Below are 65785 nucleotides of genomic sequence, written 5' to 3'. Positions count from 1 at the left end.
GTAATGTAATGTAATTTATTTCTTATATACCGCTACATCCGTTAGGTTCTAAGCGGGTTACAGAAAATATACATTAAGATTAGAAATAAGAAAGGTACTTGGAAAATTCCCTTACTGTCCCGAAGGCTCACAATCTAACTAAAGTACCTGGAGGGTAATAGAGAAGTGAAAAGTAGAGTTAGAGGAAAAATAAAAATAAAATAAACATTTTAACAAGACAGCATTGATCTAAATACTTTGGAAGATAGAAGAGAGGAGAGAAAGGAATAGAAGCAGAAGGGGGAGCCGTTGAACAGTAGAATTCTGGAGAAATTTAAATGATAGAAATAGAACAAAACAAAGACAAAAGGCAAAACAATAGATAAGATGAAAGATAAATCATAAGCTGGAAAGAAAAATAAAATAAAACTTTGTCTTCAATCCACGGTTTCAGCGTCAGTGATGAAGTGGAGCAAGTAAGTTTAGGAGGAGCGATTGACGTTTCCAGAAAGGGCTTCTTCAGGGAAGAGACTTGGCAGACAGTCCCAGGATGCCTATGTCTCCTCCCCTGCGATGTTCTCCCATCCATGCATTCCCTCCCAGACACACTGCCCGTGCCCCAGCCGCTCCAAGGAGGCTGCCCCAGATGAGGCCCACGGTGAATGCAGGATTCTCTCCTCTGCGGGAAAGCCGCCCGGAGCCGACAGTCGATCTTCTTAGCGGATTGCATGGGGGGAAGAGTTCACACTCTGCCACTGCCTTTTGATTGCTTGGGGTCAGTGTCTGCAGAACGGCTGCCTCCACTAACCACACCGTGCTACAGCAAGCAAAAGCGATAGTTCGATATTTAGTCAGTCTTTCCTGCTTGCTTAAACCAGGCTGAGTATTGACCTCAGTGTGATTTAAATGTAGGTTTGGAGCTGAGGCTATCAGTGTTAATTTGTTTTTCTTTTTAAGTACTCCCCAAAACGCAATTCTATTTTTTTTTGTATAAGTTGGACAGCGTGCATTTTTACCTTTTAGGGTTTTAATTTCCTGGAATTTGAACTACTGTAAACAGAGTAGGGATTTAAAAAAAAAAAAAAATTACTGTCCATTTGTCTAATGAAAGATTGAAATGCAAATTTCACCCAAGGTATAATATATTAATCAAAGGCTGCAATGCAAACAGTGCTCACAGGGTGTCAGTATAATACATTAACTAAAGGGTGTAATACCAGCTGTGGCCACAATTTATAAATATAATATATACGGCTAATACAGTGGTACCTTGGATTACGAGCATAATCCGTTCCAGGAGCATGCTCGTAATCCAAAATGCTCGTTTATCAAAGCGAGTTTCCCCATAGGAAATAATGGAAACTGGCTTTGATACGTTCCCACCCCTGAGGCCAGCGGCGCTGCTCTATCCCCCCACCCTCGGAGAGAGCATGAACTTGCAGGTCTTGAGCATGCGCAGATGCTCAAGGCCCAGCCAGAAGAGGAGGCCGATCTTTGGGCACCGGCACCAATGCACAGGACATGCCGGTACTGGTGCCCAGATGACAGTAAGAAGCGGCGGGTGGGAGGGTGCCGTGTCGCAGGGGGGGGCTGCTCGCAACTCGAGGCATACTTGGTTTCCAAGGTGCTGATTTTGCGAATGTTTTGCTCGTCTTGCAAAACACTCGCAAACCAGTGCACTCGTAAACCGAGGTACCACTGTATTGCTTAGTGCCGGGATGCTATTCTGCAATTTTGTCCTCCAACAAGATCTGCAAAATTTAATCATTGGTGTGGAATTACAGATAACGCTGTGGAATAAAAGGATACACAGTAGCACAAAAGATGGTCATGGCAGTTACATTTGGATATTTGCTCCCTCTTTCTGAATGATCAGTGGTAAAAAAAAACGTAGAGCCTCAACTAACTTGGTCTTCATAGCAGAGACCTAAGGTGGGGTTTAAATGGTATACCCAAATGGTTCAAACCCGGAGGGGGGTTCCTGGGCAGCAGATGATGGAGGAAGTGCCTTCTTTTTTCCTAAAAATGTGGTCGGCGGGGGGAGGGATGTGGGCAAGAGACGGTAGAGGATCAGGTGAGGAAATCGCTTCCTTCCTTCTTTCTCCCTCCTGTTCTTTCACAGTTCCCTCTCTCTCCTCCACCTGTCTCTCTCCCTCCTTCCCTTCCTTTCCCCTCTCATCATTGAATCTCTTCACTTTCCTTGTACTGCTTTCTGAGAACACTTTCTCTCTAAGCAAGAGTGACTAACATAAACGACTGATAGAAAAGATCAGAAAATGTCTTAATAAAACAGTGTATCGCAAACTGTGTGTTGTGAGATGCCGGCTGCCTGCTTACAGGATGTGCTCGTGGCGAGAGGCACATCCTTTAAGCAGTCGGCTGCCACTGACAACTCTCCTCTCCCCCCCCTCCACCACGTCCTTTAACCCTTTCAGGACCATAAGGATCGTAGGCCAATTTTTGTGGTTTTGACGACATTTTTATGGTAAAAAGGGCTTGCAGATGCCAAAAAATTGATTTTTTTTGTGAAATATCATTATTTTTTTTAAAAAAAATCAAACTTCTGGCTTATGGACAGTGTGGCAAGTGAATCTTCTCATCAATCTGGCAACGACGCTAATGAATGAATGTCGGAACCAGTTTGTTTACATAAAGGCAGTATCATATGGAATCCGTACATATCAAATTTAGAACTGTAGACGATCCCAATCAAAATTTATAGGATTTTAAAGTTATGGGACAAATATGTCCCTTGGTCCTGAAAGGGTTAAGCAATCAGCTGGAGCTGACTCCTCCTCTCCTTGCACCTCCCCTCCCCCAGGATTGCCCACTGGTGAAGTGACAGGTTCAGGGTCGTCCACTATTTACAAAGTCACACTGCAGAGCATACCCTGAAGAAAGCCACATCATGGGGGCTGAAGCATCGGTTTCTACCTGACAAAGATGCAACAAGACCTGGGAACCTACAACAAGCAGCTGGAACAATATTGGTTTAAGTTAACGATGATCAGTATGACTGCACACAGGGCCCTGTGTGGACCAGCAGCTCTTCAGATAAATCTCCAAGGTTGACCTTTCTGATTCTGTGCAGTTTATTAGCTCTTTCAGTTAATATTCGTGCTATTGGAGCCCGCTGTCTCAACAGTGCACTGGGGCCTCTAAATCTAATTTTTCATGCAGTCAGAACATTTCTCAAATGCACTGTTACTCGCTTCAGAGCGGAGCTGCTGATTAAGCAAATGGAAGTTACAAAAACCACTTGTGGTCAACGCTCTCCCCTGCCCTCTCCCCCCCACCTTCTGAGGAGAGAGAGCCTGAAATTGTGCTGAAAGTTAAAACCACATAGGTTGCAGTCGTTTCCCGAAACCAACCCGACTTCCCATGCGCTGTAGCCGAACGTTCGTTATTCTGAACAGTGGTGAGAATGATAGGACTCCATGCGTGATGTCTAGAGACAAAAGAGCCTTATCCCACCTCAGACCCTTGTCTTTTCTTTTTTTAATTTCAAATTTGTATTTTCTTACGTACATAACAGAAAGATGCATCAGGATATATCTCCAAAATAATGCTTTATTTATTTATTTAACCCCCCCCCCCTCCCCCTTTTTACAAAACTGTAGTGTGTTTTTTAGCACTAGCCACAGTGGTAACAGCTCTGACGCTCATAGGAATTCAATGAGCTTCGGAGCTGTTACCACTAAAACTGGCACTAAAAATCACGCTACAATTTTGTAAAAATGGGAGGGGGGGCCTTGAAGGACCCGGAGGAGCGTAAGTTGGAATCCCTCCTTAAACAGAGTTTTGATGTGACAGCTCTGGCGGTCCAGGCGGCAATGTGTGGCGGGCTGGTGGCTCGGGCGTGTTTTCGCTGGGCCGAGCATGTGCTTGACAGTAAATCTGAGGATTGGGAATTGCTAAAGCGCGAGGTGGCAAAGATTGAATTGGGTGCTTCTTATCTTTCCGATGCCATGTATGACTTCTTGCGAGCTTCTGCCAAGTCATCGGCATTTGCAGCGGCAGCTCGCCGTACCTCATGGCTTTGCGCTTGGCAGATTCGGCGTCCAAAGCAAAGCTTGGACCGCTGCTGTTCAATCCTATATAATAAAACGCTAGCCGCGCATGCGCACTCAGACCTGGGTGATCTGTAATCCCTGATCCATAGGTCCGTGGCCAGAGTGCGTATGCGGCGGCTACACAAAGCGAGAGAAACAGACTCAGGATGGGAGGATGCGCCGCAGCAAAGTGCTGCAAATGTACTGCAGGGGAAGAGACACATAGAAGACACATAGACACATATCGCTTCTACACAAACCCCTCCAGCGTTGGCAGCCGCAGCACGTTAAACAGGCTGCTTCGCGACTTTCTACTGCCGTTGAGTCCCTCTGCCGCGTCACTAATGATGTCATCAATAACTCGACAGGGACTCAACGGCAGAAGAAAGCCGTGAGCCAGCCTGTTTAGTGTGCTGCGGCTGCCAACGCTGGAGGGCGGTTTACTATTAAAGTCATCTCGCCGGGAGGGTCGCAAAGTCAGCGGGGGTTGGGCTGGGAAGGGAGAGAACCGTCTGCCTCAGGTGCTTCAGGCAGCAGCAGCGTTTACAATTTGCTGCTGTTGCGGCTTCAGGCCTTCCTCTCTGGCGGGTCCTGCCTACTTCATGAACACAGGACCCGCCAGAGAGGAATACCTGAAGCCAGCAACAGCAATGAATTGTGAATGCTGCTGTTGCCCGATGAAGTAGTTGAAGGAGGAAAGTGAGCACAGGGGAGAGTGGCTTGGAGGGAAGCACAGATGGCAGGGCATGGAGGGAAGGAGGAAGGTATGCCAGACCAAGGGAAAAGGAGATGGAGAGAGACCATATGGGACAGAGAGAGAGGGGGCGCACACTGGATGGAAAGAGAAGAGAGGGCAGTGAATGGAAGGGGCAACATAGAGGGTGAACAGTATTCTAGCACCCGTTAATGTAACGGGCTTAATGACTAGTGTATTTATAAATGATCTAGAAACAGGAATGAAGTGCGAAGTAATAAAATTCGCAGATGACACCAAACTATTTAATGGGGCTAGGACTAAAGAAGACTGCGAAGATTTACAAAGGGACCTGAACACGCTAGTGGAGTGGGCAACGAGATGGCAGATGAAGTTTAATGTAGAGAAATGTAAAGTCTTGCATATAGGAAACAGAAACCTGAGGTACAGCTACACGATGGGAGGGCTGTTACTGAGTGAGAGTACCCAAGAAAGGGACTTGGGGGTAATAGTGGACAAAACCATGAAGCTGTAAGCACAGTGCGCAGCGGCCGCTAAGAAAGCGAATAGAATGCTAGGTATAATCAAGAAGGGTATTACATCCAGAACGAAAGAAGTTATCCTGCCGTTGTATCAGCGATGGTGCGCCCGCATCTGGAGTACTGCGTCCAATATTGGTTGCCGTACCTAAAGAAGGATATGGCGATAGTCGAGAGGGTTCAGAAGAGAGCAACACGTTTGATAAAAGGTATGGAAAACCTTTCATATGTTGAAAGATTGGAGAAACTGGGGCTCTTTTCCCTGGAGAAGCGGAGACTTAGAGGGGATATGATAGAGACTTACAAAATCATGAAGGGCATAGAGCAAATGGAGAGGGACAGATTATTCAAGCTTTCGAAAACTACAAGAACGAGAGGGCATTCGGAAAAATTAAAAGGGGACAGATTCAGAACCAATGCTACGAAGTTCTTCACCCAACGGGTGGTGGACACCTGGAACACGCTTCCAGAGGGAGTTCAAAAGAAGGGATTGGACAATTTCCTGAAGGAAAAGGGAATAGAAGGGTATAGATAGAGGGTTACAATACAGTTCCTGGACCTGATTGGCCGCTGCGTGAGCATACTGCTGGGCATGATGGACCCCTGGTCTGACCCAGCAGAGGCACTGCTTATGTTCTTATGTTTCCCTTTAAAGGATCTTTCTTGTTTGGTGATGACCTGGACAAGTTGGTTCAGACTCACTGATTCTAAAGTGCTTCATTTGCCTGAGGATAGGCCGCTGGCTCGAGGTGGTGCTGTTCGTGGGCGTGATTTCTGCCACTTCCACCCTGGTCGAGGGGCTGCTGCTTTTCAGTCTCGACTCTCTAGAGGCAGGTTCTTCCAGCTCATGCAGTCTTTTCGTGGGGCCCCGCCGGAGTGCGGGTAGCGCCCCCGCCGGGTCCCCTGCCACCCGTTCTGCTCAGTGACTGCCGGCACCTGTCTTGGTTTCTGGTGGTCGCCCAACTGAGGGATTTTTATCCAAAATGGGTAGACATCGCGTCCGATCAGTGGATTCTAGAGGTGATTCTGGACGGCTATGCTCTCGAGTTCACCCGTTCCTTGCCAGATCATTTTCTCGCTTCTCCCTCGCAGGTGGCGTGGAAGCAGCAGGCCTTTTGCCAGACCCTTCAAAGATTGTTGGATCTCCGCATTGTGGTTCCAGTTCCCCCGCAGGAGTGGGCACAGGTTGATACTCAATTTACTTTGTGATGCCAAAGAAAGAAGGGACCTTTCGACCCATCCTAGATTTTAAGGGGGTCAACAGGGCTCTTCACGTGCCTTTCTTCCGCATGGAAACTCTGCAGTCTGTGATTCTGGCAGTTCAACCAGGGGAGTTTCTGACCTCTCTAGATCTGACCGAGACATACTTGTACATTCCTATTTGGGCCTCTCATCATTGCTTCCTGCACTTTGCGATCTTGGGGCAACACTATCAGTTCTGTGCATTTTCCTTTGGTCTGGCCACGGCTCCACAGACGTTCACCAAGGTGATGGTGGTTGTTGTGGCATGTTGCAAAAGGAGGGCATTCTAGTTCATCCCTACCTGGATGACTGGTTGATTCGAGCGAAGTTGTTCCAGGAGCACACTCCAGGTCACGGCTTGGGTGGTGGAGTTTCTGCAGTCGCTGGGCTGGGTAGTCAACCTTTCCAAGAGCCAGTTGGCTCCCTCTCAGTGCCTGGAGTATCAAGGAGTGCTGTTCGACACCTCCTTGGGGAAGGTCTTCCTTCTAGAGGCCCAGGTGAACAAATTGCAATCTCAGATTCGCCTGCTTATGACATCCTGGTGTGCTCGGGCGTAGGATTTCCTTCAAGTCTTGGGGTCAATGGCGGCTTCCCTCGATGTGGTGAGATGGTTGCGAGCCCACATGTGTCCTCTTCAATATGCTCTTCTTCGGAGGTGGTTGCCTCAGTGCCACAGTCTAGATCAGACATGGGCAAACTACGGCCCGCAGGCCAAATCTGGCCCTTTTAGCTTTTTAATCCGGTCCGCAGCGTCAGAGGCGGCTGTAGTTTGCCCTTGTCTGCAGCGTAAGGCAGGGTTTCTAAACACGCGGTACATGGGCCGCTCGTCCGTCCACTCGCTGCCGCCGCTCATCCGCTATATTTACTTACAGCCCCGCTGGTGCCGCAATGAAGGGATGGGCCAGGCGCTTACCCACAAGCCTTCTCTCGACCGTCAATTCTGACGGAGAGAAGGTCCGGGATTGGCTGGCCTGGACCTTCTCTCCAACGTCAGAATTGACATCGGGAAAAGGCTTGTAGGTACGCGCCTGGCCCTTCCCTTCGTTGTGGCACGAAGCGGGGTTGTAAGTAAATATAGCGGGCGAGCGGTGATGGTGAGCAGGTGGGTGGGGAGCGGATGGACAGACGGGCGGGTGCCAGACTGGGAGGGGGGGGAGGAATTGGCCGCGGGTCGGCTTGGGGCTAGGCAGACTTCGGCATGGCTTTGGGGATTGAGGGAAGTAATTAAATGCAGCTGGTGCAGGTCAGCTTGGAGGAAGGGGGCACTAAGGACATAGGAAGGAGGCACTGGGGCACTAAGGACATAAGGGGCACCAAGGACATAGGAGGGAGGCAAAATGTGCAAAAAGAAAATTTGCGAGGATTTCAGTAGCTGGCAGCTGTGGGAGTGCTGTTTCCTCCTGCAGCATCAGATCCCCCCTGCCACCTCCTTGGCCGGGCCCCTCTGTCAAATTTAAGAACCCATTGTGGCCCACGGGTCAAAAAGTTTGCCCATCTCTGGTCTAGATCATCCTGTTCCGCTTCCGTGCTTGGCTCGGTACAGTCTTCGGTGGTGGCTCCAGACCTCCCATCTTGTACAAGGGGCGAGTCTGGACCAGCTGCAGTGGATGGTGCTGCTAAAGGATGCCAGTCTTCTCAGTTGGGGAGCTCTGTGTCTAGGTCACTCAGCTCAGGGCACCTGGTCCATGGAGGAGGCTTCTTGGTCGATCAATATCTTGAAGACCAGAGCCATCTGTCTGGTTCTGTTAGCCTTCCAGTCCTTTCTGATGGGCAAATCAGTCAGGGTTCTTTTGGACAATGCCACGGTGGTGGCCTATGTCAATCATCAGGGGGGGCACCAGGAGCAGTTTGGTGGCACAGGAGGCGGCTCTGCTCATGGTCTGGGTGGAGTCTCATCTTCAGAAAATATCAGCCTCCCACATAGTTGGAGTGGAGAATGTTCAAGCGGACTTCCTCAGTCGTCACGTGCTAGATCCCGGAGAGTGGTGTCTAAGTCCCGTGGCCTTTCAGTTGCAAGTGAAGTCTTGGGGTCAGTCCCTCATTGGCTTGATGGCCACGAGTGTCAACACCAAAACACCCCGCTTCTTCAGTCATAGTGCAAAAATGTGCAAAGGTCTGTTTTTTTTCTTTTTTAAGATAAGTAGTTTTTGTTCCTTTTTTAGGAGCTGTGGATGTCGTTAGAACTTATGTTATATAGTAATGGTGGGTGAGATTGTGAACAAGCAATGATGGTCTCTTTACACAGCTTCTCTGTGATATTTCACTGGGATATAGTTGTGGGTCTGAGTGTTCACTATTAAGCACGTATCATATTTTGTGTGGTCATTTTTTTATATAGAGAGAGATTTATAGATTGCTGATGGGTGACTAATCAAAGCAGTATTTTCATTATCACCCTTGTTTTGCCATTATAATTCCCTCTTATAATAAGTTTAAAATAAGTTAGTCTTAACCAATTTTTGAAAGGCAAAGTAAGACAAATCCAGTTTGAAGTTTGTTCGAGCAAGAGTTCCAAAGTTCTGGACCTGTATATGAAAAAGCTTTGTTTATTTGGTTAAGCAGTGAATTTTAGCATTTTACTTGAGTAATGCTGATTCTGCCCTTAAGGCTTAAGTGCCAACCAAATATATTTTACAGTGATATCCTATTGAATGCCCCAGATGAGCAATTTAAATGGGCAAAGAGCCTCTCCTGATCATTTAAACCACTTTGAATATTAACAGAGTAGATGATGGCAGATAACAACCAGTATGGTCTATCCCAGGGGTGGGCAATGAGGGCTGGAATCCAGTCAGGTTTTCAGGATTTCCCCAATGAATATGCATGAGATCTATTTGCATGCACTGCCTCCCATTGTATGCAAATGGTCTCATGCATATTCATTGGGGAAATCCTATAAACCTGACTGGATTCCAGCCCTTGTTGCCCACCCCTGGTCTATCCAGTCTGCCCAGCAAGATAAACTCGTAGCGAAAAGTTGGTCTCCTATAACATATGCAATATGTGATCTTGATCGGTCCTTGCTATTTTCAGGGCACAGAGGGGGTAAATTCAAGAAAGAGAGGGGAACGCTGCACAGGAAATGAGTTTTTCTTTAAATGCCAGCACCCTGAACTAAGGAGTCCAAATCAGGCATTTCCCTTCTGGGTGGTTTTCTCTAAATCCTGGATTTGTACCGGAAATGCTCCTGCTTTTGGTCTGGTGCTGCGAAAGATAAACAAGATTTAGGAGAATGAAGTGGCTGGAAATCTCAGATAAAGTCTCCCTCCCCCCCCCCTGCGGAGTAGAATGGGTAGAGCTGGCAGGGATTTCCCTGTCCTGAGGGTAGAGGTGGGGGGGGGGGGAGGTTCTTTTGCCTTCTGCAGTCTCTCTACTCTATGTAGCCCTGCAGATCCTAAAGGAAATGAAAACAGAAGTAAAAGGACGCTTGAGTGAGGCATGCAGGAAGATGTCTAGCTGAGGCCTTGCTGTTCTCTCCCTGCCTTCGGATGCATGCCTGGCTGAACCTCCTGCTTAATAAGGTTACCATATGGCTCCAGAAAAAGGAGGAAGGATTGAGACATCCGGGTTTTACTTTCATTGCTTTCAGTGGAAGTAAAACCCGGATGTCTCACTCTGTCCTCCTTTTTCTGGAGCCATAAGGTAATCCTACATAAGAAGGAACTCACTGTTTGCAGGTCTTCAGGAAATTAGCCCAAAGTCCTGCACAAAAGGAGTAAAAGTTTCTAAATGGAGGTGCCAAGTTTCCCAATTCCAGAAAGGCCAGTCCTGGATATCTGACAGGCTCCTCAGTGCAATATGGGCCCTTTAGCATTGACTTAAGAACATAAGAACAGTCCAATGGTCCATGTACCCAGTTTTCTGTCACAGTAGTGGTATAGGGGGTGGGAGGTACCCAGGGAGGTGGCACCCCCTTGCTCCTCTGCCACCCAAGCCACACTTGTGCCTTCCCTCCCCCATCCCTCTTTAAATCTTTGCCAGTGTGAGCAGTTTCTCTGGTCTGCTGCTCATGCTGGTGTTGGCTTTCCCTCTGACATTATTTCCTGGCCCCATGACCTGAAAATGATTTCAGAGTTGCTCACTTGGGGAAGATTTAAATAGGAACAGGGAGGGAGGGGGGGGGGGGGCAGAGAGGTGCTGGTGCCCCCACAAAGATGGCATCTGGGGCGGTCTGCTCCCCCATGCTACTGATCCAGGGCAAACAGTGGCTTTCCCATGTCTTTCTCAATAGCAGACTATAGACTTTTCCTCCAGGAACTTGTCCAAGCCTTTCTTAAACCCAGCTATGCTAAATGCCGTAACCACATCCGAGTTCCAGAGCTTAACTATTTGCTGACTAAAAATATCTATAATAATAATCCTCTTAAGCGCGCATGCGCACTTAAGAGGCTGTGGGTAGCTGACAAGTGCTGTGTCCATCCGTGGCCGGTGGCTTCAGCACTTGTCTGATAGGGGTCTGATAACCATAGCAGCCATCTTCGGCCCAAGTAGCAGGTCCATAAGCAGCGATGACCGTTCTGCAGGACAATCATCTCCCCATTCACCTATTTTAAGGGAATTAGTGGAACTAGACCGCTTTTGGTGACCCCTGGTGTCGAATACAGGGCCTCCCAGGTGTTCACCATCGGCCAGCGGTAATAGGAAGAAGCTGGGACGGATCATGCCAAGTACACATGTACCAGTCCAGTTAGCAGGCAACCAAGAGTAGGCAAACAGATCACAGGGCCAATATCGACCATCAGGAGCTGACCATTATTTATAGGAAGTTTCATTAAGCAGTGTCTGAAGGGCGCTGAAGACAGTGGGAAGCAACAATGGAGGTTCGCAAGGCCCATCGTGAACCTGACGTAAAAGTAAGGTTGTTTGAAGTCAGGTTTAACATGTCCAGCTGCTTTGCCTCCCATGGCCACTGTTAGAAACATAGAAACATAGAAACATAGAAATAGACGGCAGATAAGGGCCCACGGCCCATCTAGTCTGCCCACCTTAATGTCCCTCCCCTACCTTTGCCCTGTTCTCCCATACCAGTCCCTTCTCATACAAAACAATTGCTAACGTTAAGAGTCTGGCCTATAGTTTCAGCAAACTGTAAAAACAGATTTCTAGTGATTACAGGATATTAGTATCTACTTTCATAATTTCATAAAACTGGGGAAACACCACAGAGTGATGGACAGGAGCACGTGAGCGGGATACAATACGGACATATACAACAGTACCTGGGTCTCACCTTTTACCATCAATATACAATGCCATGCGGCCTCTGGCCTTCTGGACTTGGACATTAGGATTCCAGTTATGTGGGTCAGTGATAGTGAAAACCATGGGATTGCAGTAACCTGTAGTACACAAGGGGCCGGAGCTAGGACCTAAAGTAAGTGAGGCAGAGGGGGTATTGGCTGGGTATTTATGAGGGTTCTTGTAGGTGGCCCACGAGACACATTCCCATAAAGGACAGGCTCCACCATTAGTGAAGGTTTCCTCATGGGGGTATTTCTTAAAGGCATCAGGTTATACAGACATATATACTTAGCACATTTGGTATAATAACACTGCCAATCTAGGGAGCCACACAAAACTGTATTAGGGGCAAAACCATGACCCTGGGCAACATCAAATAACACACATGTATCAAAATACAAAAAACACTGGGCGAGAGGGGTCTACAATAAGAGTCTGGTTGATAACATTATCAATGCAGATTCTGATCTAGTACAATAGGAAAGAAATACAGAAGAAAGAAACATAAGGCAGTGAGGGCAACACAAATATCAGATATATAAGACAAAAGGCGCCTACAGTGCTAACATAGGAAGCTCATTTTTCTTTCAGGCACAACTTAGAAAATCTCAAACAATTATACCCAAGACACTTGCTAAAGGCAGTGGTGAACCACAGGCAGTCAATTAAACTCAAACACTTGTAAAAAGTTATATTCAGAACACCTGCTAAGTACAGTGGTAAATATTCAGAACTTTTGAGGTCTTAGAAAGCTTCAGCTGAAGATCCATGTTGTAGTGGAACCAAGTTTCATGTCCAGACACCTTGACAACTGTAAGAGAAGAAATTAGGACAGTAAAAAGACCTATCCATCTAAGTTTCAGGGGGTCTGACTTCCAAGTTTTAGCCATATTGTATTTCCAGGGACATACCCATGGACTTGTGTGGCTATCGGTTGTGGGGCCCTTTCTAGGACCCATTTGTGGAGCTCTTGAAGGGCTTTAGCTAAGGATTGGATCTGACTCTGGAGGATATCCGATCCCAGAGTAGCAAAAGAACCAGGCTCTGGGTTCCTGATACAGAATAGGGATTGAGAACAATTCTTATGTGCTAGTAGACAGTTTACTTGAGTCTTTTAGATAGTGGGTCTGCCTTTTAAATTTTCCTGTGGCCATATTTATATTGATTCCAAGTATGCCTTCCTCGTGTCACCTACCTTGGCTTTCAAATCTCCCAGGATACTTGGTCCCTTCCTCACACCCAGGTCCAGGCCATCTGTAGTCTCCCTGTCCCTGATAACCGCAAGGCTCTGTGCACCTTCCTCGATATCACAGGATACTGTCGCATCTGGATTCCTGATTTCTCTGCCATCGCCCGTCCCCTATTCGATTCCACTAGGGGCGCGGACTCAGCCCCTTTCGTCTGGACCCAACTCCAGGATCGGGCTATCTGCTGCCTGCAAAACTTCTGACTCTGGCTCCTGCCCTTGGCCTTCCTGACTTCTCCAAACCCCTCCACTCTCCTTCCCGTCTCTTCCCAGCCGGTCATGCACAACTGCTTTGATAAAGTTGACTTAGTTTATTCTTCCCGTCCTGGTCTCACTGACATCCCACTCCGGGACCCTGATCTCACTCTTCACGGATGGCAGTTCATCTGTCACCCCTTCTGATGCCCGTATCGTTGGCTACGCAGTGGTCTCTGCCACTTCCCCTTTACTTATGGGCCCCCTGCCCTCTGGCTGTATGCCCTCACTTCTGCCCTGTGCCACTCTGCCTCTCACCGACTCCAAATATGCTTTCCTTACCTTGCATTCCCATAGGGCCATCTGGAAACATTGAGGTTTCGTTACAGCCTCCGGCCGCCTGATCCATCATGCTTCCCTCATTCTTGACCTCCTCGAGGCCGTCAAATTGCCCTCCCGTGTTGCGGTTATGCCCTGTCAAGCCCACCGTTGTGTCACTAATCTCGTCTCACGCGGCAATGCCCTTGCTGACCGCACAGCCTGAGCTGACAGCCTCTGCCCCCTCCTTCGGCTCCTCTGTACACAATCATTCTTTTTCAGGACACCCTTACACCCCAGTACACTTCTCAGAAACAGACTTGGGCCCACACTCTTTCGGGCCAATTCAAGTGCCAATCCAGACCCACACACTGATACTTCAAACGCAAGCACAGTGGGTACCCTCATATTTATTCCTCAACACCTGGCCCTCACGTCCCTCAGTCACCTCCTAGTCTTCACAGACACCCTGACTAGAAGGGTTGAAGCCTTCCTTACTTGTACTGAATGCACCGGAGATGTAACCAAACACCTCCTGAATGATATAATTCCGTGCTTCGGTCTCCCCGTTTCCATAGGCAGCGACAACGGCCTCATGCTGATGTCGTCCAACAAACTGCTCAGGCCCTCCAAATTGAATGGAATTTATATGCTGCTTACCACGCCCAGAGCTGAAAGGATGAACAGAACCCTTAAGACCCTTCTCACCAAACGAATTGAAGAAACTAATCTGCCCTGGCCTGTCCTGCTGCCTTCTGTTCTTTTTCAGATCAGGTGTACCCTGTCAAAATCCACTAAACAGTCCCCGTTTCAGCTCATGTTTGGCCGCCTACCGCCAATCCTTCCCCGCTATTTCAATGATGGATCAAGTCATTTACTAAAGCAACGGAAAAGAAACAGGAGAGGAATGATCAATTCCTCCACTTACCAGCTTGGTGGCCAACCCCAGACAGATACCTGCACTTTAACCCAGGACTCGATTAATCAGTTGAGCCGGCCAGAGCCACGAGGTCTACAAATTCAAAGAGGAATCCAGCCGGCTTAGCAGACAGGTCGGTTCTCAGACCAGACACAAGTGACCAATCCAGTAACCGGTAGTCAAAAGACCTTCAAGTCCCTGTTCGGAAGCGCCAAATGAAAGGTCACTTTGGTCAGCCACAAAACTTAGAGACTTGAAGAAAGCACAGATGTTTATTCAGCATATGCAGACCCCTGAGCCCCAAGCTGGCTTCAGAAGTCCAGAAACCAGGAAGTTACAGAGATATTTATACATTCTTCTGGCTATACAACTGAATTCTAGAAAAAACTTTTCACGTGTTACTTTTCATAACAATCATTGTTCCTAAGCTCACACTAGCAGGTCACTAGCAGGTCACTTATCTAAGCCCTGCAGTCTTTCTATTACATGTCCAGGAGGGCGGAATACAATATCGTGTATGCTGAGAAAGCCATAAGAAGCTAGAAATGCCCAAGCTAAAACACCCAGTGCAGGCAGGCTAGAACATGAGATAAGTTAGGTCTGCAGCTAAACATAATTCAGCATTTTATTAAAGAGAAAACTTAGTTCAACACTTGGGAAAACCAGTCCCAGACTCCTTCAGAATTATTGAATTATTCATGGCCCAAAGTATGTGGGTGGGTGGAGGAGGAAAGTGAAAAATAAAGCCTATATTCTATATATTTATGGGGAAGGGGTGGAGTGGGAAGGGCTGATGTTGAGCTATGGGGAGGGAGGTGGTTGGAAGGGCCTGTCCATGTTAATTATGAGTGCCCAAAATGGAAGGCTGACTATGCCAGGGCTACTCAGCTCCTTACGGTCTACAGGCAGGCCAGATTCCAAGATCTCCATAATGAATATCTAATCTAATCTGAATTTCTGGATTGCACTTTTCCAATACAGGTTTAAAGCGATTTATAATCAAGAGGCCCTTCAACCACCGGTCCACAGAAATTTCCTGCTGGTCCACATGCATTGGGCCCGAGACAATGCTCTTCAGCCGCCGGTCCGCGGTGCGATCGATGCGGCGTTGTCTTCAGGCCATCTCCTTCTTCCTCAGTGCTGCAGTGCACAAAGCCGTGGGCAGAGGCTCCTATGCGCGTCCTGCGCTTGAACTGGAAGCCTTCTCTCTAACGTCGCAACATCAGAGGGGAAGGCTTCCAGATGAGGCGCGGGATGTGCAAGGAGCTGCTGCCCACAGCTTTGTGCAATGCAGCACTGAGGAAGAGGGAGCCGGCCTGAAGACAATGCCGCATCGATCGCATCGTGGACCGGCGGCTGAAGAGCACTGTCTTAGGCCTGATGCATGTGCCGGCCCTGTGGACCGGCACCAGTCCATGGACCGGTGATTGAAGTGCCTCTTGATTATAAATCGCCTTAAATCTGTATTGGAAAAGTGCAATCCAGAAATTCAGATTAGATTAGATATTCATTATGGAGATCTTGGAATCTGGCCTGCTTGTAGACAACAATGTAAGGAAATTCTTCTTTACGGAGAGGGTGGTGGATGACTGGAATGCGCTCCCGAGAGAGGTGGTGGAGATGAAGACGGTGACGGAGTTCAAAAAAGCGTGGGATGAACACAGAGGATCTAGAATCAGAAAATAATAGTAAATATTGAAGAACTAAAGCCAGTACTGGGCAGACTTGCACGGTCTGTCTGTATATGGCCGTTTGGTGGAGGATGGGCTGAGGAGGGCTTCAATAGCTGGGAGGGTGTTGATGGACTGGAGTGAGCTTTGACATAGACTTCAAGTAGTTGGAACCTAAGAAAAGTACAGGCTGACCTTTGGATTCTTGCCCAGAAATAGCTAAGAAAAAACAACAACAAATTTTTTGATTGAATCAGGTTGGGCAGACTGGATGGACCATTCGGGTCTTTATCTGCCGTCATCTACTATGTTACTATGTAGAAGGGAGTCCAGGTGGGCATGAGCAGCTGGCGGAAACTGCTGCTCGCACCGGTGAACATTTCAAGAGGTACTTGGGGGGCAAGGGGGCACTCAAGTGGCAGGGATGTTGGGGGGCACCTAAGCGGCAGGGGGGAGGCGCACGGTGCAGCGATGCCAGGCGCCAACCTCCCTCGCTATGCCACTGAGAGGGTCAGTAGAGAAGATTTACAGCCTGCCTGTGAGCCTGGACTACCCCACTATTATAGCCAGCACTTTTGTGTGTAACTTTATTGGGGGGGGGGGAGGGGGTAGGATTTCTTTTTAATACTTCTACAGAAAGCTTTTAGGTCAAGTTCTTGAGACACACAGACAAGTTTTTAGGATGTTACAGGTACTAGCTCTGCTGTGTACAAATTTATTTCATGCATATTCATTGTGTGTATCCTGAAAACCTGACTGGGCTGGCTGTGTTTAGATCAAGCTGCCCAGTTCCAGGAAGGAGACTTTTTGACCCATTTCTGTCTGCAGGTTTGCACTTGCTCCATCCTCCCATTGCAATCTGTGCTTTGCAGGTCCCAGAATGCAACAGGATAGAAAGCTCTTTAAAACCCCAGGACTGGCCTCCAGTCTCCTTCCTGAAACTGGGTCCTGTGCAGCTCCACCTTAAGCAGGCGGGCTCCCCCCAGCATGCACTGGAAGGGAAGTAGCATGGCCTCAGCCCAGAGACCCTGCACATGCTCAGCAGGAAGGCTGCTTTGCTTCTCTTTTCTCACCCTTTAGGGTCTGCAGGGCAGCAGAAAAGCTTCAGGAGCCAAGCCGGAAACCTCCTGCCTCCCACCAGGACTGTAGATCCCTGCGAGCCCCAGCCCCAGATCTACAGAAGGTGTGTGGGGGGGGACTTGATCAGAGACTCTCAACCATCACTGCAGCCCCCCCCCCTCTTCCTCTTTCCCAGGATCCGAGTAGAAGGGGCTTCTACAGCCTGAATCCCTCCCTGCAGCTTCACAGACAGAAGGGGAAATGTCTGAGCAGGTGAGAAATTCTCTCTCCTTTTTTTTTTTTTTTTTTTTTTGCAGATCAGCAGAGCTTAAAAGCAACACCACTTCCTGTGCAGCACTTCCCCTCTTGCACAGTGCAAAGAGAAAAGAGCTGCCTCTCTGCATGGGGCCAGGGGAGCTCAGGCGGGTCTTTTTGAAAGCTAGATTCCCTGACATTTTAAGGATTTGGGAAAAGGGGTGGGGGCTGGAAATCCCCAGTGCTAAATATCAGGGTTAAAATATCCTGGTGGTATTGGCAGGGACGGTGACCGACATGCCAAAGCCCTGGGCAGATGTTTATCAGGGGGCTCCACAGCCCACCTGCAGGCTGCCTATGGGCCAGGGGAGCTCAGGCGGGTCTTTTTGAAAGCTAGATTCCCTGACATTTTAAGGATTTGGGGAAAGGGGGGGGGGAGGGGGCTGGAAATCCCCAGTGCTAAATATCAGGGTTAAAATATCCTGGTGGTATTGGCAGGGACGGTGACCGACATGCCAAAGCCCTGGGCAGATGTTTATCAGGGGGCTCCACAGCCCACCTGCAGGCTGCCTATGGGCCAGGGGAGCTCAGGCGGGTCTTTTTGAAAGCTAGATTCCCTGACATTTTAAGGATTTGGGAAAAGGGGGGGGGGCTGGAAATCCCCAGTGCTAAATATCAGGGTTAAAATATCCTGGTGGTATTGGCAGGGACGGTGACCGACATGCCAAAGCCCTGGGCAGATGTTTATCAGGGGGCTCCACAGCCCACCTGCAGGCTGCCTATGGGCCAGGGGAGCTCAGGCGGGTCTTTTTGAAAGCTAGATTCCCTGACATTTTAAGGATTTGGGAAAAGGGGGGGGGGGGAGGGGGCTGGAAATCCCCAGTGCTAAATATCAGGGTTAAAATATCCTGGTGGTATTGGCAGGGACGGTGACCGACATGCCAAAGCCCTGGGCAGATGTTTATCAGGGGGCTCCACAGCCCACCTGCAGGCTGCCTATGGGCCAGGGGAGCTCAGGCGGGTCTTTTTGAAAGCTAGATTCCCTGACATTTTAAGGATTTGGGAAAAGGGGGGGGGGGAGAGGGGGCTGGAAATCCCCAGTGCTAAATATCAGGGTTAAAATATCCTGGTGGTATTGGCAGGGGCGGTGACCGACATGCCAAAGCCCTGGGCAGATGTTTATCAGGGGGCTCCACAGCCCACCTGCAGGCTGCCTATGGGCCAGGGGAGCTCAGGCGGGTCTTTTTGAAAGCTAGATTCCCTGACATTTTAAGGATTTGGGAAAAGGGGGGGGAGGGGGCTGGAAATCCCCAGTGCTAAATATCAGGGTTAAAATATCCTGGTGGTATTGGCAGGGACGGTGACCGACATGCCAAAGCCCTGGGCAGATGTTTATCAGGGGGCTCCACAGCCCACCTGCAGGCTGCCTATTCTTAAGCTCCAGGGCCCCTGCCTCATTTGCACCAATCTTCACACCGGCCCACTGCTCCTCTTGTATCCAACCTGTCTACATTTTGTCCTTGTCTTGGTTCCAACCTGCCCTATTTTTTTTTTTTTTTAAGTTTTTAAATTTTTAATATTGTAAACCGGCCAGATATCTGTGATGGTCGGTAAACCAAACTATAAATAAACTTGAGATGCCAGGTTGCCCAGTTCCAGACTCGAGATTGTGGGGCCTGGTTTTGAAATTATATCCCAAAGCAGTGCAGGATTTGTAGTGTCTGAGCCCGTCCGCTGAAGTCAGTGCTGTAGGTACCATAAAGCATTGTGATCGGGTGGCCTAGAAATTAGTCTCGTTCCTGTAAGCTCTGCCTTAACCGCACAAGCTTTGCACACTTATGATTTTAAAGTGTTTGAGGCTTGTGCAGATAGGGATGGGGCAGGGACAGGAAAAGAACTTGCTGGGACAGGATGGGAAAATGAGTTCCCGCGGGACAGGGGAAAATTTGTCCCTGTGTCATTCTGTACTAGAAATCTAGGACTATCCCAAAAATTTCCAGCCTGGAACTGGGAAACTTGGCATCTCTGGCCTCCAGCACTAGAAGCCCAAACGTGACCCTAGAATGGGCCTTTCCCTAACTCCTCCTCTCCTCTTGGCTTCTCCCTCGTACCTCTTCGCCAAGGTCCCTTTCTGGTCCTTTTTCTTCCTCCTCCTCTGGCCTCTTCCTAGATTCTTTCTCTCTCTGTCCCTCCCCTTCATCTTATTTTATTTATTTATTTATTTAAAACTATTTGTAGCCCCCCTATCTACAAGTCTAGGCGGGGACGAATGTGAACTATGCCCCCTTTCTGGTCCTCTTCCTGCAACTATGGCCCTTCCTTGAACCCTGTCCTCATGCCTTCCACAATGGTCTGAGTCATCTCCCTTCCCTCTAACCTCACCCCCCCCCCAACATAGACTCTTTCTGTGTCCTTTCCCTCCCTCTCCCTTGGCTCTTTCCAGGCTCTCTCTCGCCCTTTCCCTCAACCCTATCTCAGCCCCCTCCTCATAGCCCATTCCTAAGTCTTTCACCTCTATCTTCCTCCTAATCTGTCTCCCGTAGTCCCTTTCGGAGTCATCTCTTCATGAACCCTTCCTCAGACCTCTCTTGTTACCCGAAGCCCCTTTCCCGAGTTCTCACAATCCCTCATTTTACTCTGGCTCTACAGGTCCAGTTCTAGCCCTCTCATAGGATATTGGTTCTAGGCTTTTGAGCCTCACGTGAGCATAGAACATATGGCTGCTGGACTCTACACGGGTGTTCTTGGTAGTAGAAGTTCTGGGTCTGAAAACGTGTGCTATTATTAATCATCTCGCTGCTGAGAGAGGATTGTATTACCATGACTGGGATAAACAGCAGGTCGCGCCTTTTCTTCAGTTGAAAATGAGGTAGGACCCCCATGGCTTGGAGTTGGGGCTGACCCAACCATTATGTGAGAGTGTTAGGCCTAGGGTTACCAGACGTCTGGATTTCCCTGGACAAGACCTCCTTTTGAAGACATGTCCAGGGGTCCAGATGGCTTTTCAAAACCCAGCACTTTGTAGGAAATCTGTGCATGCTGGGCCTTGGGTGGGTCTAGGGGTCCGGATTTTCCAACTGGAGAATCTGGCAACCCTAGTTAGGCCCCCCAGTCAAACTTTTAAACTTGCTCCCCTTCAAATACATTTCTGGCCTTGAGCCCATTGCCCCTTCCTTAAGAGTTTGAAAATTAAACTCGGCCATTACGATCCTGCGTTATGGAATTCTTTGACAAATTCTTAAGAACATAAGAATTGCCGCTGCTGGGTCAGACCAGTGGTCCATCATGCACAGCAGTCCTCTCACGCGGCAGCCCTCTGGTCAAGGACCAGCGCCCTAACTGAGACTAGCCATACTAGCGGATGTTCTTGTTCAGCAGGAACTTGTCTAACTTTGTCTTGAATCCCTGGAAGATGTTTTCCCATATGACAGACTTTGGAAGAGCGTTCCAGTTTTCTACCAAACTTTGGGTGAAGAAGAACTTTCTTACGTTTGTACGGAATCTATCCACTTTCAACTTTAGAGAGTGCCCTCTCGTTCTCCCTAGCTTGGAGAGGGTGAACAACCTGTCCTTATCTACTAAGTCTATCCCCTTCAGTATCTTGAATGTATCAATCATGTCCCCTCTCAATCTCCTCTGTTCGAGGGAGAAAAGGCCCAATTTCTCTAATCTTTCACTGTGCGGTAACTCCTCCAGCCTCTTAACCATCTTAGTCGCTCTTCTCTGGACCCTTTCGAGTAGTACCGTGTCCTTCTTCATGTACGGCGACCAGTGCTGGATGCAGTACTCCAGGTGAGGGCGCACCATGGCCCGGTACAGTGGCATGATAACCTTCTCTGATCTGTTTGTGATCCCCTTCTTTATCATTCCTAGCATTCTGTTCGCCCTTTTCACCGCCGCTGCACATTGAGTGGACGGCTTCATCGACTTGTCGATCATAACTCCCAAGTCTCTTCCCTGGGAGGTCTCTCCAAGTACCACCCCAGACATCCTGTATTCGTGTATGAGATTTTTGTTACCTACATGCATCACTTTACACTTATCCATGTTGAATCTCATCTGCCATGTTGATGCCCATTCCTCGAGCCTGATTATGTCACGTTGCAGATCTTCGCAATCCCCCTGTGTCTTCACTACTCTGAATAACTTCGTATCGTCCACAAATTTAATCACCTCGCTCGTCGTACCAATGTCCAGATCATTTATAAAGATGTTGAAGAGCACGGGTCCAAGCACAGCCTTGCGGCTCTTCCAGTCCGAGTATTGTCCATTTAACCCCACTCTGTTTCCTATGTTCCAGCCAGCTTTTAATCCATGTGAGTATTTCACCCTCGAGTCCATGGCTCGCAATTTTCCGAAGTAGTCGTTCATATGGAACCTTGTCAAACGCCTTCTGAAAATCCAGATATACAATGTTGACCCAGTTGCCCTTGTTTATCTGTCTGTTTACTCCCTCGAAGAAGTGCAGCAAGTTCATCAAACACGATCTGCCTTTGCTAAAACCTTGCTGACTGATCCTCATTAGCCCGTGTCCGTCAAGGTGATCAATGATGTGGTCCTTTATCAGCGACTCTACCATCTTTCCCGGTACCGAGATCAGACTCGCCGGTCAGTAGTTTCCCGGATCTCCCCTCGAACCTTTCTTGAAGATCGGCGTAACATTCGCCACCTTCCAGTCTTCTGGAATCTTTCCCAATTTGATCAACAGATTAGCTATTAGTTGAAGCAGTTCAGCAATGGTCCCTTTCAGTTCCTTGATGACCCTCGGATGGATGCCATCTGGTCCCGGGGATTTATCGCTCTTAAGCCTATCAATCTGCCTACACACTTCCTCTAGACTGACCGTCAGTCCTGTCAGCTTTCGTCTTAATTTCCAGCATATAGCCTAATGGGTTCCGGTATGCAGTGTAAATCTTCAGTAAATACAGATGCAAAAAATGTGTTCAGTTTGTCGGCGATTGCTGTGTCCTCCTTTAGCGCTCCCTTTATTCCATGGTCATCCAATGTTCGACTGCTTCATTTGTGGGTTGTTTCCCCTTAATATATTGAAAGAACAGCTTGAAGTTCTTCGCCTCCTTGGCTATTTTTTCCTCGTAGTCACTTTTGGCCCCTTTTACCACCTTATGGCACCTGCGTTGATGTTGTTTGTGCTTCTTCCAGTTTTCATCCGTTTTTGACCTTTTCCATTCCTTAAACGAAGTTTTCTTGTCTCTGATCGCTACCTTCACCTCTACAGTGAGCCACGCCGGTTATTTGTTCTTTTTCCTCTTTGATACCTTGTTGATAGGCGGTATATATAGATTTTGCGCCTCAGGGACCAAGCTTTGATGGTTTTTCATATTTGTCATTTCTTAAGCTGTTGAAAATAGAATTATTTCAGCAATATGATGGAAGCAAACTGTGACTATAGCATTTAGCAATGATTTGACTTGGTTCTGTTAATTTGAACTGTTTTATTGTTTTTTAATAGATTTTGTGAAGTGGCTGTATTGTGTTTAATAAGGTTTTTATTGTACACCGCTAAATACTTAAGTCAGTAGCGGTAAATCAAATAATAAATCCAACGCAGTCATCCCTAAAACAATGCAAAATTGGACAAGACAGTTATATGCTAAATTTGCTAAAACCCCCCCCTCCCCAAGAAGCTGTAGCCTAGGCTGCTGCCTAGTCTTGCCTAATAGTTGGGTTGGCCTTGATTGTGATCCCAGAACGATTGCTCTGCTTGCTCCCTGCTAACGTGATCCTGATGAGCGTATTTATTTTATTTTTTGCAGGTGCCTGTCACATTCAGCGACGTTGCTGCTTATTTCTGGGAGGCAGAGTGGGACGTCCTGGGAGAATGGCAGAAGGAGCTGTACAGGCAGGTCATCAAAGGGATCCACGGCGTCCTGATCTCCTGGGGTAAAGACATTTTTCCTGTCACTGGCTGCTTTTAGACACATAGGGGTCACTGTTTTAGACTCTCCCGCACCCTTAAATATTTTAAATATTTAAATACTTGAATGGTCTTAATATAGAACCAAATCTTGTCAACTCTACTTGTCAAGAAATTCATGCAAACGACTTAATACCACTTGCTCCTTCCCACTTCCCAATACCTTCCTGATTCCCCAAAGCAACCTCATCTACTCTTTATCTCCTCTAGAAATTACCAGATATCTTCCTGTAAAGCGTTTTTTATAATTCTTTTGTAATCCGCCTTGAACCGCGGATTACAAATGAATGGCGGAAAATGTAATGTAATGGTAAAAGTAGAGGGCATAACTTGAGGTTGCAGGGAGGAAGACTCAGGAGCAATGTTAGGAAATTCTTTTTTCACGGAAAGGGTGGTGGCTGCCTGGAATGCCCTCTGGAAAACGGTGATGGAATTCAAAAAAGCATAGGATGAACACAGAGGATCTTTTAATTAGAAAACAAATGGTATAAATGAAAGAACTTAAGCCAGTATTGGACAGATTTGTACAGTTCGGGTCCCATATATGATGATTCGGTGTAGGATGGGCTGGGGAGGACATCGATCGGAGCTCCACTAACTTGGAACATGAGGACGTTGCAGGCCAGACTTTACGGTAGATATCCTGCAAACAAAAGGACGGTCATAGATGGCAACTTCAGCAGTTAGAACCTAGGACAATACCAGGAGAATTTTAGTCTGTGGCCCAGAAATATCAAAGAAGAGACAAGTTAATTTCTAATGTGAATAACTAATGGGCAGACTGGATGAACCATTCAGGTCTTTATCTGCCAGTCTGAAGAAGGGGTGGGGAAGGAGTGGATAAAGGTCAGAGCTCCAACCTGGTTTCCATGTATGCCCTCAGTGACCCTTAATGATTTGTTTGACCTCCCCGAAATGAGACATCTAAGTAACACGCTTAAGAGATTTGTTTCCAGTTACTACATCAAGTGGGCAAGATTGAAATGAACGCTATTTGAAGAATTTGCAGAGCGTTTTAGCCCAACTGTTTGAAGGCCGGAGTGGAGGACTTTGGGGGGGGGGGGGGGGCCGTGCGCTGGAGACCACTGAAGGTCAGCCCTTTGGTTCCAGCTTAATTTTTCAGCACGGCTTTATGCAAAACTGAGACAGTGAACCACATTGAAGACAGTCGATCAGAGTTAAGTGCTAGGCAGAGAAACGTTTGGGATACACAGTGGTATAACAGTAGGAGAAATATTGACGTGAGGCTCCAGCCTGTCCCCCACGCTCTTTAGCATGAAAATCCTGAGCCCTCTATTCTTAAGAGGAAGGTAGGAGGTGGCTGATGAGGGTCAGTACCAGGTGCAGCTGTTTTGCAGATCCGCATGCATTGCGGGCCTGTTCTAGTAAAGACAGCAGTTCTAAACACAAATAGAAATACAATGGGATATCATTTCTATAGCGCTGCTAGATGTACACAGCACTGTACATGAACACGTAAGAGAAAGTCCCCGCTCTACATTTTGTTCCTGGAGATTGTGGTGAAATCAGTTAGCTTAGCGGGGTTTTAAAACTTGTTTGGATAATTTCCTAAAAGAGAAGTTCATAGGCCATTATTGAGTTGGACTTGGGGAAATCCACTTCGTAATTCCTAGGATAAAATCTGTTTTGCTACTTGGGATCTAGCCAGAGAATGTGGTGATATCAGTTAGCTTAGCAGGGTTTAAAAAAGGTTTGGATAATTTCCTAAAAGAGAAGTTCATAGGCCATTATTGAGATGGAAATCAACTGTGTATTCCTAGGATAAGCAGCATAAAATCTGTTTTACTCGGGAAACAGGATACTGGGCTTGATGGACCTTCAGTTTGTCCCAGTACGACAATTCTTATGTTCTTATATACAGAGATAACAGTCCATTCAAGACAAACAGTACAAATAAGGGATTAGGGAGTTTCATTTATTCTGGGAATGATTAAAACAGACACGGGCACTGACCAGTGGAATGAGGGATTAAGCGTTAAAAAGGGCCTCAGAAAGGTTAGCCTGTAGCTTGGATTTCAATAGATGGCGCAAGACCTACCAACTCAGGAAGTCTATTTCAGGCCTGCTGTGCAGCAAGATGAAAGGAACAGGTTCTGGAGTTGGCAGAGGAGGAAAAGGGTACAGATAAGAGAAACTTAGCTAAGGAATGGCGTTCCTGGGGAGGGGCGTAGGAAGAGACTAAGAGAGGACAAAGAGAGTGAATTCACTTGTAAGTCAATAAGGGGACTTTGAGCTGTATGTAGAAACGGACAGGGAGCCAAAGAAGTGACCTGAGCGGAGGGGTTTATCTGAGAGTAGTCACGAGTGCGGCAGATGAGGCATTCAGACTTGGAGTGATTTCCATCCTCAGGGCAAGTCCCGGCTCCGGCACTAGTTTCTTACGGACTTACTGGGAGAGAGGGTCTGTTATCTCGCTTGCACGCTGCACTGTAAGACATTCAGTTTCTGGGGGTACACTGAAAACTCTCCCCTCTTTTTCTCCCTGGATTTCCTGTTCTTCTTTCATCAGCTGAATGGAATGCAGTTGTACAGATAGGTAGAAAGTTCCAAGTGTGTGTATGTGGGGGAGGGGAGTTGGTAGTTATTAAGGTGTTTTGCCCCCAAATGCACATTATTTGCTCTTAATCTGTGTTAAAGGCTATTAACACACATTATAGTACTGTAAAGTGTGTTAATAGGAGATACCATGGGTTACTTAGAAATGAGATGCAAATACATGCAAAAACATGCAAAACAGCTCCTTACTATGTAAATTAAATGATGCACCTTGTGGTAAAAATTGCAAACTGCCTTATTCCTGGAAAAATACCACCAGCAAAAAAGCTGGTAATTTTTTGAAAATCAGGCTGCAGAATTGGGATCTGATGTGCCCTGACCACTTCAGAAAGGGGTTGGTGCTTACAGTCAGGAGCAGACCCCCCCTTTCCTCTTCCCCTCTTGATTGACAACCTTTTCACCCCTGACACCCACCCAAATAACTACCTTCCCAGAAGATTTTCCCCAATTATCCAAAACATGCCACCCTCTCTTAGGTTTACCCGGACCTAGCTGCCAGTTCCCTCAGGGTGTAGTGGATTTGGGGCAGCTCCTGCCCTTTGCTGGGTTCAGGTTCAGAATTGCACTAGCGACCCCTAGTGGTAGTCTCGTGGCAAATCAAGGTGTTGTAAAAGCCCAAATTTTACTGCATCTTACTAAACCACCTCCCAAGGCAGATAGCCACCAATGGACTCGTTCTGAACTCTGTTTGAATAGGACCCAGCTGTCACTACCCCTCTCCCTCCCACACACACCTCACCAAGCTTTCTGTAAGCAAACAGTGTAATGATAATGTTCTTTATATTGGCAGGTTATTCAATTATTAATCCAGACGTTATATTCAGGATTAAACAGCCAGAGGAGAAATATTTCAGTCAATACCATGACTGGGAGGAGACACAGCCCCCCCTTGGTAAGTAAAGGCTTAGAGAGGGTTTTAAGCATTGAGATTCCAGAGATGCAATATTAATGTCAAAGGGTTGGCAATTTAGAATACACATAACTGCCAGTGAATCCTCTATTTTATTAATCAGAGATCAAAAGTCAAATTCAAAATACACATAGATGAATGACCCCTGATCCCAAAACAATGGGAACTATCTAGATCCCTACCATTCAATCACCGCATGTGTATAAAATTGTAATTTATAATTTGGGAGGGGGGCTATATTTTCAAAATTTGCAATTGTATTAAATTGTTTCAACCTGCAGCATTAATTTGGAGCATTAACAAAAAAACAAAACATAACACTTATCTCAAACGGTCTCGGAGGGTCCCGACGTGAACCACGTTTCGCTATCTTCGTCAGGGAACCCAATGGAAAAATGTGTATCTGTTTGAAATCAGTCGGTGAAATAATTTCCCTCTGTAACTTGAGTCAATCGTTAAAGGGATTTCACAAATCAGTCGGTGAAAGAGCTTCACAATTTTTAATCACGCTCTGTAAGCAATGCAAACCGCATCCTTATATCCAATAAGCAATATGTTATATGCCATGTGTTATTCTTACTTGGTTTGAGGCTCTAACGAACGGGGTACCTGTCAGCTGGTAAATCTGAAAAATCCCTTCTCTTCGACTTCAAAAAAGCTCCCGACCGGCATAAAACGCCACCGGCTTCTATTTAAGGCCTCTAAACGTCGTGACATCACTCCTTCATGACGCGATGACATCTCCTTAGGAAAGCCAATGATGTACCGTAGGCGTGCAATATTTGTAGAAATGCTCGCCACGCTATTTGAGACCATTTGGAGAAAGAGTGTTTCGTCTGTAGATCCACCGCTGCTCCCTAACCCATATTTCTTGTGATAAGTTGCCACCTCTGTTCATTTAGCGCTGCGTATGCCTTTCAGCGCTATAGAAATAATAAATAGGAGTAGTAGGATCTCCAAAAACAGAAAACTGTAAGCCCTCAGTGGGATGTCGGTTGACATTAACCCACAAATTATAAATAGCAATTTCACACGGTGCAGTGATTGGATGGTGGGTCTTTCAACAGGGATCTAATCAAGGATTATTCATCTGGGTGTAGTTTAGAACACACTGCCATGTAGGCGATCAGTCATAGATCGCTGGTAAATTCTCACGAGCGTGTGCGTTTTTCTCCTTACAGGCCACCCACTTGTAAAATCCATGCTTCCGCCGACCATCAAAAGGGAGGAGGGACCACACGTCATTGGTCATCCCCAGTCATGGACAACGGAGTCGGTTCATCCTCCTGTAACCGGCAAGTATAAAAAAAAAAATGGCCAAGGCCACTTTTTTAACTTCCTGATTTGATTTTATAAGCTCTCTGGGGAAGGAACCTCCCTCACTGAAGACAATAGCCTTTCCAATTTGCGTTAATCCCCGTGGCGGTGTTCATGGATTGCAGTTACTGACGCATCGTATCTGGCTGTTCAGAAAGAGTTGCCAAGGTCCCTCGTGAAAGACTTGAGAAAATTTTTAAAGTCTTGGGATAGGAGGCAGTGGCTTAACATGGATCGGTAACTGGAGATCAATATTTGTAACGAATTTGTAAATGATCCGGGAAAGAGAACAACTAATGTAGACATTTAGCCCAGTAGCCCGTTTTCATGGTGGCCAATCCAGGCTACAAGTACCTGGCAGAAACCCAAATAATAGCAATATTCTATGCTAGCAATCCCAGGGCAAGCAGTGGCTTCCCCCATGTCTATCTCAATCACAGACTATGGAGTTTTCCTCCAGAAATTGTCCAAATCTTTTTTTAAAACCAGCTACATTCACCGCGCTTACCACATCCTCCGGCAACATGCTCCAGAGCTTAACTGTTCTCTGAGTGAAAAAATATCTCCTGCTATTGGTTTTAAAAGTATTTCCCTGTAACTTCAAATTGGTCACTTCACGCGCAGATCATAAGCGACTGCAGGAGACCTTGGTGACTCGGAGGAACAGGGCATCTAAATGTCAAGATGAAATTGAATGAGGATGAGTGCAAAGTGAGGCACATAGGGGAAAGATAATCCTGGTTACAGGTACGCGATGCTGGGAAAGAAATGGAGAATAAACCCTGTAACAGCTTCAGGGTACACCTAAGCTGGAATAGAATACTGCAAGGGGGTACTGAAAAGTTCTCAGCCCGACCAAACAATTTCCTACATTCTGGGAATTATTTTGCCACTGGAGCTGAAAAGGGGGGTTATCTTATTCTGTTAAGTGCCAATTTTCAGAAACAAGATTCAGTGCCCGACAACATGATGCACGACCTACTCCTACTGGAACGATGGTCTAGGACATGGCAACTCAACTTCAATGCCAAAAAATGCAAAGTTATGCACCTGGGCAGCCAGAATCCATGCAAGTCTTATACCCTTAATGGCGAGATCCTAGCAAAAACGGTAGCAGAACGAGACTTGGGGGTAATCGTCAGTGAGGACATGAAGTCTGCCAATCAAGTGGAGCAGGCTTCGTCCAAGGCAAGACAAATCATGGGCTGCATACGAAGGGGTTTCGTCAGTCGTAAGGCGGAAGTCATTATGCCATTGTATAGATCCATGGTGAGGCCCCACCTGGAATACTGTGTGCAATTCTGGAGGCCGCATTATCGCAAGGATGTGCCGAGACTGGAGTCGGTGCAAAGAATGGCCACCCGGATGGTCTCGCGACTCAAGGATCTACCATACGAAAAACGGCTTGACAAATTACAGCTATACTCGCTCGAGGAGCGCAGAGAGAGGGGGGACATGATCGAGACGTTCAAGTATCTTACGGGCCGCATCGAGGCGGAGGAAGATATCTTCTTTTTCAAGGGTCCCACGACAACAAGAGGGCATCCGTTGAAAATCAGGGGCGGGAAACTACGAGGTGACACCAGGAAATTCTTTTTCACTGAAAGAGTGGTTGATCGCTGGAATAGTCTTCCACTACAGGTGATTGAGGCCAGCAGCGTGCCTGATTTTAAGGCCAAATGGGATCGGCACATGGGATCTATTCACAGGGCAAAGGTAGGGGAGGGACATTAAGGTGGGCAGACTGGATGGGCCGTGGGCCCTTATCTGCCGTCTATTTCTATGTTTCTATGTTTCTAAAATGCAATGTTTCAGATCATTGATTGAACCACATCCAAGTCCTTCTCTTCTTGGTTGGGCTGAGAACTTTTCAGCACCTCTTCGTAGTGCAGCGACATAGTTTATAGTTTATTTATTCATATCCCTCTCTTGCCCAAGGCGGATTACAAAATTACATACATATAGAACATAAGAATAGCCTTACTGGGTCACACTAATGGTCCATCAAGTCCAGTAGCCTGTTCTCACGGTGGCCAATCAAGGTCACTAGTAACTGGCCAAAACCCAAGGAGTAGCAATATTCCATGCTATCGATACAGGGCAAGCAGTGGCTTCCCCCATGTCTTTCTCAATAACAGACTATGGACTTTTCCTCCAGGAACATGTCCAAACCTTTCTTAAAACCAGCTAAGCTATCTGCTCTTACCACAACCTCTGGCAATGTGTTTCAGAGCTTAACTATTCTCTGAGTGGGAAAAAAAAATTCCGTTTATTGGTTTTAAAAGTATTTCTCTGTAACTTCATTGAGTGTCCCCTAGTTTTTGTAATTTTTGATGGAGTGAAAAATCGATCAACTTGTACCCGTTCTACTCCACTCAGGATTTTGTAGACTTCAATCATATCCCCCCTCAGCTGTTTCTTTTCCAAGCTGAAGAGCCCTAACCATTTTAATCGTTCCTCATACGAGAGGAGCATAGATTACAAACAATAAAAATTAAGTAGGCGACAAGCACCCCGCATTCATCTTTATACTCCAAAATCAGGTGCACCAAAATTTAGTAATTCCACATGCAGCTAATGAGAAAACACGAAGTGATGTCAATGAAGGCAGGATGTGACAGAGGGAAGCCTATGGAGGCCTGCGCAGGCAGTAAAGATGAATCGCTGTGGCTGTCGGGATACTTCTGAGGTACACTGAGGAGAGATGAGGATTCAGAGAAGGACAGATGCCGGTCTTTGGGAGTAGAGGCCTGGGAAGGACAGGGGAAATGCTGAGCTAAAGTGGAGTGGGAGTTGGAAAGGGGGGGGTCACATAATATAATAGAATGAGGGAAATTATGGCAAATTCCGATTACCCCCACCTCAGAAGAAATAAAGTAGAACTAGAAAAGATTCAGAGAAAGCTGGGGGGGGGGGGGGGGATAGGATAAAAGTTTTCAAAATCATAAATGGGGTGGAATGGTTCAGTAGGGAATGGTTGTTCCACCTGCGTAACAATGCAGGAACAGGGGCGTTCCGTGAAACTAGTGACCCACAGGTCGAAAACAAGTTATAGGAAATTTTTTTTTCCACTTCACGTAGAGTAAAGCCGTGGAATCTCTTGCCGGTGGATGTGGTGAAAGCTGTCAAATGTTGTGTCATTTCAAAGGGGTTTAGATAAGTTCCTGGAGGAAAAGTCAATGAATTGTTATTAGCCAAGTCGACTTGGCAAAGCCACTGTTTAACCCTAGTTGTAAGTAATAAGGCATGGATTACTTTATCAGGCTCCTTCCTGTGACCTGAAATGGCTACCTCTGCAAACAGGAGACTAGGCTTGATGGACCTTTGATCTAAGCATGAGTATTTCTGGTAATAATTGTTTTATAGAGCAATGTAAATGCAGAATGATAATTACACACTTGAAGTGAAAGTCCTTTGGGATGGCAGTGCCTGGCCTGGTTCTGCAGTAAGGTCCAAATCTAGCACTTAGTATGCTTTTCTTGAAATAGAGCTGAGGCGGCCATTTTGGGCTACCGTTCTTTGCTCCCCTTCTCTACTCTAAGGGTTATTGAATTTGATATGCTGTGTTACAGTATGGTGATATGATGCTTTCTTGAAGCCCTGAAGATTTTATAAGTAATCCTTGGAAAGAGCGTGTTCCACCGATGTCTGTCAGGTTGAGTCATAGAGATAATTAATTACTTGTTTGAGAATTGTTACCATCTTACCTACTCCAAATATCCCCCATAGCTATATTTAGGACTGGACGGCATCGGAGACTGCCAGGATGGATTTCTGATGATGAACAGCGCAACAGCGCTGCTTTCTTCTGAACTCAACATTAGTGGTAATATGGTAATATTTTCAAATCTAGTTTAATTGTCCTTTCTTGTAATAGGCTCTTCCAATGTCAAACCTGACATTTTGATCCGAATTAAGCAGGAGGGGTTCTGGACCGAGCCCTGGGGATCTGAGAGAAGGGGACCTCTACCAACGGCTGGTGTATGTAAGTATCTGTAGGAAGCACAGGATTCACTTGATTATAGATAGTGTTAGACTGACCCCCAGCACCGATTTTAATACTATGTATCATTTTTCCAGTGTCAGTAGATGCATGCTGGGCTGTAGAGTAGTGACATGGATTTAAATACAGGGGTACCTCGGTTTACGAGTGCACCGGTTTGCGAGTGTTTTGCAAGATGAGCAAAACATTTGCAAAATCGGCGCCTCGGAAACCGAGCACGCCTCGACTTGCGAGCGCTCCCCCCGCCGCCATCGGGCACCCCCCCGTCGCGACCTGAGGTCCCCCAACCCACCCGAACCCTCTTCTTACTTCAGTATAGCCTCCGCACCGGCACCAGCATGTCCTGCTGGTGCCCGAAGATCTGCTTCCTGTGCTGGGCCTTGAGCATGTGCGCATTCTCAAGGCCCAGCACAGGAAGCAGATCTTCGGGCACCGGCAGGACATGCTGGTGTTGGTGCTGGTGCCGGTGCGGAGGCTACACTGAAGTAAGAAGAGGGTTCGGGTGGGTTGGGGGACCTTAAGAACGCCTATCATTACCATTCGCCAATTATTAACACTATTGGCACGTATAAGTGTTAGCATTTTATAATCTACATGCGAATTTGGCGCCCAACGTTGGGCTCCAGTTTATAGAATTGGTTTTTTTGTGTGTGTGTTTGTGAATACATGAAGCCATGGGTGTTAAGGTGACTTGCTTAAGGTCACAATGAGTTTCAGTAAATCAGAACTTGAACCCCATCACTCTAACCTCTTGACCATTTTCCCTTCTGAGAGAGCTCCCACCTATTGATCAGAAAAAGCTATAATCCCTTGTTCTTATGATATATTTTTGTTTTAGGGTTGTAATTCCTCCTGTCAATACTTTTAGGTTATCGGATCTCGCAGAATTACAAGCACATATCCCTTCAACATAAGAGTCAATTGTATTATTGTTCCGTAAGTCCGTCCCTGAAACAGGAACACGTGTGAAAGTGCTTTCTTCTAACAGGTAGCTCAGGATACAACCTGGACCCCTGGGTACCGATGCCAAAAACAGATGAGCCGTGTGTCAGCAATCCAGCAGAAGGAGAGGGGGACATTATTAAGGTTATTGTTGGTAAGTCAAAACCAAAATCCTTTATAGAAAAATAATCCACCCTCGCCAGGGTCTGTGGTGAAGAGCAAGTCTAGAATTGTTGTTCCAATTTCCAGATCATATGTAAAAATATTAAATTGCACTGGTTCCAGTACATATCCTTGCAGCACTCCACTATTTACCCTCCTCCATTGAGAAAAATGGCCATTTAACCCTACTCTCTGTTTTCTATCCGCTAACCAATTCCTAATCCACAACAGAACATTTCTCCTTGTATCATGACTCTAATTGCCTCAGGATCCTCTCATGAGGAACTTTGTCAAAAACTTTCTGAAAATCTAGATACAATACATTACCTTTATCCACATGTTTATTTACACCTTCAAAGAAATGAAGCAGATTGGTGAGGCAAGACTCTGTGCCATTAAACCATATTTAGGTAACTACGTGTTCAATACCTCTTCTGGGAGACTGTTCCACTCATCTACCACCCTTTCTGTAAAAAAGTATTTCCTTTTGATTACTCCAGAGCTTATCACCTCTTAACTTCATCCTATGCCCTCTCGTTCCAGAGCTTCCTTTCAAATGAGACCCAACTCATGCACATTTATACCACATAGGTATTTAAATGTCTCTATCATGGCTCCCCTCTCCTGCCTTTCCTCCAAAGTATACATATTGAGATCCTTAAGTCTATCCCTATACACCTTATGAATATTATTGGAGGTGGTCTCATAATTTCTTGCACCTTCCAGAAACTAAGAATGCTCCCTGTGACTTTTGGGTGGGGCTGGGGTACACTTGCAGGTACATGGATACAGTACACACTCACATCAATACCATCTTTGAAACAAGTGAACAATTTTGGCAGATTTTAGGTGCTATTAGGCTAGTTCTGAAAGCTTATTTTATATAGTTATATCAGCATCTATGTTGCATTTACAAAATAGATGCATTTTTGCAAATGTTTCTAGGTGCCCTGTTATAATAAAATTATCCTCTTCGTGTTATGACAGTCAATTTCCACAAAACACATTTAACATCTTGGCTTTCATGTTTGTGGTAGAAGAAATTAACAACACCTCAGAGCTCTTACCCAACACCACCCTGGGGCTCCATCTTGCAGAGCATTTCAGCATTGCAAACAATATCTGCTTGCCTTGGATCGGTAGCATGGAATGTTGATACTGCTTGGGGTTCCAGAACAAGAATTGGTATTGTTATATGTTGCCACATTCAGTACAGGCAACATGGTTTCTCTTGTTTTCTATCTCTTATTTGGATCACATTGGAGTACAGCTGCTGAATGATATTTGGAATGCTTTTCAAGCATCTCTTTCTGTATGCACAGACATCTGGCTGCTCTCCCTTTGAGATTCTCACGGGATGACCTTTCCCCGCCCCATGGGTGGACAAACCCTCAATAGTTGAGTCAGACCAGTGGTCAGACCAGTGGTCCATCGTGCCCAGGAGTCCGCTCAAGCGGAGGCCCTTAGGTCAAAGACCAATGCCCTAACTGAGACTAGCCTTACCTGCGTACGTTCTGGTTCAGCAGGAACTTGTCTAACTTTGTCTTGAATCCCTGGAGGGTGTTTTCCCCTATAACAGCCTCCGGAAGAGCGTTCCAGTTTTCTACCACTCTGGGTGAAGAAGAACTTCCTTACGTTTGTACGGAATCTGTCCCCTTTTAACTTTAGAGAGTGCCCTTTCGTTCTCTCTACCTTGGAGAGGGTGAACGATCTGTCTTTATCTACTAAGTCTATTCCCTTAATTATTTTGAATGTTTCGATCATGTCCCCTCTCCGTCTCCTCTTTTCAAGGGAGAAGAGACCCAGTTTCTCTAATCTCTTACTGTACGGCAACTCGCTCTTCTCTGGACCCTTTCGAGTAGTACTGTGTCCTTCTTCATGTATGGCGACCAGTGCAGTATTCCAGGTGAAAGCGTACCATGGCCCGCTACAGCGGCATGATAACCTTCTCTGAGTCTGTTCGTGATCTCCTTCTTAATCATTCCTAGCATTCTGTTCGCCCTAGCATCTTGCTATTATTTGAGATTTTGTATGGAATGTTGTTACTCCTTGGTTTTTAGCCAGGTACTAGTGACCTGGATTGGCCACCGTGAGAACGGGCTACCGGGCTTGATGGACCATTGCTCTGACCCAGTAAGTCTATTCTTATGTTCTTTTGTGTTATTGAGTATGTCTATATCCGGATTTTTAACTATGTACTCTGCCTAGAACAATTATCAAAGCCCAGAGTAAAATAATGTTCACTTTCCCAGAGAAATGTCCTCTTCTCTTCTCTCAGAATTCATTGTCTTTGGTTGAACTTAGTCACGGTTTCTAAAGACCCTAAAGAACTGGCCCTTTGAAGGAAGCTTTGGGCTCCTTTTATCAAGGTGCGCTACGGGGGTTAGTGCGTCGGACATTTCATCACGCGCTATCCCCCGCGGCACACCAAAAAACTAACGCCTGGTCAAAGGAGGCGTTGGCGACCAGAGCGGCAGGCGGTTGAACGCGCGGTATTCCGCGCGTTAACCACCTACTGCAGCTTGATAAAAGGAGCCCTTTGTGTTTTTGTTACTTCAGTTCAATTAATTATTTTTTTTCTGGGTTTGTGATGCTTGAAGTCTTTAGCTTATTTTTTTTTTTTAAGCTATGATTTTTGTGTTGTTTTATAATATTTTTATTTTGTATTATTATAGAATTTTTGTATTGTGTGTATTGTATAGAGGAGGGATCTTCAAAAAATGTCCGAACTTTCATTTTTTTAAACACCATTTCTTAAATATCTCAAAAACAAATTACATCGCTTTTCCGCATAATCACCCTGCTTTGCGATACATTTTTCCCAGCGCCCCCACTAACTTCTTAATGCCATCAGAAAAGAATGTTTTGGTTTGAGCCCGCGAACATATGAAAGTGCGGAAACTTTTTGAAAAACCCTTGGAGTTAACATTTTAACTGGTTGTTTATCATAAACCACTTTAAAACCTTGTGGATATTAAGCGGCATGTGAAGTAAATCAAATCAGACTGTTGCATGCCATACAGAGGCTGAAACCCAGAAACAAGAGGCAAAAGAGATGTCAAAATATCAACCAAGGGAATACTTTATTAAGTCAATAAAAAGGACGTCATAAAAATAGTATAATGTCCATCTTGAAATGAGTATAACTGAGTCTAGGTTATGCCTAGATTGTCCGAACTAAGATCCCACTTTCGGCATCTGTAGATGCCTTCATCAGGGGATGAATGGACACTGCCGTGAATGAGGGACAGCAAAAACCGGCAGGAAACAGACAACAGTTAAAGCGGGATAAGAGCGTCTGTGAGAGCAAAAACGTGTGTTTCAAGATGGACATTATACTATAGACTCGGTCTATTTTTGACATTCTTTTTTTATTGATTTAATAAATTATTCCCTTGGTTGATATTTTGACATTTCTTTTTGCCTCTTGTTTCTGGGTTTCTGCAATATTATTGAGGCAAAATTCTTCCTTTCCCCTTCTTGTTTGCATACAGAGGCTGAGCCGGGCAAAGACCTTTGACGAGTTAAAGGTTCTTGGCCTCCGCCCTCCTTTGTAGCTGTAAAAACTAATGAGCAAACTTTCATTTGTATCGCCAGAGGATGGATCCAGGAACAGCAGCGAGATGCAGACGGCGTGTGATGGGCAGCAAAGGGAAGAATGGAAACGCGAAGACCCTTCCATGCACAGCCTGGTTCCTGCTACCGACTGTGAAGACATTAGCAGTTTAACGGCGCCCAGGGTGGAAAATGCATCCCAAGAAGGAGGGAGAGCAGACATATGTGCAACGAGAGAGACGTACGTCGATTACGGCCAAAATCTAGTCCAACCTCAGGTCCCGTACAAAAAGGAGAGACCGCATCAATGCAATGAATGTGGAAAGTGTTTTGCCCAGAGGTCGCAGCTGAAAATGCACAAGACAACTCATACCGGTGAGAAGCCATTTAAATGTACCGAATGCGAGAAAAGATTTACAAGGAAATCAAACCTATTGGTGCACCTGAAGCTTCATCGAGGAGAGAAACCGTACAAGTGTAACGAGTGTGAAAAGAGTTTTAAGTGCAGGTCGCAACTGAAAATTCATGAAATATTCCATACGGGATGGAAACCGTTTAAATGTGTTGAGTGTGATAAATGCTTTGCCTGGAGGTGTGAACTCGTAAGGCACCTGCAGAGCCACACAGGGGAGAGGCCGTTTCCATGTACTGAGTGTAGCAGAAGGTTTGGCAGGAGGTCGACCCTAACGGCGCATATGAAGCGTCACAGAGGAGAAGAACCGCCTTTTCAGTGTACGGAATGCGATAAGCTTTTCACCTCTGGGTCCCAGCTCAAAAAACATCTATGCAGTCACATAAGCGAGAAATGCAGGCGAATGGAGAATCTATAGCACAGAATTGAAAGGGATTAACTCAACGTTCTTGCTGGCAAATTAAAAGAATAGGGCTCGTCCACTAGAAACTGTATAAACACTGTAACGTTGTTGTATCGGGGATTAGAACCCTAAGAGAGCTGTAGAGAATCAAGAGGGCTGTGATAACTGGGGTCCTTTGAATCCTAACAGGAAACTCAATGAGAGAAAACCAGACCTAGTAGTAATAGAAGAGAAAGACCCAAAGATTGCATTGCTGATAGATGTGTGTGTGTGTATGGGGATTTCCCATGTGATTATTCTGTATATACAAGAAGAGGGGGGGAAGATTTGAGGACCAAAACAATCTGGTTGAACAATTCAGAAATAGTTTTGATTGTCTTGACCACCGCTGATCTGTAGATGGAAGCCGGTTCCACAGTACAAGCATTAAAGCAAGCACCAGTAGTACAATGAAGAGACAGAGATTTTATCAGACATATCCTAGCTGAGAAGTTACGATCCATTCCTGTCATGTCCGAATCAAAATCCATTTGGAGACACTGGGCCAGAGTGAAATAAGATATGCGTGTTAAGTGTGGTAAAATTTTCTTCTAGATTTTCCTTCGAAGGTGCCCCAAAATGGCTCTCACAAGAGCCAAGCAATATGTCATCCATGCACTTTTCTACAGCTTTGAAACCATAGAGAGGCGTGTTCCCTCTAAGCTGAGCAGGTGTCCTCCAGCTGCATTGCTACCACTAGGGGGTGGAATATTTTCAGTCGCTAAGGACAGGTATGTTCCCTGGAGTCCTGCAGAACTTGCCTGTCCCTCACAATTGAAAAATGTGACAGTGAAACAGCACCCTCTATTGGTGAGACTGTGGGTGGAGGACTCCTGCTCAGCTTAGAGGGAACTAAATCTACTAAATCTCAAGACATTGGATGTCGGAATAAGAAAAACTCCTCACCGCCCTTCAGCTAATCTGTAAGAATTACTGTAGACTGAGACTCTGCATGAATGGAGCCATAGAAAATAATGGATTTTTATAGATTCCAAAAACAGAGAGACTAACATAAGCCTCCAGGCTTACATATCAGCACCAATAGGCCCAAATACTCAAAAAGTGCAAAAACAGGAAAGTATAGAGGTACAATTGGGCTCATTCTTAAGCTTTCAGAAATATTCAGATGAAAAAGGGAGTTTGTGAAGCAAGAGAAAAAAATTACTTGAAGCGCTGGATGGAAACAAATAGTGAATGTACAAATGCAGTGGGAAATGCAAAAGATTACTTCAGCAGCTCTACATAGGTCAAAAACTGACACACGTATGTTTAAGGGTAGGTGGTTTTTAGCCCAAAAGTTAATAGCTGCAGACCAGGACATTAGTCAGTGGCAGCATGATTTACTGCAGGATTGATCACCCTTCCATTTTTTTCATGCTCATGGGTGCTGGTCAACAATTTTTTGAAAAACACATGGATTTAAAAAACCCAAAATGCATTTCGTTTTGTATTTTAAATAATACTAATTTTATATTACATTGTAAAAATAAAGTAGTTTTCTGAACTTGCCTGTGTATGTGTCTAAATAATTAGTGGGAGGGTTTTTTGGGGTTGTTTTTTTTTGGGGGGGGAGAGGGAATCTTAAGTAATAATATGGGAAGTGTGTTCACATTGGGAAAGAGAAAAGGAGTACCGTATTTTCACTCGTATACCGCGCACCCGTGTAAAACGCGCACACGGGTATAGCGCACGGGAAAGTGTAATTTATGTAAATAAATTTTTATATACCGCGCACACCCGTATACCGCGCATGCCGCCCCGACTCTCCTTTCGCCCGCCCCGACTCTCCTCTCCCCCTTTAAGTCCTGTCCCCACCCTGAAAGCCTGATGCCCCGCCCCCCGACGTCCGATTCACCCCCCACAGGACCGCTCTCTCCCCCTCCCCGAAGGACCATTCACACCCGCACCCCCACCCCGCAGGACCGCTCGCACTTGCACCCGCACCCCCACCCCCACCCTGAAGGACCGCTCGCGCTTGCACATGCACCCCCACCCCGAAGGACCGCTCGCACCCCCACAGCCTCCCCACCCCCCAATCATGGAGAAGCTGCCTACCGTTGTCCTGCTGCTTCCTCTACCGGCGGTCCCGCCTCTTTTCTGAGCCCTGCGTCTGCGCTGCTTCCTCTTCCGGCGGTCCCGCCCTTTCTCTGATGTCAGTGTATATATATATATATATATATATATATATATATATACACACACACACACACAGCTGAGTAGATTAAAGCATAATGACAGTGGCATCTTGTGGACACTATTGGTAGGGCATCCTCTTATTCTGAAAATCTGCTGCCTCTTATTCTGGAAATCTGCTTTCTGACTGTATCCATGCCTTAAGACAGTGTTTCCCAAGTCAATCCTGGAGTACCTCCTTACCAGTTAGGTTTTCAGGATAACCATAATGAATATGCATGAAAGAAGATTTGCATCCAATAGGGGCAGTGCATGCAAATCAGTTTCATGCACATTCATTGTGGATATCCTGAAAATCTGATTGGTAAGGGGCTACTCCAGTATTGACCTGGGAAACACTGCCTTAAGGGCATCAGTGTGACGCCTCCATGAGGCTGTAATGAAGAACCACTCTTCATTACAGAACCACGGTGTTAATTCTGTGTAGTAGTGCATTCAAATTAACCCCCCTAAAACTAATCCAGGTAAGAAGGGGTTACAGAAGTAAATTTACACATCAGTCATGCAACATCTGGAGAAAGAAAGTGTTGATTCTATGTGATTTGACGGCAGTCCAGATTACTTCTGGGCTACAAACATGCTGCTAGGTCTCTATACTGTGATCTGCACCTGAGGAAACAGGAAGTTACATTAGAGGAGACAGGTCCCAGTACAGGGAGGGGGTTAGTGACCACTGGGGGAGTGTGTGGGAGGTCATTATTTAATCCGTCCAGTGGTTATCTGGTCGGTTTGGTTAACCTTTTGGCACTTAGAAGCTTTTAAAACAGGTCTAGCTCCCTCAAACGTTCCCCTCGATCCTGAAGAAAGTTTCGTAAGTTTCATCCTGGACATCCTGGCAAAGGTTTGATTATCAATGCAAAATGTCAAAGTGCAAAGCATGCCCAAAGATTGCCCAAAACATCTCCAATAGGGTCCCCTCGAACTTTGGACACACAGCGGCTACGAAGCCTAGCAAGACATCCAGAAAGTCGGCTTTGAAAAATCGGCACATGGACGTTTTGGTGAGAAAAATGTCCAAGTACTTCTTTAGGTCAATTTTTGGACACCTATCTTTCTTGAAAATGAGCCCCTTTGTGATTTCATGATTTCTCATGCTACGTGCAGGGAATAGGCCTCTGGATAAAAATTCTGCATCATGGTTTCATTTGAAATCACGGTGCATGCATTTTGGCCAGATCTTTGCACTTTTGGTATGTGTGCCAGGGCTATTTTCAAAAGGATGCTGGGAAAAGTAACTCTTTGAAAATATGCTTGCAGTGAGTCTGAAAATTGCCCCTTTTAAAACGCTGTCGTCTATACAGCATTAACGTGGAACTGGTGGCACCTGACTTCTCATGTCCGATCTGACCAGCCCTTAAATTTTGGCATTTCCCCTTTTTATCTTTGATCATTGATAAAAGTGGTGACAGGTTGATTGGGAGGCAGAGGGAGGAGGAAACTGGAAAGGACCTGAGACATTAAGGTGAGGGTGGTGCTATCGTAATGAAGGTGGAAAGAGTTTGAATCTACCTGACTCTATTCTGAACAATTAGGACCCATCCAAAATCTTTTCAAAGTATGGAATGGAGATAGTTTGATGGAGAGATTATTCATAATGTTTGATTTTTATGTATGTGTTTTTGTAAACCACGTAGGAGTAAGTGGGGTGGAAATAAATAAATGCTTACAATTATAGACCTGATCAGATTTTATTTCATAGTTTTGTCTTGTCCTAGGCTGAGAGGTCTGGTCTTCTCTGATAATATTTTGCTTTTAAAGAGACAGAAGGTGCTTCCCGAGCCATCGTCATGTCTGCTTGGCCAGCTGACTGGAAAGTGGGAACAGTGGCTTTTTGAGGGAGAGTGGCACCAGGAGTGGTGGGGTCCCTTCCCTTCCCTACCCTTTTCTCCATCTCCCGCTCCTTCCTGACCCGCCACAGCCACATGCGCACCCCTCTTCCCTTCCCCCCCCATACCTTTTTAATTTTCCAGGCATTAGCAACATCATGAATTTGCTGTCTGTGTCGTGTCGGCTATCCCTCTGACATCACTTCCTAGGCGCAGGGCCTAGAAGATTCCTGAGAATTTTGGAGATGGGGGATCTCTGCCTTGCATAGTTCCTTCATTTCTCCTGAAGGTGATGTTGGCATTCCATGTTAATCATGAAGTGCATTTGCCTGTTTTTCAGGCTACTGGTTCTAAGAATCAGGAACCAAATTTTGCAGAAATTGGATATCCACAGAGTTATTCTGTGTTATCTAGAGGTCACAAACGAGTTTTGCCTCTCTGGCCATTGTTTTGTGCTGACTCATTATTCTAAGTGGGGTGCCAAGGCCACTATTTCCAGATGGATTCATAAAGCCATTTCATCTGCCTACATTCTCTGCGGAAAACAGTCTCCTGTTTCTGTTAAGGTGCATTCTACCAGGAGTATGGCCTCCTCGTCGGTCAAGGCTAGGGCGATCTCCTCTGAGGAGATTTGTAGAGCAGCTACTTGATCCACTCTGCACACTTTTGCCACATTTTACAGAGTGGATGTGGCAGCAAGATAGGACTCTCTTTTTGAGTCCTCGGTCATGATGGTTGGCACAGTCAGCCTGCCCTAGTTTGGGAATGACACACCTATTGCACTGGAAAAAGAGATTATGTCCTTACCTGGATAATATCTTTTCTAGTAGATAGGTGTGTCATTCTAGATTCCCACCCTGTCCTTCCTGCACCTGCCTACTGTCTCATTCTGCTTATGTTTCTCCAAGTTTGATTCTTCGATGCCAATCAGCCCTTTCGGGCCTTGCAGAATTCTGAATATATGTTCAAAGTGCATGCAGGGGTACTTTCTGAGCTTCTTTGATGCTTTTGTTGGCTGCTTGTTGTTCTAAAGTTTCTTATTTAAGCAGAATAGTCTTGGGACAGTTCCCATTGGTGACCCTAATTCACATACTGTTGATGGAGCTCTTTGTGCTTGGGTACTAACCACAGGTGGAAGTAGAGCTCTAAGTGAAGTAGTGGAGATCTCAGAGAAAAAATCTGGAGTGGATTCCTTCTGTAGATGGCTCATGGCCATTGGGAGACAACCCACATGTCTAGAATGGCTCACCTATCTACTGGAAAAGATATTATCAAGGTAAGGACATAAACTCTTTTTATGCCTGCAGGTGTCACCTATATGTTGGCACAGTAGGTTTCTGGTGAGTTTTGGAGGGCTCATCCTTTCCGCCACAAGTGTATTAGTTAGAGTGCGAGATGGGCCTGAGTCCTCTTCTCTGCAATTCACTGCTCTGACCACTAGACTACTCCAGGAACCTGCTAAGACTGGCCACATCTGAAGCTGTCAGGCTGATATGAACTGTTCCATTTACATCTTTGGGGGATAGGAGGGGGGGGTCAGTGACCACTAAGGGAGCTAAGGTCATCAGGTCAGTTTGGCCACCTTTTATGGCACTTACTCATTATAGAAACAGGTCTAGCCTCAAACGTCCACGTTTTGCCCTGGACATTTTCTATATTATTGCAGAAACACATAAGTCTACCCGAATCCCACCCCTACATGCTCCCTTGAAATTTAGACACAGTGCAAACAGCATCAAAAGCCTTCTAAAAATGTGTTTCAAAAATGACAATTTGGATGTTTTAGCCCATTTTTAGACATTTTTCTCTTTTGAAAATGAGCCCCATTGTTACTTTGTGCATTTAGGGGCCACTTAGGAGAAAATTCAATAAATGGTGCCCAAAATTAAGCACCAGGAAGATCTGGGCCAAGCACCAGTTCTGTGAAGAGCACCAAGCAACCTTTGCAGTCCTTGCTCAGATTCCCAGGCCAAACTTTGGGCAGAAGGGCTTACGCTTGCTGAGACCTGATGGAAAGGCTGGCACTTAGCTCATCTGTGATTTTATTTTGGGAACACCCCTGACCCACCCATGCCCCTCCCCTTGCCATGCCCCTTTTTGAGTTGCACTACAGCATACCAATTTGTACATAAACTACACACTATGGGCCGGATTCTGTAAACAGCGCCTAAATCACAGTCGCCTACAAAAATGTATGCCGGCCACGTGTCAATCACGTTTAGGCACTTTTAACAGAATCATGGTTAACGACACCTAAGAAAAACCTTTGATACCTCCCAGCGTTTACCAATTAAAGCCAATTAAAACAACTAGGCAGTGATAGGGCACCTAACGCCACTTATCTTATGATGCCGTTTATAGACTATTGCCCTGTGTTTGCGAGGCTGGAACTGGGTGACTTCTGGGCTGAGAATGGGTACGGTCTGTGCCCTACAAATAGCTTACTTAATGTGCTCGGTCACTTAGGACAGTCAGCATGGGGGTCTCTTACCCTTAATTTCATCAACTTGGGCAGACTGGATAGGTAATACGGTCTTTATCTGCTATCATGTTCTCTGTTTGTTTCAAAACTTCATAGGTCTTTTGATTCATGAGAAGTAATCATTTAATCTTGTGAATTTTTACATATATATAGGTTGAAACATATCTCTATTTTGTAAGCATTTAAATATAACAGTAATACGATTCTCCAATTCTTTTCTTTATTGTAGGATTTATTGTTCTTCCTTTAAAAGAAAATGTTACTACTATCAGTTTAGGCCTTAAACTGCCTTTAAGTCAGTTTGTTTTTTGTTAGAGTCTTCTTGTTCCTTTCAGGCCTCAGCAGAATAATGTAGCATTTAGGGAAAAAGATACAACCCAACAGTCCAGCGCTGGAGGCCAGAATAGCAAATATCTCCACTGCCACCATGTACTTGCCCTTGGAGCTCAGGTATGTTGGGATGAAGGAGATCCAGACGCTGCAGACAACCAGAAGACTGAAGGTGATATTCTTGGCCTCATTGAAACTGTCGGGTAGATTTCTTGCTAGGAAAGCTATGATGAAGCTAACACCAGCCAGAAATCCCAGATAACCCAGAACACAGTAAAATGCAATTACTGACCCTTCATTACATTCAATTAGTATTGTTCCAGTTTCTGATCATAAGATATGCAAATGGGGGAGCAATGAACAACCAGGCAAGACACAGAACTGTTTGAATAAGGGAACAAGAAAGGACGATAGAGTTAGAGACCCTGGAACCCATCCATTTCCGAAGTTTGCTTCCAGGCTTGGTGGCATGAAAGGCCAAGACCACAGTGATCGTTTTTGTTAGTATGGAGGACAGAGTGACGGAGAAAGTAATCCCAAAGGTAGTCTGTCTGAGAATGCAGGTAACGTCCTCAGGATTCCCAATGAATACCAATGAGCAGAGGAAGCAGAGTATGAGGGAGATGAGGAAAATGTAACTGAGGTCTCGGTTGTTGGCTCTCACTATAGGAGTGTCTCGATAATAAATAAAGATTCCCAGGATGACAACAATGACCAGAAAAAAGAAAAGGCTGATTGAAGTCAAAGCTATCCCTAGAGGCTCTTCATAAGACAGGAATGTTTTCTCTTTTGGGACACAGGCATCTCTCTTTTTATTGGGCCATTGGTCCTCTGGACATGTTGTACAGGTGTCCATATCTAAGAAGGAAGATTATTGTCTGATTATCTCACAAATACCATGGGATCTGTTTACTAAAGTGCACTGAAATATCACAAGCCTTGTAACTGTCACCACTCAGTTAAGACAGAATACCCTAATTTACTTGCTACCAGAATGGGTACAGTTCACTCGTGGTATTTTATTATACACTAACTCTAATAGCTGCAAATAAAGGGGCTGCATTTAAGAACAGGCGTTATGTAGACTCACTACCAGCAAATACTTGCCACAACCTACTGTAAAAGTACAATCACTTTACCCCAATCTGAATACTATCCCCCTTCCATTCCACTAATGAGATTCCCAACCCTTCTATTATTTCCTGATGAGATTCTAGAACTCCCTTACATCCCCTGATGAGATCTTAGACCATCTCATTCACCCTGGTTCTGTAGCACTTAGTGGAGTATCTCTGATGGGTCAGTGATAAGGCAGCAATGATCACCAGACTCTTCTGCCCCATTGCAGGCCAGGATTCAAAATGGTGTCTGTGACCCACAGCTGCAGTCTCACAGTACTACCACTAGGTGTCAGATTGCCATACAAAGGCAATACACCTTTTTGGCAACTTGATCCCTAGAGGTATTACTGCAAGAATACAGCTATGGTCAGAATCACCATTTTTAATCTGGGCTGGCAAAAATGCAGGATACTTTGGTGGTCATTTCTACTACAACACTAACACATAATGGACACCCTCAAGTGCAGGATAGTTCTGAAACAAGGCACATGGTAGGAGCCTATTGAATAAGGGAAATTTTTAATTGTATCTCTGATATTTAAGGTCCTTAAAGGAAAAAGTGCCTTAGCACATGAAGAACAGGATCTCTCTATTTGCACCTCCTGAGTCTTGCCCTCATGACTCAGCAGGGTGTCCCACCTGCTCTAAGATGGCTTACTCTTGATCTAATGCCCCCTGCTGTCCAGTGGTAAAATTGCAATACCAGTGAGGGATTGCCCCTCACTCCTTGACAATAATATTTAAAAGTATAATGTGCAATACTGTAGTTTTACAGGATTGTTGTGGGAGGGATGGTGTTCAGAAGATCATGAATGTTGAGTTTAATTATCAAAACCTTGGGGGGCAAGGGGTGTGTAGGACTGACAATACCATGCCCAACACCATGCACTAGCCCTGGTCTGACAGTGGGGACTGAGCATCTGTGTGGTCATACGGTGTCTACAACACCCCTGTCCTCCTTCAGTGAAGGCTTCCCTTTCACACTGTGCCAAAGAATACCACTCTTTTCCTTTTGAATAAAGAGTTCCTCTAACAAATACCAAAGTTACCTTCCATGGCAAATAATCCAAAAATTCCCAATATTCTCTACTCTGTGTGGTGTAATTTCCTGAGCCAGACACGATCATGGCATGCAGTGCGTGTGCCACAGCATACACCGCATTGTACACACTGTAGCTGTTTGCAAAGTTTGTGGTGCGACAGTGAGCGCTTAATCTACGCTTTATATCAGGAGTGAGAACCTCAGTGAAGTTGCATTGTCTTTTGATATTCTTTGGGCATTGGTCATCACACAGGCCCAACCACCACTTCAAACCAACGTGGTCATTTGTAAACCAGATAGGCTCCATCTCACGGATAAATTTAACAAAGTTTGGCATATCACTCCTATGTGTTGTGAAGATCAAGGAGTTGTCCTTCAATTGAATGTCAAACAGTGTTTCTTTATTTTCCTCAATCTTAGCTACAGTAATGAAAACTTTGCCAGTTATCATCATAGAATATAATCTCAAGAAATCATAATTTCGATATGCAAAGTTTTCATGAAAATACTGAATGGTCACAGCAGTTGATTGATTAATTGCAAGCCATATGTTTACTGTTTCCATATAAGAACATAAGAACATAAGAAGTTGCCTCCGCTGAGGCAGACCAGAGGTCCATCTCGCCCAGCGGTCCGCTCCCGCGGCGGCCCATCAGGCCCATTGCCTGAGCAATGGTCCCAGACTATCCCTATAACCTACCGCTACTCTTATCTGTACCCTTCAATTCCTTTATCCTCTAGGAACCTATCCAACCCTTCTTTGAAGCCTTGTAACGTGCTCCGGCCTATCACAGCCTCTGGGAGCGCGTTCCATGTGTCCACCACCCTCTGGGTGAAAAAGAACTTTCTGGCATTTGTTTTAAACCTGTCTCCTTTTAATTTTTCCGAGTGCCCCCTTGTACTTGTGGTTCCCCGTAATCTGAAAAATCTGTCCCTGTCTACTTTTTCTATACCCTTCAGGATCTTGAAGGTTTCTATCATGTCTCCTCTAAGTCTCCCGCTTTTCCAGGGAGAACAGCCCCAGCTTTTTCAGTCTGTCAGTATATGAGAGGTTTTCCATACCTCTTATCAGTTTAGTTGCTCTTCTCTGGACTCCCTCAAGTACCGCCATGTCCTTTTTGAGGTACGGCGACCAATATTGGACACAGTACTCCAGATGCGGTCGCACCATTGCACGATACAGTGGCAGGATGACCTCCTTTGTCCTGGTCGTGATACCCTTCTTAATGATACCCAACATTTTGTTTGCTTTTCTTGAGGCTGTGGCGCACTGTGCCGACGCCTTTAAAGACGTGTCCACCATCACTCCCAGGTCTCTTTCAAGGTTACTTACCCCTAGCAGTGATCCTCCTATTTTGTAGCTGAACATCAGGTTCTTTTTCCCTACATGCATGACCTTGCATTTCCCTACATTAAAGTTCATTTGCCATTTTTTGGCCCATTCTTCTAGCGTCGTTAGGTCCCTTTGCAGATCTTCGCAGTCTTCCATGGTTTCAACCCTGCGGTAGAGTTTGGTGTCATCCGCAAATTTAATAACTTCGCAATTTGTTCCCGCCTCCAGGTCATTAATAAATATATTGAACAGGAGCGGTCCCAGCACCGACCCCTGCGGAACTCCGCTCGTGACCCCATGCCAGTCTGAGTAATGGCCCTTCACTCCAACCCTCTGTTTCCTGTCTGCCAGCCAGTTTTTGATCCATCGGTGGACCTCCCCTTGCACCCCGTGTCTCCACAGTTTTTTAAGCAATCTTTCGTGCGGTACCTTGTCAAAGGCTTTTTGAAAGTCAAGGTAAATGATGTCAATGGATTCTCCTTTATCCACCTGTCTATTTACTCCCTCAAAGAAGTACAATAAGTTTGTGAGGCATGACCTACCCTTGCAGAAGCCGTGCTGGCTCGTCTTTAGCTGTCCATTGTTTTCTATGTGTTCACAGATACTGTCCTTAATCAGTGCTTCCATCATTTTTCCCGGGACCGAGGTCAAGCTCACCGGCCTGTAGTTCCCTGGGTCCCCCCTTGAACCCTTCTTGAAGATGGGCGTGACATTTGCAATTTTCCAATCCTCCGGGATCTCTCCAGTCTTTAAGGATAGGTTACATATTTGGCGAAGTGGCTCTGCTATTACGTTCCTTAGTTCCTTTAGTACCCTTGGGTGAATGCCGTCCGGACCTGGCGATTTGTCGCTCTTTAGTCTGTCTATCTGCCTGAGGACATCCTCTTGGCTTACCTCTAGTTGGACCAGCTTTTCATCCCGATCCCCATTTACGATGTCCTCCGGTTCCAGAATATTGGATGTATCCTCCCTCGTGAAGACTGACGTGAAGAACTTATTTAACCTGTCTGCTATCTCTTTTTCCTCTTTTACCACTCCTTTTTTGTCTCCATCATCCAATGGCCCCACTTCTTCCCTTGCCGGTTGCTTCCCCTTCACATATCTGAAGAACGATTTGAAGTTTGTTGCTTCCCCCGCCAGTCTCTCCTCATATTCCCTTTTAGCTTTTTTAACCACACGGTGACACTTCCTTTGGTGTTCTTTGTGTTCCATTTGGTTGTCCTTTGTTTGGTCCTTTTTCCATTTTTTGAACGATGTTTTCTTGTCACTTATCGCCTTTTTCACTGCAGTTGTTATCCACGCTGGGTTTTTTGTTCGGTTTTTTTTGCACCCCTTCCTGAATCTGGGGATGTACAGGTTCTGTGCCTCTTGCACCGTGCCCTTGAGTAGGGACCAGGCTTTTTCTACAGACTCCATCTTCCTTTCGCTACCATTGAGTTTCTTTCCCACCAGTTTCCTCATGCCATCATAATTCCCTTTTTTGAAGTTGAGTGCTGTCGCTGTGGATCTTTTCACCTTTGATGGTCCAATTTCCAGCTTGCACTGGATCATATTTGTGATTCTACTGTGGTAAGGGAAGGTTTTGTGGAATGCAATATAGCCACCGCTCTGCTCAATCCCTTCTCTCAGGATCTGAACAGCCCTCACACTGCGGTCATCATCGGGTGAAATGATTCCGACCCAGTTCCAGCCGAAATGTTTCAGTAGCTTGCCTATCCCAGCACAGAGGTGCAACTCACTGGGGACAGTCCGGTAGAAATTAGGAAACCTCTTGGTGTCACTCATATGTAAATTCTGTGAGGTGTAGCTGATCTGTTGTGAAAAAATAATGAACACATCACCATCAAAAAATTAGGTTTTTACCTCTGCTAATCTTCTTTCTTGTAAATGCACACTCTATTCTTGGACAAGTGAGTTGTGCACCTATCCTAACCAGACAGGCATATTTTATAGGTAGACATAAATATTCAGAGTCTTCAGCTCCTCCCTTCTCACCTCAGCACCGCCTCCCAGAGAATCAGTTAGTAATAAAGCAGACAGCAACATCTGGAAGGAAGAGAACTATGGGCAGAAACAGTATTAGAACGTTTCAAAGGCAAATTAAAAACATTTTTATTTAAAGGTGCCTTTAACCTCTAAATTTTTTTCCTTAATCTCTGCTTACAGACAGGACCTCCCCCAAACATATAATTTTAATATGTATACCGCTCAGAAACCTTATGGGTGGTATATCAAATTTTAAAAGAACTTAAACTTAAAACAAGAGGAGGGGAATGGATAAACTCCCTAGCACAGTAGTCTATTCTTAGAACATTAGTCTATTCTCAGACCATGAACCTTAAATGATCACGAACAAGTGCAAACAGATAATAAAAACAAGAGAACCTAAACAAAACAGAGCTAATAGGAGACACGGGGGCACTAAATCCAGAAACTCTAAAGATAGGGCAAAACAGATACAAATGGTATACTTCAAAGGGCTGGTCAGAAAGACAGCAATTCAGCTTACCAGTACTTGTCAAGGCACATTGGCGAATCAGCAGGTTCTAGGGTGGGTTCCAGGAATAGAGTGTGGATTTACAAGAAAGAAGATTAACAGAGGTAAGAACCTAATCTTTCATTTATGTACAATCCTATTCTATTCATGGATAAGTGGGACATAACAGAGCAGTCTCAAAGAATCAGGGTGGGGCTGATGAGCCTGCCACCAAAACAGAGGAACCAAAAGCAGTATTCTGCTTGGCTGCCACATCGACCAGGTAAACTCTGGTGAAGGTTTGCAAAGAAGACCAGGTGGTCACCCAAGAGATCTCCTCCAAAGAGATCACTGCCAACTCTGACCAAGAAGAGAAAACACCTCTGGAAGAATGATTCCACATTGAACCAGAGGGCACAAAAGTTGGAAGCATAACTTCTCGGTTAACATGGAGGCCGAAACTACCTTAGGCAGGAAGGAAGGAACTGTGCGCAAGGAGACACTGGAATCCATAATCCAGAGGAACGGATCCCAGGAAGACAGAGCCTAAAGCTCAGAAACCCTGTGGGCTGAAGTAATGGCCACCAGGAAAACTGTCTTGATAGTAGGATCCAATAGAGAAGCTCGCTCCATTGGCTCATAAGGCAGATGAGCCAGAGACAGGAGAATGAGGTTAAGCCTCTATGTCATACAAGGTGCCTGAAGAGGGGGACCACAGCCAGAGTGAACCCCTCAGAAACTGGACAACATCTGGATGAGAAGCCAATGAACCCTTCAGGGGTTGTGGGCTGAGATAGGAGATACCAGCCAGCTGGATACAAAGGGAAGCCACTGCCAGCCCATTCAATAAACTATCCTGAAGGAACTCCAGAATTCTGGGAATGGACGGGACCAAAGGATCCTCCTGTCTCTGTTTGCTCCAGGCCTGATAACATCTCCAAACCTTTGTGTAAGCCGCCAGAGTGGAATTTCGCTTGGGGCAGAGAAGAGTAGAAATCAACGCCGAAGAGTATCCTTTACATACTAAGGCCATGCGCTCAAGAGCCAATAAGACCAAAGCATCTGAAGTGCAATTGGGCCCTGCATGAGCAGATGAGGGTGACAAGGAATCTTGAATCTCAGACCCTGTTGGAGACCAACCAGGTCAGTGTATCACAGGTGTCTCAGCCAATTGGATGCAATGAGAATTACCCAACACCTGTGAAATTCAATCCGCCTCAACAGGCAGCCAATCATGGCCCAAGGAGGGAAGATATACAGAAGACCCTCCTGCAGCCAGGGTTGCACTAGCTCATCCAAATCTTCGCCGGTGGCTTAAGAAGCAATCCGCTTTCCTATTGATCGCAGATGCCATGAGATTGAACATCGGAAGACCCTACTGATCTAAGATGTAGTTGAATGCTCTCTGGGATAGGAACTATTCCCCAGGATCAAGAGTCTGTGAGTTGAGAACGTCTGCCTGGACGTTATTCATGTTAGCATGTGAGCTATGGAGATTTCTAGAAGATGGTGTTCTGCCCAATGAAATAGCAGATGGGCTTCTATGCCCACGGAGGCACTCTAGGTGCCCCCTGCTTATTGATGTAAGTCTTCATCAAAAACAACAAATAGGAGCACTATAAATTTAAAACCTGCTTTATAAACTGCCTGAAAGAGCTCAGTACCATGAGATGGTATAATGAACACTACCAGGGTAAAACTCTGATTCGTGTTTCAAATGTCTATCATTGCTCCCTTTTGGAGTTGTTTATAAAGTTGTTTCATATTGTGTTAAAAAAATTGAATAGAAGTGCAAAAGTGTTTCACTAATTCACAACAGCTTTCTTATATTTTAAACTTTGAACTTAGTCTTTTTGAAAAAAACTCAAGGTAAGAAAAGTTATCTTTCTGAAGCAGAATCTTATCTTCTTAAAGCCGGGTCTGATGCGTTTCGCCAAGACGGCCTCCTCAGAGAACCCGCTTCAACAAGTTGATAATTAAAAAGAGAACTGCATTCTTCAAAGCTCTCCTGACTTCTCTAATATCTGGTTCATCACCGTGGCATTGTCAGAGAATACCCACACTGCTTGCTCCTGAAGACGGCACGTGAAGCAGAGCCAGGTAGATTGCCCGGTTCCAGATGATTGATGGACCATCTCTACTCAGTTGGAGACCACTGCCCTTGTACCAGACTGAGGTGCAAACTTCTCCCAAGCTGAAGAGGCTGGTATCCATCATCAGAATCACCAAATTAGGGATCCACAGGGACAAACCACCAGGTCATACTGGTCCAAGCCTCCGCTGTCTAGGGTAGGCACGTGTAAAGGACCCTCTGTGGACTCCAGTGGGAAAGGAGTTCATTCTGCAGTGGGAACATGTGGGCCCTGGCATAAGGGACCACATCGATCATCGATATCATGGACCCCAGGACCTGCAGATACTGCCATGCTTAGGGAGCCTGAGCAGTCAGCAACTTCCTGATGACACCCCAAAGCTTTTCTTGGTGTGCCAGAGGCAGGAGCACCCTGTTCACTCCTTTACAGAAGTGAACAGTCAGATACTCCAGGTCCTGCATTGGCTTGAGGTGACTCTTTTGCAAGTTGATCACCCAGCCCAGACACTGTAGCAGCTGAACAACCTGCTGAACTACCCAACGCCCCTCAGCTGCCAACAGAGCTCTGATGAGCCAATCATTGAGATACGGGTGGACAAGGACACCTTGGTGAATGTCCTGGTCATGGTTGCTTAGTCCCCTGATACAACATGCAATGAAAGGGAAAGCAAAGTACACAACAAACCAAATATCACCCAATAAAGAGTGTAGACGCTTGAAGATCTAGGATATATATTTCTTTATTCCATAGGAAAGAGACCCAAGTCGAGCATCCTTCAGAAGAGAGGTGCACTTAGTCTCACCTGAGCCACATGATGAATCCACCCTTGTGGATGCAAAACACTGATTAAAAGCGTCCACCATGGGATAGAGCCAGGACATGGCCCTAACACATTTTAAGGAACCCTCAGGACATTCCCAGATATCATGCCCAGACCACACTTCCAACGTGCCCACCTCGAGATTTAGACTCACTGCAGACCAACATCACTGAAATCCATGTAGAAAAGAGGCTTCAAAAATAGTGAACTGGAAGGGTTTGGCAAGAAAAAGTCCACTTTTTAGATGCTTTTATCTAATGAAAATGAGCCCCAAAGTAAGATTAAGAATCTCTCTTTTTTTTTTTTTTAATTCTTTATTCATTTTTTAATCTTACAACAAGTGTACAAATAATGAAACATTTAAAATTAAATACATCACTTGAATTTCTTTCTAGTATAACATCAAATAAATACATTTATTCTCTTCCCACCCACCCTTTCCTTTAGCATTCAATCAAAAATATACAAATATAAATATTATTTACTATTGATTAAACCTATAGTAAAACTTTAATTCACCCTCCTCCCCCCATTTGCAAATATACTTTCAATAGAAAATGGTGCCTACTCATTACAGTAAATCGTCAATGGCCTCCAGATCTTTTTAAATTTATTATAATACTCTTTTTGAATAGCAATTATGCTTTCCATTTTATAAATGTGACATAACGAATTCCACCAGAAGGTATAATTTAATCTACTGCAGTTTTTCCAATTACTTTTGGTATTTTGAATGGCAATCCCTGTCATAATTAATAAAAGTTTATTGTTGTTTGATGAAATCTGACTTTTTGTTCTCATTGATGTACCGAATATAATCGTATCATATGATAATGCTACATGATTCTCTAATAAACAATTAATTTGGGACCAAATTAATTTCCAAAAGGCCATGATAAAGGGACAATAGAATAATAAATGATCTAGAGTCCCTGCTTCAAGTTTACAATGCCAGCACCTATTAGACTTAGAGCTGTCTAACTTTTGTAATCGAACTGGGGGTCCAAAATGCTCTATGCAACAGAAAGAACTAAGTTTGTCTCATAGATGCAGACAGTGTACACCTCATCCTCCAAGACCAAATTCGTGGCCATTGAGACGCAGAAATTCGATGCTTAATCTCAATGCTCCAAATATCTTTGAGGCCAGTCTTTGGTTTTTTATTTATAAATCCTGTTATCAATTTATACCACTGTGCGGCTTGGTGTCCTTAAGAATCTCTCTGACCTGGGGGTAGTGGTATATCTGGAACATGTCATAGAATCGATAGGACTCCTCAGCTGGAAAGCTTTCAATGATGGCAGCAAGTGGTAGAAATAAATTGCACTTGAAATTTACTACCATAGTATGACTCATCAAAATATTTATGGCTGACGAAATGATATTGGTTGCAATCCTGAAATGATCTGCAAGGTGGAGCCCCAGGGTAATGTTGGGTAAGAGCTCTGAGCTGTTGTTAATTTCCTCCACCGCAAACATGAAGGCCAAGAAGTTAAAGTTGTTTTGTGGAAAATAACTGTCATAACATGAAGAGGAGAATTTTATTACAACAGGGAACCTAGAAACATTTGCAAAAATGCATCTATTTTGTAAATGCAACATAGATGCCGATATAACTATATAAAATAAGCTTTCAGAACTAGCCTAATAGCACCTAAAATCTGCCAAAATTATTCACTTGTTTCAAAGATGGTATAGATGTTTCCAAGTTTATTATTTCTTTGATATACCGGCTATCAAAAAAAAGTATCTAGATGGTTTACAATCAATAAAAAGCATTCAAACAAAAATACAGTAAAATAAATTAAAATTTACAAAAAAAAAAAAGAAGGGATTACAAGACCAAGGGGGACTAACATGACAGGAAGGAAGGAACAAGAGGGAGTAAAAATTACAACGAGATTTAAAAAAAAAAAAAAATAATGGAGGGGGTGGGAGGAAACATTTGGGAGGGTTTCGCTTTAAGAAAAGCGTTTTGGTGAAAAGAGCCTGATCAAAGAGGGGGAATAGAGGCTCTAGTATTAAGAATTGAATGCATCCACAAAGAGGTAAGTTTTCAGTTTTGACCTGCCGACGATCTTTGATGGGGGGTTGTGGTGGGGTCAGGCAGGAGGGTTTGGGCATCCCTCCTGCCAGTGAATGTGTTGGCGGGTTAGCAGAAGAAGAATTGGGCATTCCTCCTGCCTTGGACATTTGGGGGTGGGGTGGGTATCTTTAGGGGTTACATTGTCTATGTGGGGTGGACGTGCTCCCTGCCAATAAACTGATCATGCAGGGAGATTCTCTTGCGATCATATCAGTGGCAACACGATCCAGCACTTATACCTGTTTTGACTTTGTCTAAATCACAATGTATAACTTCCGTCCAGGCAGCCTGGTAAAACTTTCGATTATCGCTGCAGGACGACTACATCAAGGTTGGCCCACATCCTGCCCACCTCCCACCCTAACCACTCCTCCCAAACTTCCCCTTTGCGCTCTAGGCACACAGCGGGATTCAGAGGCCTAAAAAATCTCTGAATATGTCCAAAAACCCATTTCAGTTATTGGCACTTGGTTGACCTGTCTTTTAGATCGTCCAAGTGCCAACATAGGCCGGTTTTTGGATGTATTTTTGTTTTGATTATGAGCCCTATAGTGATCACTGTATGAATATTTTACATTGTAAGATAGTCTTTCATTCTCCCAAGCAAATGAAGCTTTAAAAAAACCTTGAGATATAATAGACTTAATATGTAGCTTAAATGATAGCATTAAATCTAGCATAACGCCCAAGTATTTCTATTGATGTAGAACAGGAACAACCATTTTATCCAGCGTTATATTAGACGTGAACCTCTCCAACTGTTCTTTACGCCCTACGCATAACATTTCAGTTTTACCAACATTTAGCTTTAACTGATTTTTAACCAAGTTTTAACAACCTGACAATAATTCTGGAGAAGTAAAAGCGTATCGGATACAGAATCAACCACTGGTGTCAAGAACTGTATATCGTCGGCATATATTCAAAAATTCACACCCAGTTTTCTTAATTCCTGACAAATGGACAACAAATATATTTTAAATAACACTGCTGATAGCGCTGAACCTTGTAGCACATCCTTATCAAGGGTAGCCCAATGTTGAGCAATCTCTACTTGAAATGGCCTCTCGGATAAGAATGATTGAAACCAATCCAATACCATGACCCCAGTGCCTAAAGCCTTCAATCTTGTGAGCAAGATCTTATGATTGACTGTCTCAAAAGCAGAAAAATGTCCAAAAAGATCATGAAGAAACAGTTACTTTGAGCAAGATATCATTTCAAAGAATCCAGCATAGATACTAACAATAACTCTGTGGAATGTTTTGGATGAAATCCAAAGCCGGAAATCATCCAAGATATCGTAGCTATCAAAAAACTCCTGCAACTGAGAAAGTACAACTTTTTCCAACACCTTTGCTAGAAAATTCAAAGATGAAACAAGTAGACTTTTAAATCTCTGAATAAACATTTTCACTTGTGTTTCTGTAACTCTTTCAAAATCTGACCACTTTACATCCTGCGTCTCTGGAACCATTAACAAAGGATCATTACAGAAATCCACAGTAACATTCTGGACCTTGCTGTTAAATATGCTAAAAAAGTCTGTCTTGTGAAGAAACCAACATCATTTTGCAATTGCAAGTTAGTAAGTTTTATCACCACCTTGAATAGTTCCTTAGAGGAACTAGCAATGTGACTAATTTTCTGATCAAAGTATTTCTTATTATCCATGGTGGCACTACTATAATCTAATCTAATCTAGGATTATGGCTCACTAAATCTATGCCTATAAAGATTCAAAGTGAATTACAATAACATATGAGTACAATCAAACATGAAATGATTACAATTACATATGAGAATAATCAACTTGAAGAAATTACAAAAGAAGCCATGGTTTACGTTTCAAGTTCAAGTTTATTAAAAATTTGTTATCCTGCCTTTAAGATTATAAAGAGAGAAGCGCATGCAAAACAAGAGCTGAACATGTGAGGGAAGCTTACAGAGTAAATCTACAGTCTCAAAACAATAAGGGAGCAAGAACTAATCGGGATCGTGCTGGACAGTAGAAATAACAAGTTAAAGAACGCAAATAGGCAGACATAGACTTGGGTCTAGGATGTTTTGCCATCTCATTCCTTTTGCACGCTGAGGAAAAACTTTTTTTTAGTTGCACCACGGTATCCAGACAATCAAGTGGAGAAGGCTTCCTCCAGGGCAAGACAAATGATGGGGTGTATCCGCAGAAGTTTCGTCAGCAGGAGACCTGAAGTTATGATGCCGTTGTACAGAGCCATGGTGAGGCCTCACTTAGAGTACTGTGTTCAGTTTTGGAGACCACACTACCGAAAGGACGTGCTGAGGATCGAGTCGGTTCAGCGAACGGCCACCAGGATGGTCATGGGACTCAAGGATCTCACGTATGAAGAAAGACTAAATAAATTGCGGCTGTACTCACTTGAGGAAAGAAGAGAACGGGGAGATATGATTGAAACGTATAAGTACATCACGGGACGCATCGAGTCAGAAGATGACCCTCGACCACCAGAGGGCATCCGCTGAAAATCAAGGGAGGGAAGTTTCATGGTGACTCCAGGAAGTACTTCTTCACCGAAAGAGTGGTGGATCATTGGAACAGACTCCCACTCCAGGTGATAAAGGCCAGCAGCATGACGGATTTTAAGAAAAAATGGGATACTCACGTGGGATCTTTAAGGGAGTAAATTCAGGGGGGAGGGATACTTGGAATGGGCAGACTTGGTGGGCTATAGCCCTTTTCTGCCGCTTTTTTCTATGATTTTTTTTTTTTTTTTTCTAAGCTGTTAAAGTGTCCTACCAACTATCAACTGACCATTAGAGACATCAAGCTTGTCCAGATTATGCAATCGAGGAGGCCTTGTCTGTTTCAATGTCACTAAAACAACTTCTTCCCTAACAAAGAAGGATGGCTTCTCTGACCTTACAGCAATTTGGTGTGAGGCTGGAATCTTCAAGGAAACCACACACTGGTCTGACCACGGAACTCGACAGACACTACTGTCCAAATCAAACATGTTTTGCAAACCAACAAAACATAGCTCTAATGTTGTTGTTGTTAGATGCTATTGACTCGTGTTGAAGTCCTAGCAACTTGACGAATTGCGGATCCAAAAAGAAATCGGTTTTGTGCTTCTCCAGAAAAGGTCCTCCAAAGTCATCTCCATCTAAAGTATGACCAGCTTTACTTGTCATGTCTAAAACAATCTGACTCCATCCCATTCCTTTCAAAGCATCTAACCACATTGCCACACCTAGGGTCAGAATTTATCTGATCTGCTAGAATATTGAAACCACCTAACAGTACTCTACGTGTAGAGTCGATCTTATTCTCAAGTAATACGTCAAAAAAAGATGCCCTATCAGTGTCAATTATTCCTGGTGGGCAATAACACAATAAAATGTCAATGCCATTAGAAACTCCACATTACTGTTGTTATCATGCAATATCAATGCTGAAAATAGCACACTCGGGATAGTTAATTTTACTAATCTTCCGCCCCTATTTTTTTCATTTCGTGGCTTAGAAAAAACAGTGTAATTTAAGCTATTAAATTGATCAATCAATACTGTGTCCAAGTATAACAGTCTTGAAAAGTGGGCCGAAAAATGGCAGATGAGCTTCAACGTGGGAAAATGCAAGGTCATGCACGTGGGGAAAAAGAACCAGATGTTCACATACAAAATGGGGGGAACACCACTAGGGGTTAGTAACCTGGAGAGAGACCTGGGAGTGATGGTAGACGCAACACTGAAGGCATCGGCGCAATGCGCCACAGCCTCTAGGAAAGCAAACAGAATTCTGGGTATCATTAAGAGGGATATTACGACCAGGACGAAGGAAGTTATCATGCCGCTGTATCGTGCAATGGTACGGCCGCATCTGGAGTACTGTGTCCAGTACTGGTCGCCATACCTCAAGAAGGACATGGCGGTTATTGAGGGAGTACAAAGAAGAGCAACCAAACTGATAAAGGGAATGGAAAATCTCCCATATACCGACAGATTGAAGCAGTTGGGACTTTTCTCCCTGGAGAAGCGAAGACTTAGAGGAGACATGATAGAAACCTTCAAGATCCTGAAGGGCATAGAAAAAGTAGACAGAGACAGATTTTTCAAATTAAGGGGCACCACAAGTACAAGGGGGCATTGGGGGAAATTGAAAGGGGACAGGTTTAGAACAAACGCTAGGAAGTACTTTTTCACTCAGAGGGTGGTAGATACATGGAACGCGCTTCCAGAGGCTGTTGAGGACAAGAAAACACTAAATGGATTCAAAGAAGGTTTGGATAGATTCCTAGAAGAAAAAGGGATTGGGGGGTACAGATAGGTATAGACCATTGCTCAGGCAATGGGCCTGATGGGCCGCCGCGGGAGCGGACCGCTGAGCAGGATGGACCTATGGTCTGCCTCAGCGGAGGCAACTTCTTATGTTCTTATGATTCTCTAATACAGTGATTCCCAACTCTGTCCTGGAGGATCACCAGGCCAGTCGGGTTTTCAGGATAGCCCTAATGAATATGCATGAGAGAGATCTGCATATAATGGAGGTGCCAGGCATGCAAATCTGCTCCATGCATATTCATTAGGGCTATCCTGAAAACCCGACTGGCCTGGTGGTCCTCCAGGACAGGGTGGGAAACACTGCTCTAAAACACATTACATCCACTGACTCCAAAGTATTTGCATTGAATATAGCTGCACCTGCCCTTTTGGGGATGGGTGGTTGAGAAGGGAATATACCCTGCATTCTCGTGAAGAGCAACTTCTCTGCTTTTCTTGTCAGGTCAAATCATACCCCTGGGGATAGCTGAACTTTAAAAATATGCATCTATAAATAACAACTCCAAAATATGATAAAACATTAGCAACGTGTGCAGGCTTATTGTATGGCTGGTAAGAATTCACCTACTACAGTTTCTCATCTGTTTAGGTCTTATACGATGGGCAAAAAATATTCACCAACTTTCAATGGAAACATTCAACCTTGAAATGTAATTTTGTAATGTCTCATAGAATAGACAGGAAAATGAACACAAAAGATTCCTCAAGCTACATCTGCACTTGATGGAACAACAGGTCACAATGAAACTCATAAGTGTGTCTCAGATAGAAGGAAATAGAAACATAGAAAGATGACGGCAGAAAAGGGCCACAGCCCATTAAGTCTGCCCACTCTTCTGACCCACCCCATCAAGTCTGAGTGCTAATGACCCAGATCCTTAGCTCGACCCCTGTAGGGATCCCACGTGGATGTCCCATTTATTCTTAAAGTCGAGCACGCTGGTGGCCTTGACCACCTGCACCGGAAGTTTGTTCCAGTGATCTACAACCCTTTCTGTGAAGAAATACTTCCTGGTGTCACCATTAAATTTCCACAGTTACTGTATGTAATTACTCTGTTAATTCCATTTTCATCATACTGTTAATAAGGCTCACGGTTAGTTTACCACCAAATTGTTGAATGAATCCTCCAATCATAATGTCTCCATGTCTATAGTAGTGGCTACCAATTGAGGACACCATACGTAGTGGTGCACATTGGTACTCGATGGTCCTCCAGATAGCAGCATAAAGTGTTAAAAGAATCAGCAGAAGGTGAGCTCCCATCTTTCAAGGTGAGAAACAGCCGGTCTTCCTGCTCTACGACCTTGGTTTGTTTCTTGGTGCACTGGAAGATTCTTTCAAACTCTTGGTGACCGCCACCCTTTTGAATCTTTGTATAATAAGCATAAAAGATTCACATACTAACCAAACAATTTCAGACTGGACACAAGAAGACCCTTCGATAGACACAAATCACATTACAGATGACCACAGAAGTCTTCAGCCGATGCTGATGTGGACTCTTAGATATCTGAGAGTATCCAGCAGCTATGAAGACACCCTGTGGTCTTTATAGGACTCTACTCCTGATTGGGTCATACTTAGGGGATATCATCCCTGCTCTGTGCAGTTAATATTAAATACAAGTTGTTTTTATTAAATTGACCTTACAGAATCTTTGCCTTCATTAAATGCAAGACAAATGTTAATTTGAAAGGAGGGCTTGGTGTAATCATACCAGGCAGAGGAATTGTGTATTTGGTTTATAATCAACAGAAAACAAAGTAAGAAAAAAAAAAAAAAAAAGCCTTTTAATCATAATCTGCCAGATATATGATCCCCTGCAGGATAGGACAGTGGCCATTGTATACAGAATAATATCTTCAGTCTTAGAGCCAGATTTATCAGTCATTTCTGACTCCAAAGGAATATGTGATTGCTGACCCACATATCAGACAAGTGTACAGAGAATTCATACCATATCGAAAGGAGATTGTGCTTCTTTTCTTTTAGATTTGATTTAAATAATACTAAATCCAATAAAGATCTTCCAGTACTAATATTCCTCCTGATTATACTGATATAACATCAGCAGCCCCTCACCTAAATTTCTGTTTATCATGCTCTCTTGCGCAGCAACCAGAGAACTTAGGTGAGTTTTCTAGTTTATACGTAAAGTTGTCTCCAAAGATATTGCACTGCACTGCACAGTCACTGCTCTGTTATGACAGCACATTTTGGGTAAAGTCCAAGCTGTGTTTTGGGGGTTGGAACTGGGTGAATTATGGAAAGAGAATGGGATTGAAATGTGATCACCACATACAGAGGGGCATTTTTGACGTGACAGCTAAATCTGATTTAAAATGTTTTGCCCAAAACATCCAAAACTCCAGTAAGGAAAGTGACCATTTTCATAACAGATAAATGTCTATCTTTGGGGTCAAAAATAGCCATTTCCTAGGGGTGTTTCTCCTTAGTGTACCTATCCATTTTGAAACAGTTTTGAACAAGTGATGTCCAAATGAAAACACACAATAAACAGCCATTGGGACATAGGAGGAGCCAGCATTCTTAGTGAACTGGCCACAAAGACATCCCAGTAGAGCACTGGAACACCCTAGAGGGCACTGCAATGAACTTCATATAAAAGGACCCAGGTACACATCTCGCCATAACCCCCTTACATTGCATGATGAACCCTCCAAATCTCACCCAAACTGTACCAACAACTCTTATGCCTGCAGGTGCCACCTATAAGTTGGCACTGTAAGTTTTTGGTTGGTTTTGGAGGGATCACACTTTCCACCACAAGTATTAGTTTGAGTGGAAGATGAGCTTGGGTCCTCTTCTCTACAAATTACTGCTCTGACCACTAGGGAACCTACTTGCCGCTCTACTAGGACTGGTCATAACATTTGAAGCTATCAGGCTGGTATGAACTGTTTCATTTACATTTTTGGAGGATATAACTACTGAGGAGTAAAGGGACAAGCCTTCATTCCTGCAGTGATCATCTGGTCGGTTTGGGACACCTTTTTTTGGCACTTATTCGTTACAGAAACAGGTCTAGCCTCAAACATCCAAGTTTTGCCCTCCAAAACTCCATAGTCTGTGGCATTTAAGACGGGGGCACATAGGAGAGAATTCTAGAAATGGTGCCCAAAGTTAAGCACCAGGAAGATCTGTGCCAAGCACCAGCTCTGTAAAGAGCACTAAGCAATCTTTGTAGTCCTTGCCCAGATTCCCCGGCCCAACTTTAGGAGAAGGGCGTCTGGGCTCATCCCCTCACCTGACCCGCCCCTGACCCACCCATGGCCCTCCCCTTACTAAGCCCCCTTTTGAGTTGAATGATAGCACACTAATTTGTACTTAAACTACGTATTATGTGCCCATTTCTGTAAATAGCGCTTAAATCTGTGGCGCCTACCAAAAATTGGACGGAGGCCATGTGTTGATCACATTTGGCCACTGTTAACAGAATCATGGCCAACAAAAAACTTAGACACTTGCAATGCTGTCTAGCATTTTATTGGCCTACATTGCAAGCATCTACGTTCTTTAGTGAATCGTGCCTAAAGGCACTGAAGTCCCACTCGGCTGCTAATCACGCCCACTTAAACAACTTAGATGTAAGGCAATATTAGGCATCCTGCTGTAGATACATTATCAACACCTACAGTGTTGACGCCTCCCGGCACCTACTTTTTTAATAAGTTATTAATCGGTTCTAAACAACAAGGTCAATTGCCGCACTGATTAACGTCCATTAAAACAATTAGGGCACCTCTGCTTAACTTACAATGCCATTTATAAACTATTGCCCTATTTTACGAGGTTGGAACTGGGTGAAATTTGGGAGAACAGTTAGTGGTGTAGTAAGGGTGAGAAGCGCCTGGGGTGGTGTCAGCTCTTCCCCCACCATTTCCCCCCCCCCCCACCTGCTCCTTTCTAATCTAATTTGAACCTTAGTTTTAGATAAACATAGAAACATAGAAGATGATGGCAGAAAAGGGCTACAGCCCATCAAGTCTGCCCACTCTGCTTACCCACGCCCTGTCTATGCCCTAATGACCCAATTTTCTTATCTTGACCCTCGTAGGGATCCCACATGGGTATCCCATTTATTCTTAAAGTCTGGCACGCTGTCTGCCTCGATCACCTGCACTGGAAGCTTGTTCCAATGATCAACCACTCTCTCTGTGAAGAAATACTTTCTGGTGTCGCCATGAAATTTTCCGCCCCTGAGTTTGAGCGGGTGCCCTCTTGTGGCCGAGGGTCCCTTCTGAAATCAGGAGCGTGACTCGGTTTACATAAAACTCAATATACAGGGAATCAATTAACAAAACTAAACATAGGATTTGCTAGGGAGGAAAAAAAAAAAAAAAGATTAGCACTCCTTAACACTATTACCCAAAAACTGATATAACAAGGGATTTCATTCTAAATCATTGTGAACCCTTTCAATTATGGAAAAGAGAGTTTATACTTTGAGAATTTCTTGAGACAGAAGACCGAAGAGGGTTCCATGTTAAAGGAACTATGGGCATGAATAGTCCCTTGCCTTCCCCCATACCTTTTTTTTAACATTCCAGGCAAGAGAAGCAACCACGACCTGCTGCTCACACCAGGGTTGGCTCTTACTCTGACGTCACTTCCTAGGTGCAGGTTCAGGAAGTGACGTCAGAGAAAGAGCTGATGTTGGCACAAGAAGCAACATAGGGCTAGATTCACAAAGCAAACCAACAGTGTACCGATTGGTTTGCGACCCCTTTGCGACCTGTTTTCCCTCCGGCCTGATTCACTTACCTCTCTGTCAAACATCCTCCGATCCGCGCATGCAAATGAGGGCAACGGCATGCAAAGTAGGCAGGGACGCGATTCACTAAGCAAAACCCTGCAACACTGACTGGGCTGGCCGATCACAAACAAGTGACAGCTGAGGACCAGTCGCTCAAGCCCTTTCTGGCTGCCCTGCCTTCTGCCACCCTGCTCTCTGCCATGTCAGCCCCGATCTCCTGCTGCCCTGAACGCCTCCTGCAGACCTGATCTGCCTGCCCCGAACGCCTCCCACTGCCCCGATCTGCCTGCCACAATCTGCCTGCCCTGATCTGCCTTGCCTCGATCTGCATCCCACTGCCCCGATCTGCCTGCCCCGCAGTGCTAGCCTGTGGTTTTAACCCGCGGGGCTTTAAGCAGGTTAAAACCATGGGCTCCGTGAAAAAAAAATATCTGTGGCGGCCTGGAGGTCCAGCGCATGCGCAGACCATCTACAGATGATTTGCATATGCGCTGCGATCTCTATACAGTGATCCGGCCAGGCAGATGGGGGCGTTCCTCCGATTGCCCCCGTCTGTATATTACAGTTTAGGGAATTCATTGGACCTGCCCGGATCGGGCTCAATTGGGCAGGTTAATGAATCTAGCCCATAGGGTTGCAGCTTGCACCTGGAATCTTAAAGAGGTACAGGAGAAAGGAAGGGGTGCATGCAAACAGTAGTGGGAGGAGGGAAAGGAGCAGGGGGCAGAGAGGAGGATTGTTGCCGGCGCCCCCACAGACCAGCTCTCCACCCCCCTTGCTATGCCACTGTCTGCAGTAGTTTAATTAATGCACACTGTCATTTAGGGCAGTCAGCGTAGGGGCACTTACCCCTTAATTTCATAAATCTGGGCAGATTGGATAGGCAATACAGTCTTTATCTGCCATCATATTCTCTGTTTCTGTGTTTATGTTTCAAAACCTCATAGGTCTGCTAGGCAGAAAAAATGCCAAATTGTTCTTATATTCCAACCCTTCTTTAGATTCATAAGAAGTAATCATTTAATCATGTGAGTTTTTACATATATTCTGTAACTGTTCAAACATATTTCTGTTTTGTATGCAATCAAATATAAAAGTAACACAATACTCCAATTTTTTTCTTTATTGTAGGATTTATTGTTCTCCCTTTAAAAGAAAATATTACTACAGTGGAACCTCGGTTTGCGAGTAACCCGGTTTGCGAGCTCCCTCCTCT

The 65785-nt window shown here is 45.0% G+C and overlaps 2 protein-coding genes across 2 annotated transcripts; one reads left to right on the top strand and one right to left on the bottom strand.

Moving 5' to 3' along the window:
- The first annotated feature begins 17022 nt into the window (after positions 1-17022).
- Positions 17023-39168, top strand: LOC117368422 (zinc finger protein 184-like). Its single transcript, XM_033962068.1, has 7 exons — positions 17023-17427; positions 23184-23310; positions 26712-26813; positions 28013-28126; positions 32026-32133; positions 33140-33247; positions 36853-39168. The coding sequence occupies exons 1-7, from the start codon at positions 17416-17418 to the stop codon at positions 37638-37640; spliced, it is 1359 nt and encodes a 452-aa protein (XP_033817959.1). The 5' UTR covers positions 17023-17415; the 3' UTR covers positions 37641-39168.
- A 5288-nt stretch (positions 39169-44456) lies between these two features.
- LOC117368649 lies at positions 44457-61055 on the bottom strand. The gene is given in 6 exon segments (XM_033962375.1): positions 44457-44811; positions 44813-45353; positions 49557-49803; positions 54608-54896; positions 56669-56825; positions 60869-61055. Coding segments are annotated over 6 exon segments (1776 nt in total).
- Positions 61056-65785: the final 4730 nt, after the last annotated feature.

Source organism: Geotrypetes seraphini, chromosome 10 (genome assembly GCF_902459505.1).
Source record: "Geotrypetes seraphini chromosome 10, aGeoSer1.1, whole genome shotgun sequence".
In the NCBI taxonomy this organism is placed as follows: domain Eukaryota; kingdom Metazoa; phylum Chordata; class Amphibia; order Gymnophiona; family Dermophiidae; genus Geotrypetes; species Geotrypetes seraphini.
This window is presented reverse-complemented; position numbering and strand designations above follow the sequence as displayed.

Coding starts and splice junctions, on each gene's coding strand:
- LOC117368422 (XM_033962068.1), top strand. Junction 23,311..26,711: donor CGGCGTCCTGATCTCCTGGG/GTAAAGACATTT, acceptor TTATATTGGCAG/GTTATTCAATTATTAATCCA. Junction 26,814..28,012: donor GGAGACACAGCCCCCCCTTG/GTAAGTAAAGGC, acceptor TTCTCCTTACAG/GCCACCCACTTGTAAAATCC.